The 72,089-nt window shown below is 45.2% G+C and overlaps 1 protein-coding gene across 1 annotated transcript; it reads right to left on the bottom strand.

The window, feature by feature from the left end:
- Window positions 1-4,416: 4,416 nt before the first annotated feature.
- On the bottom strand, window positions 4,417-56,943 carry LOC121549763 (semaphorin-3ab). The gene is made up of 16 exons (XM_041861633.2): window positions 56,305-56,943; window positions 35,118-35,278; window positions 32,587-32,649; window positions 25,500-25,619; window positions 24,713-24,806; window positions 24,481-24,600; window positions 20,317-20,459; window positions 19,733-19,847; window positions 19,507-19,576; window positions 16,031-16,175; window positions 15,413-15,632; window positions 14,896-14,987; window positions 14,460-14,659; window positions 8,442-8,509; window positions 8,068-8,213; window positions 4,417-7,789 (listed from the first exon to the last, which is right to left on the bottom strand). The coding sequence occupies exons 1-16, from the start codon at window positions 56,411-56,413 to the stop codon at window positions 6,974-6,976; spliced, it is 2,682 nt and encodes an 893-aa protein (XP_041717567.2). The 5' UTR covers window positions 56,414-56,943; the 3' UTR covers window positions 4,417-6,973.
- Window positions 56,944-72,089: the final 15,146 nt, after the last annotated feature.

Below are 72,089 nucleotides of genomic sequence, written 5' to 3' on the forward strand. Positions count from 1 at the left end.
CAAGAAATCTGTAATTAATTTTGACAAGGATGTTTTCATTGCGCAATTTTACATCTGACTAAGGTGTTTGGTGCAGTATTGCTCAAGTAAAAAAAAGGACAACGTGTTGTCTTATGTAAACAAAGTCGGAGTTCTGGGGAGTGCTGGACAGTTTCACTGTCACCGCAGCTGTTCACCCTATGTTAGTGGGCAAATGGACATCGTCAAATCAAAACCCAACCTTCAAACTCCATTTTAGACGAGACTGACTACTTACAGTTTGTAGTCAATTTTGACAAGAAAATAACTGTTTCTGACTCATATCGATGATGCATAGGCCGTTTTCAAAGGGATTAGTTGTTTTTTAAAGGCAGTCACTCTTTAACACTGGACACTATAAATCTGTATTCCATCCACTAAGGAGAGTGGCCAGAGAGGAGCTATTGATCACCTCATCAATCCTAACCTATAGCAATCAACAGCCTCACAATCAAACCCCCAGTGGGGAAGATGTGTGATGGTGTGGGGGGTGGAGGAAGGTTGTGTGTGTCTGTGGGTGTGTATGTGTTTTACGAGGATGAATTGTGTGTGAATTTTGTTGCGATTAACGAGTGTGTGTGTTTATGAGGTGGAAGGGTGTGTGTGGTTGAACCTTGAGGGTTTGTGTGTACAATTGGATCCAACAGACATGAATACAGGATTCCCAGGGCTCACTGCATCCTCTCACACTTCTCCTGGGAATAACTATGGAAACTGGGAAGAGAGAGAGAGAAGATGGGAGGTCAGGATTATATAGCTGACCACTGTTAGAAATGTAAAACCATGTCTGCTTTTAGACCTGTACATGAGACCAAGTGGTGTTCTTGAAGTCGTCACTGTGCTGGGGCTGCTCACTACCTGTTAATGAGGTCTTCATAGGGCTCGGCCTAGACTCAAAATGAATGCCAGTGACTTCTCTGTAACTGGGGTTTTCTGCAAAGCAACCCCTTCAAGAGTCAAGTGTTGCCATGGCATCTGTGGACCCCTGCTGCTTGAGGGGTCGTAACTCTGGGGTGAGTGAGGGTTGGAAATCCCACATCTGTGTGTGTGTGTGGCTGTATTTCCTGTGGGTACTCAAGAACAGACTCTAGGTATCATTGTTTTACACTGTGCTTAACATTAGCCTTATGCTAAGTTGTGGGTCAACTGGGGTATAAAGAGAGAATAGGGTTCAGCTTGGTACAGATGTTGAGGGATGGAGAGGAGAAGAGATGATGAAGAGGTGATTAGAGAAAGCATGGGATGGAGAGGGAATTGAATAAATAGAAAATATAAATAAATCAGAGTGAAGAGAGAGAGGAGAGAAATAAATACATAGAGAGAAAGAGAACGAGGCAGAGAGAAGAAGAAGACAGATAGAAGGCAGCGAGAGAGAGAGAGAGAGAGAGAGAGCTAGAGAGGGAGGGGGAGAGAGCTAGAGGGAGTGAGAGAGAGAGCTAGAGGCAACAAGAGAGAGAGAGAGAGAGATAGAAGGCAGCAAGAGAGTGAGAGAGAGAGAGAGAGAGAGAGAGAGAGACAGCGAGAGAGAGAGAGAGAGAGAGAGAGAGAGAGAGAGAGAGAGAGAGAGAGAGAGAGAGAGAGAGAGAGAGAGATAGAAGGCAGCAAGAGAGCGAGGGAGAGAGAGCTAGAGAGGGAGAGAGAGAGATAGAAGGCAGTGTAGAGAGAGAGAGAGAGATTTAAGTAGGTCTGTGTGAGCGCTGTCTGGTCACAGACCTGAATCTCCTCTCCCTGCTGACAGAGTTGATTTTCCCAGAATCCCTGGGGCCCACTCCTAGGCTGGGGAACGAGTGTGAGTCAGAGCTTCTGAAGAGTCCAATCTGGGAGTCGTGAGGAGACTGGGAGACACACACACAAATAGAAGACAAACACACACACACACATCAGAGACAATCACAGATGTCACATACACACATATATACACTTTAATTTTTTGGGGGGGTGACTCAGACGGGGTCTCAACTTACTATTGAGAGTTAGAATAGTAGAATACACCAGATGCAATTTCTAAATTTGGTCGTGCATCAGCAGTGTTTCTCTTGTTATGTCACTCAATTAGCCATGTCAGGTAACAATTTATAGATTGGTAGTTAGTCCAGCCAGCTATCTAAACTTGTAGTAATCATGGCCGAATACCTGACCTCCAGGGGGCCCCATTGATTTTGTTAGTCATTCTCACTCAGTTATCATATTATCATATTATATCATGGTCGCGTTCCAGGTTGATGTTTTTGAAGTCGTGCTGCACATTTCCGAGAATTTCTGTGTCACTAATGGGATTCCTGAGACGTCCTGAGATCTGAGGTTGTATGTATCAAGCGTCTCAGAGTAGCTGATATAGGATCAGTTTTGCTTTTTAGATTATAATGAGTACGATTATATGGACAGGGGGGACCTGATCCTAGATCAGCACTCCTACTCTGAGATTCTTGATACATACAGCCCCTGATGATTAGCGCAATACAACTGCAAAAAAGACAACCTGGAACACCACCGATGTTTCAAGCAGTGAGGAAGTGGGTGCCTCTGCTTTGAGGAATCTAGGAGTTCATCTCAGTAGTAAAAAATGGGTTCCTCTCCTTGTCCCCTTTCCTCCATTGGCATCCACCATATTGCTTTCAATCTGTTTTCAGATGAAGAAGAGACGAGAGGAGGAAGCTACTTTAGACTATTGTGATGCACCCGAAGAGAGCAGTCACTGCAATGTCAATGACATAATAAACCCTGTGTTTAAACTGTCTTTATACAAAGGGATACAAATAATGTATACTGTAGTGTGTTGTCTATCATTGGTAGTCACATATCACACCATTCCAAAGGTGTGTGCATGCACGTGCACGCACGCACACGCACGCACACACACATACAGCCCTTGTGCTCTCGGGGCAGTACCCATGGTAACAAACCCTGTGAATTCACTACACGTTTGTGACACTTGGGAACATAGATTGTACTGCTCTCATCAGTTAAACTGAGGTTTCCACACACACACTCTCTGTGTGACTGGATGGCTGCAGCGTCTGAGTGTGTCTATGTGTGTGTTTGTGTGTGTGTGTCAGAGGGTTCAGGGAGTTTGTGCCCACGCAGAGAGTGGTAGAGAACCTTTTAAGGTACCTGCAGGGATTCAGTGGTAGAGCACTATTTTAGGTAACACACAGTGCCACTGTAGGCCCAATTATAGTGTAGATGACAACCTCACTAAGGCCTTTAGTGGCAGTGTGATAACTGGCAACTGCCTGTGGCTGCACACCAGTGTAAACGTACACACTATAGACATAGGTTACAACACAGTGCAAGACATTGTAGCTGATGAACATAAACAGCTGATGGTCATTGCATTCCAGTCACATAATTGATATACAGGGAACTTAGACTACTACCTAAAGTGTTAGAACAGGGGTGTTAAATTCATTCCATGGAGGGCATAGTGTCTGTTGGTGTTTGGTTTTTCCTTTCAATTAAGACCTAGACAACCAGGTGAGGGGAGTTCCTTGCTAATTAGTGACCTTAATTAATCAATCAAGTACAAGGGAGGAGTGAAAACACGCAGACACTCGGCCCTCCGTGGAACGGGTTTGAGACATGTGAACTAGAATGACAACAGCTAAAATGTAACCCCTGAAAAGCTAGGTAGACATGGAAATCTATTGGGCCAGAGAATAGCGAACTCTTGTGGCTAAACCGAAACATTAACCTCCAGTTTAATTATTCATGTGTTTTTATCGACAAGGAATGCCTGACATACAGTATAACATATCAATTACCGTTTTTTAACACATCATTCCTGCCTTTAGTCAATGAAATCTCTCTATGGGAGCAGTGGTCAACCCACTGAAGGATGTGGACAGAGAGCTTGTGATTCTACTTCACTATTTACTATACTCACCACTGAGAGCCTACTAAGGATGTTTACACAGGCAGCCCAATTCTGATCTATTGCCACTAATTGGTCTTTTAATCAATCAGATCTTTAGCCAATAATATCAGAATTGGGCTGCCTCTGCAGCCATTGTGATTCAGCACATACTGTACCTTAGAACTGAGTCACACCTTCAATTGGGCTGGTCTGAGTTCAGATGGTCTCCCCTGGTGAAGGAGTAGGCTTCACTGTCTATTGGAATGTATTTTTACAAACTTTTTTTCAAGAAGATATAATATAATTCACCATAATATAATTCCAGTAAAAAATCTGTTTTTCATCAGCTCAACCTTTTATCTGTGTGTTTGAGCATGCAAACTGACTGATTCCTCCCAGGCCCACCTGTGACTAAATATGATAAAATGGTACAATTTGAAATGACTGTACAACACAAACAAAATACATTTTGTCAACTCAGATTAACATGCATCATACAGTACCATATATAACTGGACAGAGGTTACAAAAAACAACAACAAGGCTAGGTTTTACAGGAAATGTTTAATTAGACAACTGAACGCATGCCAGGAAGAACCATATTACAGCAGTGGTATCGCTTCTCTCCTCGTCCACCCTACACACCGTGAGAGACTGGAAACATACCGCAAACCCCTGGGAAACCTTGCTATCTGCTGTCCATTATTGCATTGACACATCACTCTTGTTGTATACTGAGGGGGAAACACATTGTTGTATGAAAAGTTTAAGGTCTTAATACAAGTTTTGGGGTTGGAGTAACATTACTGGGGTGTATTCATTAGCAGACACCATAGCAAAACGTTTTGCTACAGAAAACAATTTGCAACAAAATTGTGCGTTTCTTATTGGACAAGTTCAGGCTAGTCCCTCCCCGTTTTGGCCTGTTTGCTTCTGTTTGGTTCCTAGTGAATACACCCCTGGTACATGTTGGCATCTTTGTTTTGGCAAAAAGGAAGAATATTCACATCTCTCTTACGCATCTTGCCTATAGGACTTTTACCTCTCACAGGAAACATCTAGAGACAATAGAAAAGATGCACTTAGGTAGTGTTCACATGCAGCTTTAACTCAGCGTCTTCTCCTCAGATTATGTTTAGATTTTAACGTTTTCCTTACTAGTTCTTACATAGAAATTCACAGCTAATGTTTGTCAGGTTTTGGGTAGTATTATCTTACATACAATGAGTATTTGGGATGAGCGAATGAAAGTGTATGGGGTTCCAAACTCCAACAGAAAAACCTCCTGGGTAGAAAAATCACCCATTTCCGAAAAGAGCAGAAGGGACAGACACGTAGAAGAAGAGGGCAGGAGAAACTTGTGCTTATCATTCTGAAGGCTCTCAGTCTGGATACTATAAAACACACAACAACCCCCTGCTCCCACTCTTGACAGAGGAAGTCCATCCTCATTGGTCCATCTGTGTTTCCTTGACAGAGTCCTTGACAGAGGAAGTCCATCCTCATTGGTCCATCTGTGTTTCTCAACGTGTCGCAGTTTTTAATCTTGATTATTGATGAGCCAAAATACCAGAATATCAAAAATAAATGCAACCCTTTCACAAAACAATGAGAAATAAATAATCAAGTGGTGTTCTGGTTGTATATATTTACATACATAAAGAGTAGTTTTGTTGTTGTGTGTATATGTACAGGATCAATAGGCAGTCTGCTTTCCAGACTGAGCACGAACATATGACTGGAATTATAAGTTCACATGCAGCAAACTCCAGAAAAAAAATAACTTAAAGGGGTAGGTCAAAAATTCTACTACATAATTGTTTACCCTGACAGGGATGCAGTGGTTTGTAGGCAGAGTGAGAAAAGTAAATAGCAAATAAAAACAATAAATGTATTTTTCTTTTTATAGGACTCCTTTAACGTAAAAAAAAACTTTGTTCAAATTACATAACTGGCGAGAAATAGCTTATTCAAATCATGAACATCGATTGACTACGACATGCATGATGCTTTTCAAGCCTTGGGAGGAAGAGAAGCTTGACTTTGTTGCACAGACCACAGGCTATTGTGGATTTTGTCGTTTTATATTGAATAATTCTGTTATTGAACTACAAACAATATGGGGGGCATCGTTGTGGATTGTCAACCAGCTAACTGTGCCCCATCTGTTTGACCTATAAGACAGTCAAGCTCTATGTACAAGCCCAAAGTGCTCATTCATGAGAGTCATTGTGAATCGAATCAATTGAACAAAGTTGAGCCGACGAACTGTATTGTGGGAATTGCAGTTCACTCTCCGAAAATGACTGTTCTTCTTTTGATTTATTTCTGTTGTAGTTTGCAATCGACTGGACAAATGATTCCTTATCCTTATAGTTCTTCCAGTCTCTATATAGTGGGCATCCTCTTCCTTCTCTCATGTGCATGTCAACAAGGCCAGTAGCTGCACTAACGGACGTCCCTACTGAACTTTAAAGTCTCAATCCCTTCTGAAATGTCCTGTGTCCATGCATTAGGCCATTGTCCAAACTTGTCCAGAGGTGTGTACATGTAACATGTATCATCCTCACTGAAAATAAATGTTTTTGAACCCCATCCCAGTCCTATAAGGAAGTAGCATATGTACAGGAGGGCTATGAGTCCGCCAGGCAACTCGGTCCCCCTTGCAACACGGACCTGGAATATACAGTTCCTCACATTGTACACCCTGGGCCAGTATATCCACATGGTTAGCAGGTACAGTACGTATACGATTCCAGTTTAGTCTCAGTCAATAACATCCTTTTAGTCGCCAGTCTTCTCCAAGTCTTCACAGGGTATTTGCAGTGTGTGTGTGTGTGTGTGTGTGTGTGTGTGTGTGTGTGTGTGCGCGTGTGCGTGTGTGTGTGTGTGTGCGTGCGCTTTATGTGTATGTATAAGAGCATTCCATTGGGACGGTCTTTCTCTGTCTACATATTATGTGTGTATGAGCATATGTCCATGACTGTACTGCATTATGTGTGTTCCTACAGTATATCTTTATGGAATAGCAAGTCTATATTTTAACAGTATGTGCGTAAGTGTGTGTATGTCCGCGCATGTGTGTGTGTTGCTGTGGTCGTCTCAGACACTCCGCGGGGGTCTCTGTTGCTCGTGGGTCCTCCTGTTTCGCCCCTTCTTGTTCTCCTGCATCCGCCTCCACTTGGCCGTGTGCTGGGGTCCACCTCTGGCCCCCCCACCAGGCACCTGGGTCCCCCCCAGGTTTCCCCCCAGGGCGCCTTGGCCCTTCTGGGGGCTCTGGACGTTGGGTGTAGCCTGAGAGTTCTGGCCATTCTGGTTGTTGTTTTTAGGGGGCTGGGCCTGGGTCAGCGTACCCGCATGGAGTTGCACCTTCTGGGTGTTCGTGCTCCGGGGGCTCCCCTCTTTGCTCTGCTGCTGCACCGTAGGAGACCCACTCTTCTGCTTCTGGGCATTGGGTGCACCTGCGCCAAGAGGTCTACTTTTAGGCTTTAGGCCTGAGCTTGGAGCTCCGCCGTCAAGCCTATCCAGACTTTGGCCATTGGTGGTGATAGTGGGGATTTTCAGGCGCCGCTGTTTGCGCTCCTTCCGCCACACGCGCTCGCAGAACTCCTCCACGCTGTTCAGGTCAGGGTGGTCCAGGAGGGAGAGGAAATCCCTATACCACAGCTTGTGTTTTGTCGAGTGACCTGCACCAGCAGGCCCACCTGCACCACCAGACCCTCCAGCTCCACTAAGAGGCCCACCGGGCAGCAGCTCACCCAGCCTCTGTGTGGGGATGACCTGGAGGGAGAGGCGGAGGAGGGGCTGGATGAAGCCGTGCTCCACAGAGTGGCAGGTGTAGACGCCCGAGTCGGCCTGGGTGAGAGTGCGGATGAGCAGGCCCTGCTCCGTGCGGATCACCCTGTCCTCCGACTTGATCTGGAGAGAGAGATGGAGAACGAAACGAGGGGGAGGGGAGGAAAGGGAGGGGGATGAGGGAGATAGAGATATTCAATATCCATTCTATATGATTGCATTTGAGTGCATGGCAAACTGAAGCAATTTCACACGACTTCATTTTCATGTAAACACTGAGAATGGGTAATCGTTTATGAATGTTTAGTGTGATTGCAAAGTTATTGAAAATGATTGGAAAGTTGTTGAGAATGATCGTGAACAGGACACATCTTACATGCGGTGTGTGTGTGTGTACCCACCTCCTGTTTGCGGTCCTCGTTGGGTCTCTGGAGCTGCCAGTAGATGAGGGCTCTCTGGGACTTGGGACTACACTCCAGGAACATGCTGCTGTTCTCCACTCCGTACACACTCCTGTCCTCCACATGACCCAGCCCGTCTACGTCATCTACACAGACGCAGGGATAGGGTTACAAGAGAGACACTACAGTGTGCGTGCGTGTGTGTTAATGTGTGTGTGTGTGTGTGGTGTGTGGTGGGTGTGTAGGGGGAAGTGGTGCATGTATGGGTTTTATGTGGGCACACGTGTGTATGGGGGTGAAGGTTGCATGTCTGCACGCACATGTGTGTGTATGAAATAGAAAGCGTAAAATAAAAATATAAAAAGCGTTTGTACCATGATGCTGCAGGTCAGAGCACTGGGAGAGTGGATCTCCATTCCTGATGTCCTGGCGTCTTGTTCTCCTATGAAACAACAAAAGAATACATTTACATTTGAGTCATTTAGCAGACGCTCTTCTCCAGAGCAACTTACAGTAGTGCGTGCATACATCTTTGTACTGGTCCCCTTTGGGTATCAAACCCACAACCCAAGTGTTGCAAGCACCACACTCTACCAACTGAGCCACACAGGGCCATAGAAACAATCAAATGTTATATTGTGTTGCCAATGAGTTAATAAACTTCCCTCACACACAACATATATAACATAACACCTATTTGTGTTGGTCAGGCCACTCACTGCTCTATATTTCCTCAGACTTATTTCACTCCCCAGTTCCATCGAGGCGGGGCTCTTTGTACTGTGACGTTTATACCACTAGAGGGCAATCTTGACCAGTGGCACAGCTAACACATTTCTGCAGTACAACTGAAGAACAGAGCAGAACTGTTAATTTCACCATCAGTCCTCTGTTATGTCTAATGCTATTGAGTGGGTGGAAGAAATAAAAAAGGAGAAAATCACATTTTAAAACTAGTCAACCTTTTGCTCCAATTAAAGGAATGATTCATTGTGATTCATCGTTCAGGGACGTCATTACTAAACATTATGAAACACATTTAGCCTGGGCCTTGAAATCCCCCTATAAAGATCCTGACTAGGTCCTCCACGACTTGAAATGCTTGTTAGTCCGTACAGTGTGCGTGTGTGTGTGTGTGTGTGTGTGTGTGTGTGTGTGTGTGTGTGTGTGTGTATGCGTATGCATGTGTGTGCATGTGTGAGCTCCATGTACATGTTCGTGCCGATTGCGTGTCCGAGTCATGTTATAAGCCCGGTTTTTACAGCTGTGTTGTGGACGTTTTCACAACCTGGCTTTGTACTGGCTGACAGATAACCTGCCTCCCTGTGCTCCCTATGTGTTCCCTGGTTCTATGGTTCTCTGGTTCACCACCACTAAGATCATATGCTCTGACGTGTCGTAAAAATCAAAGGGGAGAGAGGGGAGCACAGCCAAAGGTGGAGGTCTCTAGGTCTCGTGTCAGGGGTTCCTTAACCATACAGGACATTTATAAGAGTGAGAGTGAGAGTGAGAGTGAGAGTGAGAGAGAGAGAGAGAGAGAGAGAGAGAGAGAGAGAGAGAGAGAGAGAGAGAGAGAGAGAGAGAGAGAGAGAGAGAGAGAGAGAGAGAGAGAGAGAGAGAGAGAGAGAGAGAGAGAGAGATAGATAGAGAGAGAGAGTGTGAGGCAGGGGAGAGGGAAATAGAGAGTGGGTTTGGAGTTTTAAAGGTGAAACAGTTGGAGCGATAGAGGAATGAGCGAGGGGTGGAGTTAGAGGGAGGGAGGTTTGGTTTAGGCTGATTATTCCTGTATTGGATGGTCTCTTCTCTCTCTCTCTTTCTTTCTCGCTTTCACAAACACACACACTCATGCAAAAACTCACACACCCCATCCACCCACACATACAAATATAAACAACATGCGCACACACCCATTTACCCACCCCAACACACATAAATACACTCACACATGCATACATCCCCCAAATACACACACCCTGCTCCTACCCAAGACACACACACACACACACTCTACAATTCTTCCTACATTTCCTCCCAAGCATTCCTGTCTTTGGCTGTCTGAACACGTGCAAGGCAGTCCGAGTGCCTGCTGAGCCAAGCCCAGACGTCTGGTTCTCATTTAGCTTGGGCTGGAGAAGAAAATATTTGGAGAGTTCTGGATCGCCCCAGCAGCCCTGACCAAGGGTGAGCCACCACCCCTCGGCCTCCCTGTGATGCTGCTAGTCTGGAGCGCCCCCAGCAGCCCTGACCAAGGGTGAGCCACCACCCCTCGGCCTCCCTGTGATGCTGCTAGTCTGGAGCGCCCCAGCAGCCCTGACCAAGGGTGAGCCACCACCCCTCGGCCTCCCTGTGATGCTGCTAGTCTGGAGCGCCCCAGCAGCCCTGACCAAGGGTGAGCCGCCACCCCTCGGCCTCCCTGTGATGCTGCTAGTCTGGAGCGCCCCAGCAGCCCTGACCAAGGGTGAGCCACCACCCCTCGGCCTCCCTGTGATGCTGCTAGTCTGGAGCGCCCCAGCAGCCCTGACCAAGGGTGAGCCACCACCCCTCGGCCTCCCTGTGATGCTGCTAGTCTGGAGCGCCCCCAGCAGCCCTGACCAAGGGTGAGCCACCACCCCTCGGCCTCCCTGTGATGCTGCTAGTCTGGAGCGCCCCAGCAGCCCTGACCAAGGGTGAGCCGCCACCCCTCGGCCTCCCTGTGATGCTGCTAGTCTGGAGCGCCCCAGCAGCCCTGACCAAGGGTGAGCCGCCACCCCTCGGCCTCCTGTGATGCTGCTAGTCTGGAGCGACCCAGCAGCCCTGACCAAGGGTGAGCCGCCACCCTCGGCCTCCCTGTGATGCTGCTAGTCTGGAGCGCCCCAGCAGCCCTGACCAAGGGTGAGCCACCACCCCTCGGCCTCCCTGTGATGCTGCTAGTCTGGAGCGCCCCAGCAGCCCTGACCAAGGGTGAGCCACCACCCCTCGGCCTCCCTGTGATGCTGCTAGTCTGGAGCGCCCCAGCAGCCCTGACCAAGGGTGAGCCGCCACCCCTCGGCCTCCCTGCCTGTCTACAGCCTTACTTCTGATGCTGATAGTCTGAGGACCTATAGTAAAGTTGGACAACATTTCAATTCTCTCATGCTTCCCTAGTGTAGATGCTGATCTTAGGTCAGTTTTATGTTTTTAATGGAGAGTTGTGCTGGAAGGAGGTGGAGGGCTGGTAGTGGTCAGGCTAATCCTGCTGGATGGAGGAGAAGGTCATTTGAGGTTGTGTTTGTTCATACCGCTCGGCTGGCGGGGTGAAGAAGTCAGACAGCTCCTGTTGGCCTATCATTTGGTGTGTGTGTGTTTGTTTGTGTGTGTGTGTGTGTGTGTGTGTGTGTGTGTGTGTGTGTGTGTGGCTTTTTTATAACTCTTGGCTGTAGAGTGAAGTGGTTCTAACACTGCTACTGGCTAGGACTGTGTGTGTGGGGAAGCATGTTTTTACCCCTGAGCTGTGGAATGCACAACAATCACTCAAATGGAATGTGTGTACCAGTGAATGTGTGTACCAGTGTATGTGTGTACCAGTGTATGTGTGTACCAGTGTATATGTGTACCAGTGAATGTGTGTACCAGTGTATGTGTGTACCAGTGTATGTGTGTACCAGTGAATGAGTGTACCAGTGTATGTACTGTATGTGATATACAGTGAGGGAAAAAAGTATTTGATCCCTTGCTGATTTTGTACGTTTGCCCACTGACAAAGAAATGATCAGTCTATAATTTTAATGGTAGGTTTATTTGAACAGTGAGAGACAGAATAACAACAAAAAAATCCAGAAAAACGCATGTCAAAAATGTTATAAATTGATTTGCATTTTAATGAGGGAAATAAGTATTTGACCCCCTCAGCAAAACATGACTTAGTAATTGGTGGCAAAACCCTTGTTGGCAATCACAGAGGTCAGACGTTTCTTGTAGTTGGCCACCAGGTTTGCACACATCTCAGGAGGGATTTTGTCCCACTCCTCTTTTGCAGATCTTCTCTAAGTCATTAAGGTTTCGAGGCTGACGTTTGGTAACTCGAACCTGGGATTAAGGTCTGGAGACTGGCTAGGCCACTCCAGGACCTTAATGTGCTTCTTATTGAGCCACTCCTTTGCCGAGTGTTTTGGGTCATTGTCATGCTGGAATACCCATCCACGACCCATTTTCAATGCCCTGGCTGAGGGAAGGAGGTTCTCACCCAAGATTTGACGGTGCATGGCCCCGTCCATCGTCCCTTTGATGCGGTGAAGTTGTCCTGTCCCCTTAGCAGAAAAACACCCCCAAAGCATAATGTTTCCACCTCCATGTTTGACGGTGGAGATGGTGTTCTTGGGGTCATAGGCAGCATTCCTCCTCCTCCAAACACGGCGAGTTGAGTTGATGGCAAAGAGCTCGATTTTGGTCTCATCTGACCACAACACTTTCACCCAGTTCTCCTCTGAATCATTCAGATGTTCATTGGTAAACTTCAGACGGCCCTGTATATGTGCTTTCTTGAGCAGGGGGACCTTGCGGGCGCTGCAGGATTTCAGTCCTTCACGGCGTAGTGTGTTACCAATTGTTTTCTTGGTGACTATGGTCCCAGCTGCCTTGAGATAATTGACAAGATCCTCCCATGTAGTTCTGGGCTGATTCCTCACCGTTCTCATGATCATTGCAACTCCAAATCAAATCAAATCAAATCAAATTTTATTGGTCACATGCGCCGAATACAACAGGTGCAGACATTACAGTGAAATGCTTACTTACAGCCCTTAACCAACAGTGCATTTATTTTAAACAAAAAAAGTAAAAATAAAACAACAACAACAAAAAAAGTGTTGAGAAAAAAAAGAGCAGAAGTAAAATAAAGTGACAGTAGGGAGGCTATATATACAGGGGGGTACCGTTGCAGAGTCAATGTGCGGGGGCACCGGCTAGTTGAGGTAGTTGAGGTAATATGTACATGTGGGTAGAGTTAAAGTGACTATGCATAAATACTTAACAGAGTAGCAGCAGCGTAAAAAGGATGGGGGGGGGGGGCAGTGCAAATAGTCCGGGTAGCCATGATTAGCTGTTCAGGAGTCTTATGGCTTGGGGGTAGAAGCTGTTGAGAAGTCTTTTGGACCTAGACTTGGCACTCCGGTACCGCTTGCCGTGCGGTAGCAGAGGGAACAGTCTATGACTAGGGTGGCTGGAGTCTTTGACAATTTTGAGGGCCTTCCTCTGACACCGCCTGGTATAGAGGTCCTGGATGGCAGGAAGCTTTGCCCCAGTGATGTACTGGGCCGTACGCACTACCCTCTGTAGTGCCTTGCGGTCGGAGGCCAAGCAGTTGCCATACCAGGCGGTGATGCAACCAGTCAGGATGCTCTCGATGGTGCAGCTGTAGAATTTTTTTGAGGATCTGAGGACCCATGCCAAATCTTTTAGTCTCCTGAGGGGGAATAGGCTTTGTCGTGCCCTCTTCACGACTGTCTTGGTGTGTTTGGACCATGATAGTTCGTTGGTGATGTGGACACCAAGGAACTTGAAGCTCTCAACCTGTTCCACTACAGCCCCGTCGATGAGAATGGGGGCGTGCTCAGTCCTCTTTTTTTTCCTGTAGTCCACAATCCATGAGGTGAGATCTTGCATGGAGCCCCAGGCCGAGGGAGATTGATAGTTATTTTGGTTTCTTCCATTTGCGAATAATCGCACCAACTGTTGTCACCTTCTCACCAAGCTGCTTGGCGATGGTCTTGTAGCCCATTCCAGCCTTGTGTAGGTCTACAATCTTGTCCCTGACATCCTTGGAGAGCTCTTTGGTCTTGGACATGGTGGAGAGTTTGGAATCTGATTGATTGATTGCTTGTGTGGACAGGCGTCTTTTATACAGGTGACAAGCTGAGATTAGGAGCACTCCCTTTAAGAGTGTGCTCCTCATCTCAGCTCATTACCTGTATAAAAGACACCTGGGAGACAGAAATCTTTCTGATTGAGAGGGGGTCAAATACTTATTTCCCTCATTAAAATGCAAATCAATTTATAACATTTTTGACATGCGTTCTTCTGGATTTTTTTGTTCTTATTCTGTCTCTCACTGTTCAAATAAACCTACCATTAAAATTATAGACTGATCATTTCTTTGTCAGTGGGCAAACGTACAAAATCAGCAGGGGATCAAATACTTTTTTCCCTCACTGTATGGGCGTAAATGCTTGCATGTGGATTCTGTGCGTATATGTGTATGCATACGTACTTTTCTGTCTGTCTTTCTGTGTGTGTGTGTGTGTGTTCATACTTCGGTACTTTACGTTTACGAACCAGCCTCCTACTACTTCAAGCCTAGGCAGACCCTCATTCTGCTTTTCTGCATTCATATTTGTGTGTGTGCACGCGTACGCAAATGTCTGTGTGTGTGTTCCTACCTCTTGGCGGTAGGGAAGTAACGGGAGCACTCTGTTCCGTCCCAGGCGCAGTAGGGGTCGCGGGCCAGACAGCACTCAGCGCAAGCCTTCCCGTACACCTCACAGCGGTGCAAAGGCATCTGGGAAACGCCCAGCGCCGAGCCCAGGTACAGCTGTTGCTGTTTGGTGGAAAGCTCCATTGCCGTGATGGGGGTGGACTCCTGCAGAAAGACACAGTTAGAGCAGATATAACACTCTGATTCATTTAGACACCCCCCTCATAACTCCCAATGGGATTTCCCCACTCCTCCTTTTTATTTCAGAGCTAGATATTGACCATGTACCCTAGCTTCCCTTCCCAACAAAATTACAGGTGTTCTATCAGACTTCCTTGAATATTTGCCATATAAATGCAATCAATTATAACCTTAACCAGTTTCCCAGTGTGTGACCGTACCCTGAACACGGTCATCTCCTCCAGGACCACCTCTTCCAGGTCATGCCAGCTCTCTCTTGGGATGGTAACCACCTTCAGGACTGTGCCCAGGTCTAGACAAGGAAACATACATCAGTATCTAGTTATCTATCTGACCCAAACCACCTTCAGGACTGTGCCCAGGTCTAGAACAGGAAACATATGTCAACATCTAGCTTTTATTATGTATGAATTAGCATATTCTAGACATCCTTGTACTGTAAAATTACACTTTTCATTTCAGTTGTCCCTTACATACTTCATATAATATTCCAATGGAGAGAACACATAATTAATCTTAGTTCTACTTCAATGCATGTCAAGGTGACATTTGCTTGGTTTTTGCGCTCATGCAGCATAACAACCTTGAGCACAAATCATCAATTCCCTTAGGCGTATCAACACTTTAAAAAAAAACATGTACCTTTTTTCATGTAGCATTCAACCAGTTTTAATAAAAAAGTATTATCTAAAAATAAATAAATCGTATCTCATTGACCTGTTCCGATGAACATGACGTCGTACTGTCCGTCCTCTGCCTCCACCTTATCCACCACTAGCTGGGAGAACTGGTAGTCCACGTCGGTCCGCACCACGATTGGACGACCCCCGATGGGGTGCACAGGGTTAAACATGGCCGGGTGGCCCCGCGCGAAGGTGATCACATCATCAGGGAGGTCCTTGGTGGAGTCAAAGCCCCCAAACGTTTTGCTGGGGCACTATGAAGAATAAGAGGTTATAGAGTTAACAAGTCAGTTTTAATACATCTATGGGTCTGGAACTGAAGTCATATCTATGGGTCTGGAACTGAAGTCATATGTATTTCATGTTGTGCCATGTTATAATAAGTAGGAAATATGGTTATTGAGGTTATTGTGATGAATACTAATGTTACGTTTCCCTTTCATAAGTCACATGTTACCTTGCTATAACTATTGATATTCATTACTTCTATAAAACTTGCTATGTGTGGCATCAATCACTTGCTACTTCCATACGTAAATATAGGTTCTAAGTATCAGTTGTGAATTACTTGTATTTGCCTATTAGCTTCTAAGTAGCAGCTATGAGGTGCTATAACTTGTCATAACCCCCATATGACCCCCCTATGACTTACCGTGCCAGGGCGGGGGTAGGGCACCCTCCCCTGGAAGGGTACCCACTGGTAGGTGGGCCCATCTCTGTGGGCATAGGGACCCAGGAAGACCCTCCGGATGTCTGCCATGTTGTACATACACACTGCTGAGCCTTTGAATATGTTACTGTAGAGGGTGTAGGGAGGTAGAGAGAGAGAGAGGGAGAGAGACAGAGAGACAGAGACAGAGACAGAGACAGAGAGACAGAGAGAGAGAGAGAGAGAGAGAGAGAGAGAGACAGAGACAGAGACAGAGACAGAGACAGAGAGGAAAAGACATAGAGAGTGGGAGAAAAAGACAGTCAGACCCATCACCATCACAAGACAATAACAAATGCAGGCCTGATATTAAAGCTGTACTAGAAGACAGAATCAAAGCTCACCTTGACATACAACAGACAGACCAGGAAGAATGTTGTCATAATTTAATGGAGAGGATGATGGTTAGAAACATGGCTGTGATAGAATCCAGCTTCCAGAGAATGGACAGGAATTTAGGCCGGTTACCAACGAGCGAGACTATAATTCACTGCTAATGGAATACAGTTGGAGGGAATGATCGGAATTCTGTGTTGCAGTATTCCACCACTGTAGGTATTCCAATGGACAATTCCATCATGTATTCCAAGTGGTAAAGTGTATCCGTGTGAATTGTAGGGCTAGACAGAATAATTTCCAAGAAATTATTCAAGACTATAAAAATTCCTCTAGAATGAATTCAAACAAATCCATATACTACCATAAAATATAAAATAATTCCTTTTACTTGACTAAATGCACATAATACTGATTATTTATGGACATACAGTAGTTTAGGGTACATACCATATTCCCCTGTCCCTTGGGTAAAGTAGTGTACTGCACTATATAGAGAATAGTATCAGATTATCCTGATAAATTGTCTGAACTGATGCGATAACGATAAATATAATGTTACATTTATAACAGGGGTGTTCAACCTCACAAATATTACAAAAATAAAAAAGTGGAACAAGGCCTATTCAACAAGGCCTATTGAGCAAATGACACTCATTGGAGCCAATTACACTCACTGGAGTATCTGACATAGGTGTCGAAAAAGCAGCCGCGAATAGGCGACCAGTGTGACAAGTGCCGCTGGCTGCTGAGAAGCTTTCTGGACTTGGACATAATGTTTGCCAACACATGGCTAACCTTTGTTTTACCAGCTAAATGGCTGCTCTTAGCGAAAATGTGTTTGGAGTTACCTTTCTAGCTAATAGGCTATGTTAGAGTTTAAACACAATTATACTGTGGGAAGGTCAAAATAATGAAAAACTATCTACCAAATCTATTCATTTTATAATGTTGATTACTTCTCCTTGCCATTATCATTCACCTGATGATTAGACAAGACAGGTGTTAAAGGTTGAAGACCCCTGGTCTATAACATTAATGTGCACCACAGTTTTTTTAAAATGATCCTTTAAACTACTGCTACTAGTTTGATGGTTGTAGCTATTAATTATCCTATTAACAATCACCCATATTAGCAAACAAATGTAATTTCCAACTTCACCTTTCTCTAGTATAGGCTACTTATCTTAACAAAGGATATCAGCAAAATGGCTGTGATAAGTGATCAGTATGGTCGGTGTCAATAATCTTCAGTGTTTCGTCCAAGCTCTACTTGAGATGCAGCAATATGTACTTTGGAGAGTGTGGAGAATGGTTTAGCCTGGTTTCCTGCAGGGTAAATCTAGATATAGACTCAGCAGTGATATAGCCTGGTGCCAGAAGATTGGTACTTAAAGAGATAGTTCTCTCAAAATTATATTTTGACAATGACCATTGGAGTTGGCTATACAGCACAAACTGATCTGGGACCTTGGCTATAAAGCACAAACTGATCTGGGACCTTGGCTATAAAGCACAAACTGATCTGGGACCTTGGCTATAAAGCACAAACTGATCTGGGACCTTGGCTATAAAGCACAAACTGATCTGAGACCATAGCTATACACCACAAACTGGTCTGGGACCTTGCCTACACAGCACAAACTGATCAGGGACCAGGCTAGCATACCGTGACAATGACCATAGGAGTTGGCTATACAGCACAAACTGATGTGGGATCAGGCTAGCAGTGATGTGGGTGGCATAGGAACATCTGCCCACCCTGAACCCCAGAGATTAGTAAAGCATTAAAGATTAATGGAGGAGCTTTTGTAAAATGTTAATTAGGGAGAAATGTAATTAACCGCCGGGCATACACATACACTCTAATCTCCAATCCCTGACACGCCTGAATGGTGGACAGACACTAGTGCATATTGAATGCACACGCACACCCCACTGGTATCAGTACCATCGATCTATCAGCGGCAGCCTATGGGCCTCATTAAGTGGAATATTAAAAGCCTGTCCCCTGAATCCCCAGCTCTATTCATCTCTGAAACAGGCCACTTACAAAAACAATTAAACCAGTCTAATTCCTCAAAGCCTGTAATTGAATTTTCAAGTGCTGTATTCCACTGCATGCATTAGAGATGGTGGAGAGGAAAAGACCCACACAGTGAATGGTTAAACGAAATGATGGGCCTGTTTTGTTTGGCAACGGGGTCTCTCTCTCTCTCTCTCTCTCTCTCTCTCTCTCTCTCTCTCTCTCTCTCTCTCTCTCTCTCTCTCTCTCTCTCTCCATTATTATTATTAGGTCTGTGATTAATGATGAAGTGTTTGTCCTAATCGTGCAGCGGCAGCTCCAGACAATGCCGCCCCAACGCCGCCAGCCGCCTAATCCATCATCTGAAGAAGCCCCCCTCGCCACCACTGTTTTTCGCCTCCCGACGCTATTAACTCGCTTACTTCATCTCGTACCGCCCAACAGTGTGTACAGTACAATAGAACCACAGCTCTGGAGGTTACCCCTGTCGAGGCTTGAGCGTCGGCCAGGGAGAGGGAGACGTTCCTGGGGGAGCGAGGATTGTGTGTGTCCCCCTCCCTCCCCTCCCCCCCCCCCCACCCCACTACCTCTCCACCACCTAATCAGATTTAGCTCCAAGGTTCCACAGAGTTTTACAATGAAAGGGGACAGATAGCAGAGAACGGGGAATTGGCTATAAGGGATCTCCAATTTGAGGGGGAGGTAAGACGAGGTGATTTCTGGCCACCTGTAAGTGGATTAAAGGGGAGAAACTGATTTTATAAAGGATTGTTTAGCCTTACAGAAAGAGAGAGAGGACAGTAGAGATATGAGCTTTGTGTGTTTTAGTCGTTTGTCTAGAATGGTCAGTGCTTTCACTGTTATACAGTACAGATCCCCTAGCAACAAAGACATGACAAACCACAAAAAAACAGTCACACACAAATGGTATTACCATTGTGGTCTGTTGGAACACATAGCGCCTAGCAGTGCATGTGTACTATGATCAATAGTAGTTGTATTGAACACACATAAAGGCACAGTAGGTTTTATGAATCATAAATATCTAGATCATTACCTAGAAGTGGTGAATACAGCATAGATCACTGGGTTCTTAGGATCTTTGGAGCTCATTAGAAAGACATCCTCTGAAACACATGGAAACAACATTAGCACATTAGCACATTAGCACAACCATCCAAACATCATACAGTGTTTCAATGAAACAATGCTACGATACGTACCCCTCTTGGGTAGAAAGTAACCACAGAGAGGCTCACACACACACACACACAGTTCCTTACGCAGCTCGTCGAAGTGTGTGTCGATGCCGTTGAGGCCTGGCACTGAGCAGGTCAGTCTGGCCTTGAGGAAGGTGGTCCACTTGTTGACCAGACTCCTGTGACCTCCCAGGTCATTCTGCAGGGACAGGCACACACAAACACACACACACGTTACACACAGATAGCCTATACGCAAGCATGCAAATCCACAATATATAAGACTTGTGTGAATTCAGCTTTGGTATTGGGGAACCAAATGAGAATATTACATCTACGTACTGTATGTGACATATATTTGTGTCCCTGTGAATGTAACTGTGTGTGTCAGTTTAATATATCCATGATGTTTGTGTGCGTGCATGCTAGTTTGTTCCTGTGTGTTTTGTGTGCGTGCATGCTAGTTTGTTCCTGTGTGTTTTGTGTGCGTGCATGCTAGTTTGTTCCTGTGTGTTTTGTGTGCGTGCATGCTAGTTTGTTCCTGTGTGTTTTGTGTGCGTGCATGCTAGTTTGTTCCTGTGTGTTTTGTGTGCGTGTCCATGAGTCCATGTGTGTTAGCGTGTCTGTCCGTGCATACCATGGGTGCTTGTGTGTGTGTGTGTTGTTACCTTACACAGTTGTCCTATGCGGGCGATGGTGGCCTTGCCAGTGTGTTCTCCGTCCATGGCGTTCTCTTTGAAGAACAGGAAGATCTTGTCATCCTCAGGGTTGTCACTCTCTGGGATCATGTTTACACCTACAAACCTTGGGTCTGAAACACACATGTTAACAATTAAACGGGTACAAACACACACACACACACACTGCTAACACACATGATCACACATTCAAATACATATGTGCAAACACAGATACATGAGTACCCAAACAAACACCAGCTTGATAAACAAACAATGACTCATTTTCGCCAGGGCTTAACCATGAAACCCTCATATCCACATTAAACCAACCACTATCTAATTCCACCATGTCCTCCATCCTCCAGTCCTCCATAACCTCTATTATAAGACACCTTCATCCTCCAGAACTCCTATTAGAAGACACCTCCACCCTCCAGTCCTCCATAACCCCTATATGAAGACACCTCCATCCTCCAGTCCTCCATAACCCCTATATGAAGACACCTCCATCCTCCAGTCCTCCATAACCCCTATATGAAGACACCTCCATCCTCCATAACCCCTATATGAAGACACCTCCATCCTCCAGTCCTCCATAACCCCTATATGAAGACACCTCCATCCTCCAGTCCTCCATAACCCCTATATGAAGACACCTCCATCCTCCAGTCCTCCATAACCCCTATTAGAAGACACCTCCATCCTCCAGTCCTCCATAACCCCTATTAGAAGACACCTCCATCCTCCAGTCCTCCACAACCGCTATATGAAGACACCTCCATCCTCCATAACCCCTATATGAAGACACCTGCATCCTCCAGTCCTCCATAACTCTGATATGAAGACACCTCTTCCCTACAAACACATATGACTCTGATTCTATGCAATATACACTTCAGTATGCGTCCTGAATTAAATTTTTACATTTTACATTTTAGTCATTTAGCAGACGCTCTTATCCAGAGCGACTTACAGTTAGTGAGTGCATACATTTTCATACTGGCCCCCCGTGGGAAACGAACCCACAACCCTGGCGTTGCAAGCGCCATGCTCTACCAACTGAGCTACACGGGGCAATGGCACCCTATTCCTTATATAGGACCAGCTGACATCATGTCAGTGATTGTCTCGTTAACACAGGTGAGAGTGTTGACAAGGACAAGGCTGGAGATCACTCTGTCATGCTGATTGAGTTAGAATAACAGACTGGAAGCTTTAAAAAGGAGGGTGGTGCTTGAAATCATTGTTCTTCCTCTGTTAACCATGGTTACTTGCAAGGAAACACGTGCCGTCATCATTGCCTTGCACAAAAAGGGCTTCACAGGCAAGGATATTGCTGCTAGTAAGATTGCACCTAAATCAACCATTTATCGGATCATCAAGAACTTCAAGGAGAGAGGTTCAATTGTTGTGAAGAAGGCTTCAGGGCGCCCAAGAAAGTCCAGCAAGCGCCAGGACCGTCTCCTAAAGTTGATTCAGCTGCGGGATCGGGGCACCACCAGTGCAGAGCTTGCTCAGGAATGGCAGCAGGCAGGTGTGAGTGCATCTGCACGCACAGTGAGGCGAAGACTTTTGGAGGATGGCCTGGTGTCAAGAAGGGCAGCGAGGAAGCCACTTCTCACCAGGAAAACATCAGGGACAGACTGATATTCTGCAAAAGGTACAGGTATTGGACTGCTGAGGACTGGGGTAAAGTCATTTTCTCTGATGAATCCCCTTTCCGATTGTTTGGGGCATCCGGAAAAACACCTTGTCCGAAGAAGACAAGGTGAGCGCTCCCACCAGTCCTGTGTCATGCCAACAGTAAAGCATCCTGAGACCATTCATGTGTGGGTTTGCTTCTCAGCCAAGGGAGTGGGCTCACTCACAATTTTGCCTAAGAACACAGCCATGAATAAAGAATGGTACCAACACATCCTCCGAGAGCAACTACTCCCAACCATCCAAGAACAGTTTGGTGACGGACAATGCCTTTTCCAGCAAGATGGAGCACCTTGCCATAAGGCAAAAGTGATAACTAAGTGGATCGGGGAACAAAACATCTAAGTTTTGGGCCCATGGCCAGGAAACTCCCCAGACCTTAATCCCATTGAGAACTTGTGGTCAATCCTCAAGAGGCGGGTGGACAAACAAAAACCAACAAATTCTGACAAACTTGATTATGCAAGAATGGGCTGCCATCAGTCAGGATGTGGCCCAGAAGTTAATTGAGAGGGCGGATTGCAGAGGTGTTGAAAAAGAAGGGTCAACACTGCAAATATTGACTCTTTGCATAAACTTAATGTAATTGTCAATAAAATCATTTTGACACTTATGGAATGCTTGTAATTATACTTCAGTATACCATAGTAACATATATCTAGTAACAAACTTTTGACCACGACTGTACATAGGGAATAGAGTACCATTTGGGACACAGTCCTAATAAATCCATTGCAGCTTTCGGAGTGCGAGGAAATCAAACTCTTAAATGACTTGAGCCCAGAGCCTAGGGCTTGGATATCCCTGGCTAGAGGGATAGAGCTCTTTACGGAAAACTGATCTGGGAGCAGTCAGTCACGGAGGCGTTGGCACGGGAAAGGCAAGATGGCGTTTCGCCAACACGACCGAGTTAGAGAGAGCAACATGCGGGGCCGTGTTACGGTGGCGGTAATCTCCACACACATACACACACACAGACACACACACTAGGGTGCCAATATATTAGGCCGCAACTGTACAGTATATCCAAACACACACACACAGACACACACACACACACGCACAAGGGTGGCAATATATTAGGCTGCAACTGTACAGTACATCCACACACACACACACCATACAGGATGTGGCCGTGAAAAGGGAGACCCCTGGCCAAAGCAGGACCTTTACACCTCCAGATTTATACGGTCTCCATGTGGGTGCGAGTCCCACACACAGATATGCAAGTACACCCACACACACACAAACACCCCTCCCCCCACCACCCCCACACACACACCACGACGGCTGCACTCATGCCATTCAATACAGTTAATGTTGGACAAAGGCCACTTCATTGGTCGTGGGCTTAACTATAACTCCAAGTTAGGAGTGTTAACAGATCGGGAGGATGTGTAAATAAATGGCTTGGCCACAGTCTGCCTGGCCAACCTAGGGTCTAAAGCCTTTTGAAGTGCATACCTATTCACATAGCCATTAAGGATTCTCTCTGAAGTATGAATACCATGCTTACCATTCATAAGAGTCTAGAGTCTATAATAGAATAGAACCCATTTTGGTAATCCCCAAATTACCATAACCAGAGAGGATTTATCCGGAGCGAATGGATGGAGAGGCAAACAGATAATAGGAGGATTAAGGTGAGAAGATGACCTTTTTGGTAAATCGCTTTTTATGAATATGTCACGGCATTCATCACCATGGAGTGGGTTTGGGGGGTTCATTGTTCTGTGAATGGGAGGTGGGGCTGTAAGGGGGTAGTGGGGGGTTGAAACTTGACGTCGCTGCCGGAAAACAGCTGAGGGGATTAACTCCATGGGAAAGAAAATGGACGGCGGGGGAAAAAAACATAAATTGACCTTTTGTGCGGCAGCCATTAAGTCCTTGGCTATGCAGACAGACTGACAGAGTGAGGGCTCCTCTCCTTCCTACCCCTGGGTAATCTCGCCAGCACCAGCAGCCACACACATTCATACACACACTGACTTTATGAATGGGATCTGATATCTATGTTGGTCTTTGAATGGGAATCATCAGAGATACTCAGGGCTTATAGATAGGACTAAGCTCTGTCTGACAGCTATTTAAACCAATGAATGGTGTCCTCTCGCCAATTGACCAATGAGAAGGTTCCTTTGATGCGCATTAACGGATAATGTGTATCATATCTGTATTATACTATCAAGAGCCCCCTCTCCTATTGACCAATAAAAAGGACTGATTCATCTCATTTCAGCCTGTAACGGTTGTCTGACCTACTGTGTCATATCATCAACGGTTCCCTCTTGTTCATTCCAATCAGTTATACTTCTGCAAACACTATTTAATCAATCAGAAGTGTCTAATATGATTTTACAGGTCTCCCTTGGAAAATAGGTATTTGCTTTAATGTGATCTAGCTGTATAATTAAGGATACATAAAGAAGATATTAAATCACTGTGTTGTACCATTGAGCCATCTAGAATCATGCTGCTCAGTCCTGATAGGATGATGCTCCCCCAGGGTACGGAAGATGGCAAAGTCCCTTCCCATGAAGTCTGCCGACGTGCCAGAGTACAGCTCCCCATCTGCCAATCAGAAACCAGGGTCATCAACAATCAGCCAATGAGATTAGAGATGTGTCAGGAAGTCCCCCCACGAACTCCAACCAATCACAAGTGTGATTAGAGTCGGACTCACCTAACATGATGGACGCAGAGAGCATCTTGGGGTCGTAGGGGCTTTTCCCCCGGCCGTTCTCGAAGTGGGTCAACTCCAGTCGAAAGATGTTGTCCTGAAGGGAAAGATCAATGTTCAAGAATAGCCTGTAGGAAGCCCATTTAGAACATTCCAAAACAACTATATAGGGTGTAGTGTCATATTAGTGCACTACATAAGGAATATGGTTTGCAAGAAGTTCACAAAATGGGGAATAGTGTGTCAAATTAGTGCACTATATGGGACACAGTGTGTCATTGGAGACCTGAAACCACGTACTGTGGAGTAGAGCTGTACCTTATTGACCCTTGTAGATGTATATTAATGACTGACAGACCCCGTCATGCAAGTCAATCTATGTCAAATAGCACCACGGTGCACACACACACACACACACACACACACACACACACACACACAGAACCCATTATATTAAGGCAGGACAAGATAGTGGTTTCCCCCCCTTTCCACAGTTGAACAGTTACACCGTGTGGGAACATTGATTAAGCTGCATCTGCTTATCAAGATGATTGAATAAACTGTTGTGTGGGAGAATGATTTCCGCTTGTTAATGTGGGCCTGTTTAATGAGCTTTTTTCCCACTTTGCACAAATGAAATAATTGATTAGAAACACTGAATGAGTGGGAAATAGTCACACCAGAAAATAATTATCTAGTCCCTTGTCTCGCATTGAGACAATGGTGCAATTTGAGATTCTAATGGAGGTTAGAGGGGGTGGGTGTGTGTGTGTGTGTTGGTGCCCCTTACCTCTGCCCGTTTGCCCATCTCCAGGTAGGCACAGATGGGGTGGAAGGCCCCTGTACCACAGATATACAGGTGGGTGGCGTTGTAGGGCTGGAGCACTCGGATGAAGTTGGAACACTCTTTCTGAAAGGAGATGAGAGACAAACACCTCATCAACTTCTCATCAGTCTCAAACTCTCAAACAAACAACACTCACACGTTAAAGCTGGGATCCTTAAATGTGAAACAGCCATGTCTGTTTGGGATATTACAACAAAGAAGTTACTAGAAACAACAGGCACTGTTTTTCCCCTCAGACGTCATTGCATGTGTGATAGAAGAGCACAATATGCAGTGCTATTTGTTTTACCATGCTGCGTGACGCTACTCAGCTCAGCAACAAAAACAATAACGACGGTGGTGATGCCAGTGGTGCTGTTTCTCCATGATGGTGCCAGTGGTGCTGTTTCCCCATGGTGGTGCCAGTGGTGCTGTTTCCCCATGTTGAGGATTCCATAATTAAGTGTCCACATAGCATCTAGCAATTATTGTATCGGTGTAATTATATACAGCTACAACTAAGCAAAATAAGCAACTATTCAGTTAATATGCTAATAACTACTTTGAACCACTGTTTTTTCCAGTTTTGCTGATTGCAGTTCAATCATTATTTGAAGTGCCTTATCTGCAGTTATCTTGATCAGCTGAGCTACCACATTCTGCCTACCAAAGTAGTTCTATAATACAGAGTAAACTACAGGACATAGTGAGGAAAATGTGTGTTCATGCTTCAGCTGTCTTAAAGTGCTGTAGGTGCAACCCAAAACAGATTTGATTTGATCACTCCAGGCATAAATAAGACTTGGTAGTTGGCACTACCGGAAAGCTCCTGCAATCTGAAGTAGGCGTTTCCAGTTCCAGTTGCTGTGGTAAATTGGTTGTGAAATTTAGTGGCGTTCAGTATTGCTGAAGAAATCCCACCTGTGAGCCAAATCAGGCCCTGGCTGTGTCCTAAATGCACCCTATTCCCTTTATAGTACACTATTTTTGACCAGGGCCCATAGGTAGACCCAAAGGTAATTTGGTGCCATTTGGGATGCATCCCATGTTCACATCAGATCTCTAATGATCCGTCCGTCTGTGTGTGTGTCCGTCCGTCCGTCCGTGTGTGTCCCCGTCCGTGTGTGTGTGTGTCCCGGCTGTCCGTCCGAGTGCGTTTGTGCGTGTGTGTTTGTGTGTGAGTCCGTCCGTGTGTGTGTGTATTCACGTCAGATCTGTAGTGATCCATCTGGTTGGATTTACTGAAGGTATTTGGAGTCCCAGCCCCAGCACATGTTAATAGTCCCAGTGATGGGAGACTGTTTATGCTAACCCTAATGAATGGGATTAGTTCATGTTCTAGGCCTCTGGTGAGTATTCTACGGGGTTCAGTAGGGTACACACATGCTAAAAAGATGAAGGCACGATTCATTGATGAGGAATACACACCTTGAGTTGACTGACACACACACACACACACACACAAAGCCCATTCCAGGTTAATACATACACACACACACATATCTCTTTCCCGGGTCATTAAGAAAATAAATACGGACCTTCTGTGTCAATAAAAATTCTAAACCAAAGGTTTATGTTCCGTCTGCACTGAGCTACCCCTAGTCTCAGGGATGCTAACTCCTCAGGCTTCCCTGTCCCTCACTGCAATGAGACATTACATTTATTTCCTTGCTTCGCTAATAAGTAAAAGCAGGACAGTGGAAGGGCAAAAAAGTTGTTTAAAAAGGCTGATAGTTCAACAAATAGAGAAAATAGAAAACAAACCATTCCTGGAGTATATCACTCACATAATAAATAGTATGTATACCTTGGCCTATCATCAATCATATACAACATATTATCCAACAATAAGATGGCCAGAAGTTATACTACACTGCTCAAAAAAATAAAGGGAACACTTAAATAACACATCCTAGATCTGAATGAATGAAATAATCTTATTAAATATTTTTTCTTTACATAGTTGAATGTGCTGACAACAAAATCACACAAAAATTATCAATGGAAATCAAATGTATCAACCCATGGAAGTCTGGATTTGGAGTCACCCTCAAAATTAAAGTGGAAAACCACACTACAGGCTGATCCAACTTTGATGTAATGTCCTTAAAACAAGTCAAAATGAGGCTCAGTAGTGTGTGTAACCTCCACGTGCCTGTATGACCTCCCTACAATGCCTGGGCATGCTCCTGATGAGGTGGCGGATGGTCTCCTGAGGGATCTCCTCCCAGACCTGGACTAAAGCATCCGCCAACTCCTGGACAGTCTGTGGTGCAACGTGGCGTTGGTGGATGGAGCGAGACATGATGTCCCAGATGTGCTCAATTGGATTCAGGTCTGGGGAACGGGCGGGCCAGTCCATAGCATCAATGCCTTCCTCTTGCAGGAACTGCTGACACACTCCAGTCACATGAGGTCTAGCATTGTCTTGCATTAGGAGGAACCCAGGGCCAACCGCACCAGCATATGGTCTCACAAGGGGTCTGAGGATCTCATCTCGGTACCTAATGGCAGTCAGGCTACCTCTGGCGAGCACATGGAGGCCCCCCAAAGTAATGCCACCCCACACCATGACTGACCCACCGCCAAACTGGTCATGCTGGAGGATGTTGCAGGCAGCAGAACATTCTCCACGGCGTCTCCAGACTCTGTCACGTCTGTCACATGTGCTCAGTGTGAACCTGCTTTCATCTGTGAAGAGCACAGGGCACCAGTGGCGAATTTGCCAATCTTGGTTTCTCTGGCAAATGCCAAACGTCCTGCACGGTGTTGGGCTGTAAGCACAACCCCCACCTGTGGACGTCGGGCCCTCATACCACCCTCATGGAGTCTGTTTCTGACCATTTGAGCAGACACATGCACATTTGTGGCCTGTGGTCACCACCTGCAGAACCACTTCTTTATTGGGGGTATGTTGCTAATTGCCTATAATTTCCACCTGTTGTCTATTCCATTTGCACAACAGCATGTGAAATTTATTGTCAATCAGTGTTGCTTCCTAAGTGGACAGTTTGATTTCACAGAAGTGTGATTGACTTGGAGTTACATTGTGTTGTTTAAGTGTTCCCTTTATTTTTTTGAGCAGTGTACATTAATGTGTAACCTGTTTCCACTATAAGGTCAACTTAAAATACCAGATTTTTGTGTGATGGCTGCTAAAAGTCATTGAAATGTAACTGGACAGGATTGAAGGATATCAACATTGAGTTAAACTTTGGCAGTCAACCCATAGTCACAACAACAGTTCCAGTGTCCCTGTCTGTGTTCAATCAGCGTTCACCGCCCACATTACAAGTCTTTCTGTGGAGCAAACCAACAACCTCTAAACCCGGATATGCTCCACGACCGTACATGGTTCACAACCATGACCGTTACAAGGGTTGCTTGTGTGAACGTCTTCTTAATGACTTTACCTTATGGGCTTCCTAACATTCCGGCAACGTTTTGACAATGACAGGGCAATGTAAGAAACAATGTTTTCCTCCATCATTCTCACGTTGCTATTATATACATTGTAAACTGTCTCATTAATTATCTTACTGACAGACAGAGATGTTTAGGTTTTCTCATGGTCGTTAGACTCATTTCCAGCCAGGCAGTTTGTGTCTGTGTGTGTGCGAGTGTTTGTGTTTGTGTGTGTGTGTGTGTGTGTGTGTGTAATATTGAGTGCATGTTGTGTGTGTGCCAAGGCACTGACAGACATTTACTCAGCCTAGTCAGACATGCTACTCAGCAATTTTCTAGGTGAAAAATGACTTCTCTACACACAAACTGTGTCGTTACCTGAATACCACTGCATCCTCTGTGGAGAGAAGGGTCATTATTGCGAATAACAGATTACTTTCCCTGGAAACGACGGTAAATTAGTAGGCACCTTTGTTTAAGGTAGATGGTTGAACTTGTTTTGAGAGCACACAGTGAACCTAACATGCAACATTCTGTAGATAAAACGAACTTCTGGACTAAATGAGAATCATTACTCACTCTGCAGTGTGTTGAACCATTCTACATATTCTGAATCACTTGTCTGTTAGGGCTGGGAATTGCCAAGGACCTCACGATACGATATTATCACGATACTTAGGTGCTGATACGATAAGTATTGCAATTATCACGATTCTATATGTATTGCGATTCGATACTGTGATTTTATTGCGATTTTATGTTCCAAACATATTGCCTTCAGAAAGTATTTATACCCCGTGACTTATTCCACATGTTGTTGTGTTACAGCCTGAATTCAATATATTATTTTTTTCTCCAATCTACACACAATACCCCAGAATGAACCCCAAGTGAAAACATGCAGTATTACTTTAGTCCCTTGTTGCAAACAGGATGCATGTTTTGGAATATTAGGTTAGTATTGTGGAGTAACTACAATGTTACTCCACAACTACAATGTTACTCCATGTTACTCCACAGCCATTAAACTCTGTAACTGTTTTAAAGTCACCATTGGCCTCATGGTGAAAATCCTGAGTGATTTCCTTCCTCTCCGGAAACTGAGTTAGGGAGGACGCCTGTATCTTTGTAGTGACTGGGTGTATTGATACACCATCCAAAGTGTAATTAATAACTTCACCATGCTCAAAGGGATATTCAATGTCCGCTTTTTTATTTTTACCCGTCTACCAATAGGTGCCCTTCTTTGAGAGGCATTGGAAGACCTCCCTGGTCTTTGTGGTTGGATCGTCGTTGTTTGAAATTCACTGCTCGACTGAGGGACCTTACAGATAATTGTATTTGTGGAGTACAGAGATGAGGCAGTTATTAAAAAATCACGTTAAACACTATTACTGCACACAGAGTGAGTCCATGCAACGTATTATGTGACTTGTTAAGCACATTGGTACACTTGAATGTATTTAGGATTGACACAACAAAGGGGTTGATTACTTATTGACTCAAGACATTTCAGCTTTCACATTTTTTATTCATTTATAAAAATGTCGAAAAACATAATTCCACTTTGACATTATGGGGTATTGTGTGTAGGTCAGTGACCAAAAATCTCAATTCAATCCATTTTAAATTCAGGCTGTAACACAACAAAATGTGGAAAAAGTCAAAGGGTGTGAATACTTCCTGAAGGCACTGTATATCTACTGCAGAGAGACAAGAGAGACCATGAGAATGAGTTCTGATCAGTCAGGGAAATAAGGATGCTGAAAACATGTTGGCTCAATATTTAAAAAGAAGATGGAGAACAAGCTATAGGATGAAAAATACCGGAGTTTTGGCAAAGGTACAGCCGACAGTAGAAAACTTTATTTTTCTGTAGGTCAAATATCTATATAATATCGTCCAAAAATAATATCACAATATGTAGCTGTATCGATTTTTTCCCCCATCGCTATAATCAACCCTCTCAGATGCACATGGACTATGGAATTGGGCAATAATCCATAACTGAATCAAATGAGTCACGTTCCTGACTGAATCCTACCCAACCTACTGAGTCATCTTGTACGAAGCCCAGTGAATCACCAGTAAGACATTTGGACAGAGAGTGCTGTATTGTAGCATTCGTTCCAGGGCTCCAAATTGCGAGTAGAGAAATTCACCACTTAGGAGCTCTGAATGCCTTTATAATGTCCTAATCAAGCATTCGTGCCCACAAAAACGTAGCTTTCATCGCCTCATTTTCTAGAGTAAACATTTTTGCAGCAAGCAAATGCCTCATCAATGTGTGTGTGTGAATGCGTGCATGCATCCGTGCATGCGTGTGTGTGTTATACAGTATGTGTGTGTATCTGGTCATGTGTACTGTAAGAATGTCTGTGTGTATCTGTGTTAGGGCAGGGCTGTGTTTATAACCCAAAAACTTGCCACAGACTATGACCCAAGTGGAACCTCTGTCATTTAGGGACTGAACTACGTAATCCCACATAATCCTAGAGCCCCCTCCTCTCCACTGCATGTGCACCCAGCCATGAAATTAGAAGCAGATACAACACATTTCGAGGGGTGTGTGTAAACCCCACATGAGATAACACACACAATCTGATACATAACACACACACACACACACTCTTTCTGAGATAACGCACACAATCAGATGGCACACCCACACACACTCACTTATCTCTCTCACAAACACACACACACAAACAGACACACACACACACTGAGTTCAGCTGTGCATGCAGAACATTGGTAGATAAATAAACAGAGTGATGTGAGGTACTGCGTTCTTGCCACCGTGCCAGCAGGCCAACAGTGAGAGTAGCGTTGTGTGCTCTCTGAGCTGCTCTCTGTACAAACAAACACACACAGCGGGGAAGGAACGCTTCCAGGGGATCACAAGGTCATGGAAACTAACTAGCAACGACAGCTGTGCTAGTTTGGATCAACGTTGCTTCTATGTTGCTTCCACGTCATTTCTACATTCAACAAACATTTTCTAAATGTTGAATCAACGTGGAAGATGTTTGGTTGGTTTCACGTTGAATTCACGTTAGTTGACAACTCAATTGAATGTAAGTCAAAACAAGACGTTGAACTGACGTCTGTGCCATGTGGGTCCCTACCTTCCGCTAAGCTAGTCTGCATGTTACTGTACATTATAGCATATGCTAATGCTACATGTACTGTATAAACTCAATGAATCAGGAAAGTCACACATCCTTGATTTTTGTATAGAGTCACTTATTGCATACATCCACATATTGAACGCATTCACGGCAATACAATTATTGTATACAGTCACTAACTGTATAAAGCCACTGAAATCTGGGAGAAATGGTATGTTTGATTTTCTTGATTATTTTTTAAGTCTGTTGTTCATCACTCAGTCTACACCTCTTTAACTTGAACGAGTCTTCAGCTCCTTTTCATATAGATCACGCATGCAATTCACATAGGTTACTAATGTTGCAGGTAACACACTAACAGCATGTCAGACATGCAAGTTACATTCCCCTGCATAAGCTGTGTGCTAACAAGTTAAAGTATAGCCTGCAGGTAACATACACCACATGCATCCATCTATTATGTCAGGCTACATAGGAGTGACATAAGTGGTCATAAGGTGACTTGAAGAACTTACCCCAAGGTCTTTCCCCGCCCACTTGCACTCGTCCCGCTTTGAGGGCGTGGCTGGCCATGCGATCTGTGGAAAGGAGGAGAGAGGGAGTGTTATAATACGGAACAGAGGAGGGAATGTGTCATAAGAGAGATTATAAACAACAATAGCATATAGAAGTGAGGGAGTGGTATACTAAGGAAGAGTGGAGAGAATGTGTCATATGAACAGAGAGAGTGAAACATCATACAAAACCAGAGAGAGGGAGTGCACAATAATATTATGTAGTGAATTCAGGGGATAGCCTAACCAGGAATTGAACCCAGGTTCCTGCTAATGTTAGTCCAACGCCTTCGGCATTGCATCAAAGGGTCAGAACCTCTGAATGAGTATGCTAAGTGTTGCACGTGGCTTGCTACCTTGTTATGCTGAAGGGAAGTGAGTGTTGAACCATGAAGTTAGAGAGACAGATAGCTTTAAAGGGTGGATAGTGTAAGTCAGCATGTTCCATACAGCAAGTCACTACCAGTTTAGACTGGCTCCTAGCTAGCAACATTAGGTCTAGTCTTATTCACTTGCTGGGTCAAAATGAATTCCCCCCCAAAACGTTTGGGAACCCCCTGTATAAGCTTTACACTCCTGAAAGTTAAGTAACCAGAGCACTCATGAGGCCCTTTGGAGGGTTGTCCTTATGGTCTTACCATCTGCCACATTCGTGTGTGTGCGTCCCATCGGTGTCACCTGAATTATAAAAACAGAGCGTGTGTTGGGGCCGGACTCGTAATAAGAACTGGAAAAATCATCCACACGCATGAAGGTTGAGGAGTTGAACAAGTCGTAGAAGTGCAGGTACCAGAACGCAGGTAGGTTCTAGAACATGTTTACACACTCACACATGGTATGCACATGGCACTAGGAAAAACACCACACACCGCAGGTTAGCAAACACACACATCACGCACGCAGGCACGCACACACACATCACACCCTTCTATTCATAGCGTATCTCACTTCAAGATCAGCTGAGCTTTTCTCTCAGAGCAAGGGGACCCGCAATGCACATCTGGGTAATTGCATTATATTTGCTAAATCACTGCTTTCCCACTTATCTTTCTCTGCATTATCAAAGATCTGAATAGGGAAAAAAACATCCGCGCCAAGGGCCCAAAATAATTATGTAATTCCCTCATATTTAAATACCCTCTGAAATGCATGCAGTGTGTGTGTGTGTGTGTGTGTGTGTGTATTTCTGCACTTAAGCTCCTTTTGGAGTTTCTCCACTGCCTCAGTGCTTCTTGTTCACATCAATCTCCACGTCTGTGATAGCTGTCAGAATCAGATAAAAAGACTCCTAACTCTCCTATAACCTGCTCCAGGTGGACTGATGGAATTATAAAACAGGCCTGTCTGGAAAAAGAGAAAAGGAGGGAGGGAGGAAATCACAGTAATGGACTCCAGAGAGATGAAGAGAGGAGCGAGAGAGCGAGAGAGACCTGAGGGTGAGGTGCAGATTTAGAAAAGGATGGATGGAGAGAGGGGGAAAAAGAAAGATAGAGGAGAGGGGGTCTCAAATAACAAAGAGCTGCTACTCAATCAAAGATGGTCTTTCATTTTAACCCTATCCTGACCGTGAATTAATAGTTGCTATTCTCATATAGCATGCATCCTAACTAAGGTCTAGAGTATTTCATGGTCAGGTCAAGTGAAAGGAAAACCTCCTGGTCCTACATGGTAACAGTAGCTGACAGTAGGAGGTTTGCCATAGCTGCTGATTGGGCAGAAGGGGTACAGGTATTTGATCACACTATGTTCACTAGCCAATCAGCATCATACTCTGTGCTCACTAGCTAATGAGCATGACCTCTGCACTCAGGGATCCAAACTTCCAATTAGGATGGGTTTGGATATAATGTGAACCTAAATCCTGATCATGCCATATAGCAGATCTAGTCAATAGGAATCCGGCCCGCCAACTGGTTTAGTTACATTTATTAAATTATATTTGTGTCCCCCAACCATCTCCACAGAGGAAAATTGTCCCAATGAAAAAACTGTAATGAAATAGCTCTGCAATATACAGCTGTGAAGTTCATTCTAATTACTCAACCATCCTCACTTCCTTTTGTTAATTATTCATACAGGTCATCATACGAAAGCTCAGACAGCTTTCAGCTTTTCAGTATTTATGGGAAATGCAGTCCAAGCCTTCTTCTCTCAGAGTTTGATTTGGCAGTGAGGTCCCTTCCATAGCTCCATAGATTTGCTATTATGTGTTTTCATTGGCAGTTCGTAAATAGATGGCTTGCCTATACACTGAACGTCCTGTCTAAATCATACAATATTCACTCTTTAAAACTGGGTTTATTTTATTTCATGTATATGGCTATGTGCCTTTTACTGGAAGGATTGAGAATGAGTGGTCCATTGTATGCCTGTATTGACGCAAGACCCATAGAGCAAATGTTGGTTTTGTGTGGTCATTGGCTCGTCCGTGTGGTCATTGTGTTGTCTTCATAATGTTGACCATGTGTGCGGTCAAAGAGTATGACTCTTACCTGTTTGTGCTCTCTGTTGAGATTGACCAGGTCAAAGGAGAAGACATGGTCCTCGGCGCCCACCAACAGTCTTCCTCTCTCCTCGTCCAATAGGAAGGTGTCGTAGCCGGAGCTGTTGGTGAGGCCGTTGAAGGTGATGAGATTACTGGACTCTACCATCTCTGAAACACACACAGAGGACAGAGCATGGTAAGTCTAAAGCAGATAGACAGACAAACAGATAGATGGAAGAGGAAGAAAGGTGGACAGATGGATGAATGGACGGGTGGGTAGACAGACAGACAGACAGAGACAGGAAAAGACTAGGGTGGCAAAATGTTCCAGAAATCCTGGTTGGAGGATTCCTGGATTTCCTTCTTATTCCCTTGTAATTCCAGGAACCTCCCAACTAGGATTTCTGGAAAACTGGGGAATTTTGGGAAAGTTACAGGAATTCTGCAACCCTAGAACAGACAGACAAAAATGACTCGATCTAAAGAGCTGAAATTTAGATACGCTGCATGTCGACAGTCAATGTTACGGTTATAATCAACAGCAAATGAATTGAGGCACAACAGAGTACTGTATGACTCTGTTCCTGGTAAAGTGACATAGACAGATGAAGAATTTCAGTTCTGGGAGTTCAGATATTTGTAGCTAGACATTTTGATATCGTTATCACTTCTAATAAGGGTCACCAAAAACTGCTCTTTGGGATGTCACACAGATCTGGTCAGGCATGGCGTGAGGCCTCTGAGGTGGACACTGCGTGACCCAATCACAACATGGCGCAAAAGCTGCCCAAGCGTGTGATTGGCTGAATCATTTCTAGCCTATCGGGGCAGGGCTGTGTGGTCAGTTAAGATGTGCAGTACAGTACGTGCAGAGGCATAGTGATAAACAGCAGGTGGAGGCAGGACAGTAAGTTCCTATAAACCTGTCAGGTCAACTAAACATCCCGCAACCTGAGACAAAACCTCTGAAACGTTTATCACCAAAGGCAACTTTTGATGACACATACAGTAGTAACAGCATGTTGAGACTGCTGAGATAAAGCCAAGGCAGCCTTCAATACACAAACAAAAATAACCAACTCCGAAGACAACAGTGTTGCTGTGTTTTTGCCCCTGGGCCCTCAATGCAAATCAGAATTGATACTCAACTGACCAACCTGGTCGAAAAAAGTTTCTAGAAAATCAAAAATAATGATTAAGATAAGTGAGTATGATAATAAAATAATCAATGCATCTCTAACAGTTTTTAGGGGGTCGAATTCTGCCCTTCTACGTATCTGCTTCCATTCAGACTACACTCCTTATATCAGACACCCCTCGACATACTGTAGACATACAGTGAGGGAAAAAAGTATTTGATCCCCTGCTGATTTTGTACGTTTGCCCACTGACAAAGAAATGATCAGTCTATAATTTTAATGGTAGGTTTATTTGAACAGTGAGAGACAGAATAAAAACAAAGAAATCCAGAAAAACGCATGTCAAAAATGTTATAAATTGATTTGCATTTTAATGAGGGAAATGAGTATTTGACCCCCTCTCAATCAGAAAGATTTCTGGCTCCCAGGTTCTGTTATACAGGTAACGAGCTGAGAGCTGACTCTTAAAGGGAGTTCTCCTAATCTCTGTTTGTTACCTGTATAAAAGACACCTGTCCACAGAAGCAATCAATCAATCAGATTCCAAACTCTCCACCATGGCCAAGACCAGAGAGCTCTCCAAGGATGTCAGGGACAAGATTGTAGACCTACACAAGGCTGGAATGGGCTACAAGACCATCGCCAAGCAGCTTGGTGAGAAGGTGACAACAGTTGGTGCGATTATTCGCAAATGGAAGAAACACAAAAGAACTGTCAATCTCACTCGGCCTGGGGCTCCATGCAAGATCTCACCTTGTGGAGTTGCAATGATCAGCCCAGAACTACACGAGAGGATCTTGTCAATGATCTCAAGGCAGCTGGGATCATAGTCACCAAGAAAACAATTGGTAACACACTACGCCGTGAAGGACTGAAATCCTGCAGCGCACGCAAGGTCCCCCTGCTCAAGAAAGCACATATACAGGCCCGTCTGAAGTTTGCCAATGAACATCTGAATGATTCAGAGGAGAACTCGGTGAAAGTGTTGTGGTCAGATGAGACCAAAATCGAGCTCTTTGGCATCAACTCAACTCACCGTGTTTGAGGAGGAGGAATGCTGCCTATGACCCCAAGAACACCATCCCCACCGTCAAACATGGAGGTGGAAACATTATGCTTTGGGGGTGTTTTTCTGCTAAGGGGACAGGACAACTTCACCGCATCAAAGGGACGATGGACGGGGTCATGTACCGTCAAATCTTGGGAGAGAACCTTCTTCCCTCAGCCAGGGCAATGAAAATGGGTCGTGGATGGGTATTCCAGCATGACCCAAAACACATGGCCAAGGCAACAAAGGAGTGGCTCAAGAAGAAGCACATTAAGGTATTGGAGTGGCCTAGCCAGTCTCCAGACCTTAATCCCATAGAAAATCTGTGGAGGGAGCTGAAGGTTCGAGTTGCCAAACGTCAGGCTCGAAACCTTAATTTCTTGGAGAAGATCTGCAAAGAGGAGTGGGACAAAATCCCTTCTGAGATGTGTGCAAACCTGGTGGCCAACTACAAGAAACGTCTGACCTCTGTGATTGCCAACAAGGGTTTTGCCACCAAGTACTAAGTCATGTTTTGCAGAGGGGTCAAATACTTATTTCCCTCATTAAAATGCAAATCAATTTATAACATTTTTGACATGCATTTTTCTGGGTATTTTTGTTGTTATTCTGTCTCTCACTGTTCAAATAAACCTACCATTAAAATTATAGACTGATCATGTCTTTGTCAGTGGGCAAACGTACAAAATCAGCAGGGCATCAAATACTTTTTTCCCCTCACTGTATGGGCTGTACAGAAACTACAGGTACAGTAAAAACCCATGTCTCAACACCACTCAACACACTAGCTCTTCCATCACCATCCCCACTGACAGTCTGGACTGTGATCTCCTCTGAGCCCACCCTGATTGATGCACGGCTAGAAAATCACCCCAAATTGCACCCTATTAACCCTACATAGTGGACTACTTTTGACCAAAGCTCTATGGGTCCTAGTCATAAGTAGTGTACTATGTAGGGAATAGGATCCATTTGGAACCTTAACACTAGAGAAGCCATCTGTGCCCACTCTCCCCGTGTATTGTGGGTAAGATCGTGGACATCTGTGTGTATAGAGAGAAGAGGGAGAAGGGGTGGGGGGGTCAGTGATCCTCTCGTCTGTGTCAACATCACTCCGTATCAAGTGTTCCATGGTATTCCCAATGGGATGAGAGGGGGATGAGGAGGAGAAGAGTGATGGAGGAGGAGGGACTGTGGATCACCCAATAAAGCAGCTCACAGCTCATCTAGGTCGACTAGGGCTGCTTCAAGGCTGAATGTGAGGCTTTTCAAGGTGTGTGTGTAGTGGTTGGTGGTACTGTACTAGTATTGTGCTGTCTGTGTCGCCTATATGACTGACTGACTGACTGTGTGTGTGTGTGTGTGTGTGTGGGTGTGGACGTGTTTAACTATACTTGTGGTGACCAGAAGTCCCCACAAGAATAGTAAACCAAGACATATTTGACCAACTGGGAACATTTTGTTGGTCCCCACAAGGTCAAATGCTATTTCTAGGGGGTTTAGGGTTAAGGTTAGAATTAGTGTTAGGGTTAGAATTAGGTTTAGGGTTAGGAGCTAGGGTTAGTTTTAGGGTTAGGAGCTAGGGTTAGGTTTAGGGTTAGGGTTAGGGTAAGAGTACGGGTTAGGGTTAGGGGTTAGGAAAAATAGGACTGAATTGTATGTCCCCACAAGCTGTGCAAGATTGTGTGTGTGTGTGTGTGTGTTGTTCATAGGTACGGCATTATACAGTACGTGTGTGCAGTTCTGTGTGCACGCTCCTGCCTATGTATGCACGTTCATCAGTCATCTAACAGCTTCTCCAGCAGGCAGAGCAGATGTAACCAGAGAAGCAATGTCAAGTAGACAAACAGAGACTGGCTGACTGATCCAGAGAGTCTGGAGGCATCGTCAGCGGCTGGCCCATTTCATCACCGGGCCAACAGCCTATCAGATAACCCCTTACTCCTAATCAACCAATCAGCTATGACAGCCCCGGGACAGGAAACAAGTTATAGTGAGCACTAGGAAAAGTGCTTTACAGTGAAGTTAATGCTTGAAGAGGTGGACTTATATTACATACAGTAAGTAAAGGGGAAAATGGAGAGAGTTGGTCAGAGAAAAGAAGGGAACATATTGAACTGTGAAGGTTTTTAAATGGAGATGGTTTGTCACTGATAACCTGAATACAACTTCTGCTTGATACAAAAACCAAACAGTGAGGAAGAGATGGAGAATAACAGAGAATGGAAGAGGGAGACTTGTGAGAGACAGAGACCAGATAAAGAGAGCGAGACGGATATACCAAGACATTGGACAGAGACAAAAATAGGAAGACAGACGAGATCTGCTCATCTCAAAACAGAATAGAAAGGTATGCAGCTATGCACTATCCTCTCTTCCTTTCTGTTACTAGTTAGGTAGAGATTCTGCCTCTCTGCCATTTTGGCTCTAGATCTGACAGTTCCCACCCCCTTTAAAAGCCCTCTAAAAGTGAGCGACTGTTGAACCCTGGAGCCAGGAATGCTCGCTCTCTCCATAATGGCAGCCGTGGAGATCCATCGCGAGAGGTTTCCCCCAGACGGGCCGGAGATTAAACACATGCCACATATTTCAACACGTGGTGATCTCAGAGTAAGACAAGGTGGGATGGTAGGCTCAGCGAGGCTTTATCGTAGCTGAGGATCACCAAGGCTGCGAGGCCGATGGAACTGGGGCGAGCCACCTAAGAACCTGGGAGGACACGCTCGTTTGGAGACGTGTACACACAGCACACACACATCACAATGGTTTTTCTCTCAAACAAATGCACACACACACACACACACACACACACACACACACACACACACACACACACACACACACACACACACACACACACACACACACACTAGCATGTACTACATACTCTCTGTCTTTCTACACACACACACACACACACACACACTCCTCTTCCCAGACTAAGTTGTAATCCAATCAGTGTTTCTGCTATGGCAGCATTAACCAGTGGAACACAGAGCCCACTCAGCAGTTTCTACCTCACACACATACTCTCTGCCCCACACCACCACACTCCCACCTCTCTCTCAAACACACACGCACATACACTCTGCCCCCGCACTACCACACTCCCACCTTGCACTCGAACAAACACACACACACTCCTTATAACCTCTTTCACTCACACACACACTCTGCCCCTGCACTCCCACCTCTCTCAAACACACACACTTCTCCTAACCTCTTTCACTCAGACACGTCCGTACACATATCCTGTCTCTGCTGCCCGTCTCACACACTCACTTATACAAACCTCCTTCTCTTCATAACCTTCCTCTTGTCCCCTGCTCTCCCCCACACACAGAAGACAGCTCTTTGTCTTGGCTTGGCTACAGGTGAGGTGTTTAGGTGTGGCTGAATCTGGACCACAGACCTGTCTGTCTGTCTGTCTGTCCGTCCGTCCGTCCGTCTGTCCATCTGTCCGTCCGTCTGTCTGTCTGTCCGTGTGTATAAGTGTGTGTCTGTGCCTGTTCAGGCACACATCTTTCTATGTGTGCAAGCACTTTTTTTACACGTGAACATGTGTTCGCATTAAGTACGTCCTCGAAACCGACAAATACTCCTGATTCATTCAAACAAATTGTTCGCTCCCTATTGTACGCCATTATGGAAAATAACCAGGCCCTTGTTTTATTTTAAAACCCTCTGGGGTAAAAAAAAAAAACTTTCCAAATTGAATTCACAAACTGGAGGAGTGCACATCATCTTTCCATTCTCTAAACAGAGGGTCATTTCAGCAGCCTACACCCTCTACACTCAGCACAATGGCAGAAAAACCAAACAACATGACAAGCGGCGAGACATACACACTATTACATGATAGGAATTTTTACATTTTATTGAGGAACATTACATTGTTAGTTAGTACTTCAAAATTATAAAAACCTAAATTAATGTTGTAAAAGTGTATAGTATCAATTGCAGTGATCCGTCTTTGGACTTCTTGTTAATTTCAGCAGCATATTTCTCTTTGGCTTTTGTTTGCCTGTCTGTCCCCTGGTGGCATTCATATGTGTTTGTGCCCACAACTTGAAACGGAACACCATTGAATGGGAGACTTTTACACTCCCAAATGAGTTGTTTTCTTCCTGCCAAAGGCTGTGCATCTGTTGAAGGTCAATAATATGATATACTACTATTAGAATGAAAGGCAGCTCTATCAAATAGAACACTGTGCTTGGAATGGAATCTCTTATTTACATTTACGTCATTTAGCAGACGCTCTTATCCAGAGCGACTTACAGTTAGTGAGTGCATACATTTTTTCATACTGGTCCCCCGTGGGAATCGAACCCACAACCCTGGCATTGCAAGCGCCATGCTCTACCAATTGAGCTACACGGACCTTATGTTAGCTAGCTAGCTCATTTTAGATGAGAGTAGCAACAGTTCGCTACTAGTTATCTCAGAAAGAAAAGACAACTTACCCTTTTGCCCAAAACTTTTGACCTTTCTCAATGTTATGAATTTTAGTGAGGTTGCCAATTCTTGTTCCCGAATGTATTTAGTTATTTGATCCTCAAACTTGAACTTGATACGCCATTTCGAAAATGAGGCATTTCCCGCGAACCTGAATGCACGTCATCACACTCCCTGATCTGACTAGTCGGGTAGACGGGCCTTCTGAGATGGCATACGTGTCATCACACTCACTCATCTGATTGGTTGAGTAAGCAGGCCTTCTGACTTTGTGGTTGTGGTAACTAGTGATGTCCCAGATCTGTTGGCATAACTTCCTGTTTCCTGGATGGGGTTGACAGGAGAGGTGTATGTCGATTGTGTGTGTAGTCTTGTTCTTCTATCTTTGTGGGGACCTGAAATCCCCAAAAGTCCCCACAAGGATAGTAAAACAAGGAAGATTCTCCCTTGTTGAGAGCCATTTTCCCCACGAGGAAAATGGCTATTTTAAACTTAGGGGTTAGATTTAGGGTATTAGGGTTAGGGTTACAATTAGAGTTAGTGGTTAGGTTTAGGCATTAGGGTTAGGTTTAGGGTTTAAGGTTAGGGTTAGGGTTAGGGGTTAGGGAAAATAGGATTTTTAACGTAATAGAAAAACAAGTGTGTGTGTGTCTGTGTGTGGGAGGTTGGGGTGTGTGTGGGTGTGTGTGTGTGTGTGTGTGTGTGTGTGCATGTGTGTGTGTGTTACGTGTGGAGAGTGTCTGGAGAGAGCAAAAGAGAGAGAGAGGAAGTGATTGAAGATACATCTAAACAGAACTTGCAGGTTTGGAAGCTACCTGTTTATCTTTCAAAGAACAATAGCAGACTTTGGAAAAGAAAAATGCCCTTCTCCCACCCAACACCAACAGTCTGGTTTGGCATCCATCTCTCTTTCTCTCTTTTTCTCTCACTCCGTTCTCAGTGTGTTGCGCGGTGTGTTTTTTTCGGTGCTCTCACGCCAACCTCCGCTGCAGAGCAAGCACAGGTGGTTGACGCATTTCGATGGAAAGTTGGGGGAGGCTTTGAGCAACAAATTGTTTGAATGTTATCTTAAGCCCTGGGATGTCCACAAGCCTTGACGCTTGGCCTCTCCTCTCCTCTCCTCTCCTCTCCTCTCCTCTCCTCTCCTCTCCTCTCCTCTCCTCTCCTCTCCTCCCTCTTTTTTCTTCCCTTCTTCTCCCTGTTTCACAACTGCAGGTGTGTGTGGCAGGTTGCCACGGTAACGGTTACTATAAAAGAAACGTCCGTAACCAATGGATTTTTCATCCGAACCGACGATTGACAGTGAAAAGGGCTGCGAGTGTAAACAGGAACTTGAAGTACAGGTGTCTCGCCCTTAGTGACACTGACGCACCGTTTAAACATAGGAACTATTTACGTTTAAACCCAAGGACTCTGTTGAAGGTTTAGATGAATATTTCATGCACATTCAGTTTGTTCTCCATTTCATGCACCTTGGTTGGACTCTGAGGTCACATTGCTGTACTTATGCCTGTTTTGACAGATTTTTTGTTGAAAAGTGAACCAATCATTATTGCCTTGATTTCTCCATAGTGGTAGCTATTCCTTAGAGAGTAACCATCCTTTATGATTTCTCCATAGTGGTAGCTATTCCTTAGAGGGTAACCATCCTTTATGATTTCTCCATAGTGGTAGCTATTCCTTAGAGAGTAATCATCCTTTATGATTTCTCCATAGTGGTAGCTATTCCTTAGAGAGTAACCATCCTTTATGATGCACAGAAAGTGAATATTCACTCCGTGTTTGTTGCTCCTCTCCTACAGTAGCTACAAACAGTAAGTTCATATAGTATGTATTCTACGTTACAACTCATGCTTTACTTTCTAACACGATGTGGGTAGGTCAACTCAACCCACCATAGGATATGAATCAGCCACCCTAACAAGACATCCCAAACCACAATCTCTTTATACGTATGGGTAAATATGGATAGAATTTCAGCTTACAGTGGTACTCATCTTTCTTGGGCGAAATACTATATTTCTGAGTCACCGCATGACATAGCTGTTTTTCCTTGAACCGCAGCAGGAGAGCAAGAGGGAGCGAGAGAGAGGGAGAAAAAGAGAGTGAGAGAAGAGAGAGAGAGAGAGAAAGATAAATATATATATATATATATATACAGAGAGAGAGAGAGAGAGAGAGAGAGAGAGAGAGAGAGAGAGAGAGAGAGAGAGAGAGAGAGAGAGAGAGAGAGAGAGAGAGAGAGAGAGAGAGAGAATTAGAGAGGGGGAGAGAGAGAATTAGAGAGGGGGAGAAGGACCGTATGTGGATCCATTTAATTAGTTGGATTCTCCGCCTGACACTGGGAGTAGACCACAGAGAGTGGTTTAACCAGCCCATGACCACAGAAACAGTTCAACCCCAAACAGAATGCTCATACAGGACTAAATGATCCTGTTACCCCAGGCGGGTCACTGTTGTCCCTGGTTTAAATTATAATTAAATCATGCACACACACACACACACATACACAGGCAGTCGCAAAACCATACACACACATATGTGCAATCACTGAGGCACACACACAGCCACTAAGCTTTGCTGAAAGGGAAAGATTGGTAGATCATTAGACCCATTGATGGATTGGGTTTTGAAAGACAGCGGTGGTTGGTGAGGTCGTGTCTGTTGCCCTCCACTGTTAGTATGGTATGTATGTAGTCAAGCTTTGCATAATGTTCAACATTACTAAGGCTTACCAAAGAGTTTGAGATTACACCTAGAGACTCACGCTCTCTCTCTCACACTGACAGAGAGACAGACTGACAGAGAGACAGAGAGACAGACTGACACAGACAGACTGACAGAGAGACAGACTGACAGAGAGACAGATTGACAGAGACAGACTGACAGAGACTGACAGACTGACAAACAGACTGACAGAGAGACTGACAGAGAGACAGACTGACAGACTGACAGAGCGGCAGACTGACAGAGAGAGAGACAGACTGACAGACTGACAGAGAGACAGAGAGACAGACTGACAGAGAGACAGACTGACAGAGACAGACTGACAGACTGACAGAGAGACAGTCAGATACACACACACCCATTCATGCAGGCACACACACAAACAGACAAACAGAGACTTTTACACATGCACGCACACATGCACACCATAGAGACGTTAGCCTAGGCGAAACATGACTCTGGAGTGGCGCTCCTTGTGGCTGACTGACAAGCCTTAGCAGGTGGGTCTGGTCCACACACACCGCTGCAATGTCCACTCAGTAACCAAACCCTCTATACATAAAACATAGAAGTCATCCCTGTCACACACTGGACCCAATGTCCTCACAGTAACCATTGGCTAAATGACAAGTATACATCCATTCCATAAGGATAAACTTCTGCCGTATCTTACTTCATTGTTAACTTATAGACGTATGAGATACCAGACCCGGTCTCAGGGATGGCTAACTCTGGAGATCTTTTCGATCTCCACTGAATTGGGTAAATCTGCCTTACGTGTGGAATGATCTCCAATGCACTTTAAAATTGGAGGAATTGGTGCCTCTGTCTAGGACATTTCAGACGGCTGTTAGGGGACCTTTTTACTGATGAATGTGTGTTTTTTATGACTGTGTTTTGCTTTTCATGTATTGTTGTGTATAATAATGTGTATTTTAATGTGTATATTGTATTTTGATGTGTAATGTTGTGCTAAACCGGTACATCTGGAAAAGAGACCTTGGTCTCAGCATTGACTCCCTGTCAAAATAAAGCTTAAATAAATACTCTCCAAACTCAGTCATCTTCTGTGTAGTTGACAATGAAAGTTCTACATGGAATTTGCTTTGGGGATTGAATGCTTTGCCTAGGCAAAATAAAGATATTGGGAGATACACTGAACTTGACCGAAACACATCAACACCAAACCACAGCTTGTGAATGTCAACAAAACTCTAAAGAGCATTTCTCAACACTAATATGAGAACGTCCCATTCCAAATATGTGACTCGTTTCAGGAAACTAGGCGTATGTCGCGCGTCACTACTTCACAGGAGAGACATTTCAACGTAATTTGGCAGATATGCCTTCTGGAACATGTGAACTTTCATGTGCATTAATAACCAACTTGTATGCCATCTGTAAATACGAATACAATTGTTAAATTACGAGCCTAGTTGGTTCAGCCACAGAAAAAGACACCAACCTTCCTGCTAGCCATGATTGGCTGAGATAATGAGTGGGCTGGACATGCCGAGAGATGAGTTTGGATTGGTCTGCCACGTAGCCCGCTTCTGTCTATACCATGAGCTGGTCAGTATGTGTAGGTAATCCTTTCTAACGCTGCTTTTTTGAAAGATATCATGTAGTAGAACTGCGTAAGTGTTGCTCTCCAATTTCTGGAGGACTGAGTTTTGAAATCAGTGGAATTAGAGTATGATAGCTAAGGAGATGGAGAAAATTCTGCCGTTTGATTGCAAATATGCAGACGGAGTCGAAAAGAGAACACACAGAAGGCTTTTGTATAAAAACCTGTCTCCGGATTACATCTTCAAACTAAGGGCAACCATGGCATCCATGACAGAAAGGGAGAAGCGTCCATCCATGTATACAGGTAAGGTACAGGTAGCTACATTTTCAGATATTACACGTTTCATTTCAAGTTAAAGTGTACTGTTAGCTAGCTAGCTAATGTTAGCTGGCTGGCTCGCTAGCTAACATTACGTGTATGATCTGTGTAGTAATATTATTCGTATCTCAAAGCCATTTTTATTGCTGGTTATAGCCTAATGTTAGCTAGCTAACATTGAACCTGGTTGGTTAGCTACCTGCAGATTCATGGAGGTTTGATTATGGTTAATTGTTTAGCTAGCTAGCTAGCTACATGTCTAAACAAAAGACTCCACTGTGCAAGTAACTATTTCAATAGAATGTTCATGATGTCACTGCAACAACTGTCTATAGACGTAGCTGGTAAATTCGCTCTGGCTATCTACTCCAATTTCAGAGCAATCTCGTCTGTGTGCCAGAGCGCAGAATAACTGACGAATTTACGAACGCTCAACACCTGTTGAATATGGCCAGTGTCAGTAAACATTGGCAAAAAAGCGTAATTAAATTGTTGCCAGCAGCACAGTTGCGGTCACGAAGGGCGAGTAAAATGGTCAGAGTGAGCTGTTCTCTCATTTGTGTCTGGAAGAAGCCAGCAAACTAGCCAACGTTAGCCAGTTAGCTTGGGTGCTTGACTGCTGTTGTTAGGTCAGAACGCTCGGATCAACCCTACTCCTTGGCCAGAGCGTCCAGTGTGCGCGCTGAACGCTCAGAGAGCGAAACGCTCTGAATTTACAAACGGACAATCTAACAACACTCTGAGTTTACGAACGCCCAGAGCACACTCTGGCACTCCAGATTAAATTTACAAACACACCCGTAGTATAAACCAGCCTTTAGTCTTGAAATCTTTGGTTATTTAGTACATGGCCTCATGTGAATCCTTAAAGAGATGGGTGGGGCTAAAGCGTAAGAGGGTGTGAACAATGCTGAATGGGTGTAGACAAAGAAGAGCTCTCCAGTAGGTGTACCAAAACATTCAAGGGCCACTTTCTCAAAAGTGTTACAAGTTCATCAACTTTCAAAGCAGAATTACTTTCCCATTGTTCCTCAACTGTAATGTATGATATACAATTTTCTAGCTCTGAGTCTTCTTTTATCCAATGTAAAAAACATAATTTCAAATTTTGCTACATAAGACCGAGTTGAGCCGGTCGGTCACATATGGAACAGAAATGAAGTAGAAAAGTGCCTAAAATACAAGCCACACATTGTGTCTGTGACATACAAACATGTTAACTATACGTAAAAATGTATGCACACATGACTGTAAGTCGCTTTGGATAAAAGCGTCTGCTAAATGGCATATTATTATTATTATTATTATTATTGTTAACCATCGCAAGGCTGCCGGCACAGACATGTGCAGACCAGCAGGCTGGAGTGTTTATGGACATATTCAATCTCCCAGTCAGCTTTCCCCACTTGCTTTAACCCTAAGGTTGATGTCCGTGCCCCCACTGAAACCTAATTAGCATAATAAACAAATCCTCGTTAAAAATCTGTCCGTTTAAGCTAGAGATTTTTCACCGCATCCGCCTATGTAACACTTCCGCATCTGCAGTGACAGGTGACAGAGCTAGAGCGGTGTTTGTCAGACCATGAGACATCCCGAAAATCGGTCTTCTCACAAAATCGTCTGTAGCGTCCGCACGGTTTGGTCTACAAACTAATATGGACAAATTAGACTCTCACGAACACGATGGTGTTCTCTATTTTGCTCTACGACCCCCACAAGCGGGACTCATCTGAAGTCGGTACAGCCGATCTGCCAACTTCTGTCTGTAGCGTCCGAACAGTTTGGGCTACACACTAATACCCCTCTGTGTAAACGTTAGAAGCTCACGAACACGTACGTCGGTTGTTTTGCTCTAGGACGCCCACAGGCCTCACAAGACTTGTCTGAAGGTCCCCCGGTACCATTCAAAAAAATTAATGGAAGTATATATGGAGACTGTTTATTGACAAAAAAAAGGGGTTAAATACATGGAAATAAAAAACAAATAAATGTTTCCTGATCTTTCTTATACATGTATCTCTCAGATTTGGATAGACACTTCAAAACAAACTTCCTTTAGATTCATTTTTTGGGGGCTATCTGTTGTTCCATGTAGTCAATCTGATATTCAATGCGTTATGTAGCTCAGTTGGTAGAGCATGGCGTTTGCAACGCTAGGGTTGTGGGTTCGATTCCCATGGGGGGCCAGTATGAAAAAAATACAATAAAAAAATGTATGCACTTACTAACTGTAAGTCGCTCTGGATAAGAGCGTCTGCTAAATGACTAAAATGTTATGACTGCATAAACTGTCATGCCATAAACTGTCATGCCATAAACTGCCATGCCATAAACTGCCAAACGTCATCTAGTTAGAGCTTTTGAACATATACAGGTGTAGGATCTTAATTTGATCACCCTGTTGTTGCAGGAAATGTAAACTTGTAGTGTATTCAAGGTTTCAAAAGGCTTCTAAAGTAGTTTTTTTTATCAACCCCTACAGAAATGTCCATTAATTATAATCTACATAATAATTCACATTTCCTGTTGCTGCAGGATTAAGATCCAACATCTGTAGCCTCATCACTCATTTTCAAGCAACACTATAACACATGCAAGGGTATTGCACAGATCATTAAATGCCTTGAGTAATGACGGCTTGTTCTCCAAAGCCATCATGTCATTGTGCAACCCTGTGTGTTATACACAAGCTGACTCATTCTGCAGTATACAAACTGTGGCCCACAGTAATGGGAGTTGCCCATTGTTGTGGTCTGCTCAGAGTACTGACATTATTCTGCCTGGGATGGAATGGGGGGGTATGCTGCTTTTTCCTGCTAACTAGGCTGACTGGGGCAAACAATAGATGTGGTAATATAGTAGAGAGAGAGAGAGAGAGAGAGAGAGAGAGAGAGAGAGAGAGAGAGAGAGAGAGAGAGAGAGAGAGAGAGAGAGAGAGAGAGAGAGAGAGAGAGAGAGAGAGAGAGAGAGAGAGAGAGAGAGAGAGAGAGAGAGAGAGAGAGAGAGAGAACACACACAAACACAGAGAGAGAGAGAGAGAGAGAGAGAGAGAGAGAGAGAGAGAGAGAGAGAGAGAGAGAGAGAGAAACACACACAAACACAGAGAGAGAGAGAGAGCAACACACACAAACACAGAGAGAGAAATAGAGAGAATCAACTGGAGGAGCCTGACTGAAAACTGTACTTAGGGGCTGCGGTACTGCGAGCTGCCTGAGAGCGACTGAACTGAGGGAGGAGAGGAAGGCAGACATCTCTGGGGTCGGTCGGCGTGTTGGGCGCACACCTTATAATTATCCACATCCGCTCTGTCAGAGGAGGCCCACAGAACGGACAGATCCACCAGAGAGAGAGAGAGAGAGAGAGAGAGAGAGAGAGAGAGAGAGAGAGAGAGAGAGAGAGAGAGAGAGAGAGAGAGAGAGAGAGAACAAGAAGGACAGAGGTCTCTGTAGATCTCGATGGGGGTTATTATGGGTTAGCTCCACTCCAGACTGCGTTGAGTTGGAGTGCGGTTCCGTGCCGAGAGAGAGTGTCTATTTTGAAAGGTTCCGAGTGAATTCCGATGGCGGGCTAGTCTCTTCCCTCTATTCCTCTTTTACAGTTCCACCCATCCGAAACGGGTCACTGCGGGACGACTGCGCTCTTCATTAAGGAGGTTAAAGGGCCCAGTAATTACCCCAGAGGAAAGTAATTATCAGGTTGTTTAACGAGCCTTTTACAGTTCCCCCATGCTCCACGAGAGATGAGTGTATTTTTCACAATCACAATAGTTTCTCATGCTGCCATGGTTCATCTCTCGTTCACTGTCTCGGTCTGTCTCTCGCATGCACACACTGTGCTCCCTGTTCACCCCCGACCATGTGGCATTGCACGACATCAATCAAGTTTGCTAATGACACCACGGTTGTAAGCCTGATAACCAACAATGACGAGTCAGCCTATAGGGAGGGGGTAAGTGAACTGGCATTGTAGTGCCAGGACAACAAACTCTCCCTCAACATCAGCAAAACAAAGGAGTTGATTGTTGACTTCAGGAAGCAAAGGAGGGAACACCCCCCTATCCACATCAACAGGACTTCAGTTGAGCGAGTCAGCAGTTTTAAGTTCCTCGGTGTCCACATCACCGAGGACTTGACATGGACCAACAACACCACCACTCCTGTCAAGAGGGTGCAACAGCACCTCTACTTCCTAAGATGGCTGACGAAATTTGACATACCATCCCAGAAACCTCTCCAAATACTACCACCGAGAGCATCCTGACCGCAAAGTCCTCCACTGGGGCCGTGTTCCCACTCATCCAGGACATCTACTTGAAACGGTGCCTGAGGAAGTCCCGCAGCATCATCAAGGACCCCACACACTCCAGCCACGAGCTGTTCACTCCCTTACCGTCGGGAAGACGGTACCAGAGCATGAGGTCTGATACCAACAGGCTCAGAGACAGTTTCCATCTACAAGCCATCAGACTGCTGAACGCTTGAACTGGACTCTCCACACCTTATCACACATACACTCACTCAAACTCATGCACACATCACAACTGCTGCTACCAGACTCTTATTTACTATTTCTAATACTACACAATTGAAACACTTGCCCCCCCAATCCCCCCTTTCTCTGATACACATGTCAATACTGGACTATAAATTGTGCCTTCCTGTATTATACTTGTGCTAAAACCTTTATTCCGTTCTACTGAGCCATTTACTTTATGTTCGTATTCTTATAATGTATTATTTCTTATTGTGTTGCATTGTGGAGAAGGAACCTGCAAGTAAGCATTTCGTTGGACAGTGTATACCATGTGTATCCTGTACATACACTATATGTAGACACCCCTCTTAATTAGTGGATTCGGGTATTTCAGCAACACCCGTTGCTGACAGGTGTATAAAATTCAGCACAAAGCCATGCAATCTCCATAGACAAACATTGGCAGTATAATGGCCTTACTCAAGAGCTCAGTGACTTTCAACGTGGCACCGTTATAGGATGCCACCTTTCCAATAAGTCAATTCTTCAAATGTATGCCCTGCTAGAGCTGCCCCGGTCAACTGTAAGGGCTGTTATTGTGAAGTGGAAATGTCTAGTAGCAACAACGGCTCACAGAACGGGACCGCCGAGTGCTGAAGCACATAGCGCGTAAAAATTGTCTGCAATACTCACTACCGAGGTCCAAACTGCCTCGGGAAGCAACGTCAGCACAAAAACTGTTCATTGGGAGCTTCATGAACATTTCCATGGCCGAGCAGCAGCACACAAGCCTAAAATCACCATGTGCAATGCCAGGCGGAATAATGGTCTGGGGCAATTTTTCCATGATTCTGGCTAGGCCTCTTAGTTCCAGTGAAGGGAAATATTAACGCTACAGTATACAATGACATTCTAGACAATTCTGTGCTTCCAACTTTGTGGCAACAGTTTAGGGAAGGCACTTTCCTGTTTCAGCATGACAATGCCCCCGTGCACTAAGCGAGGTCCATACAGAAATGGTTTGTCGAGATCGGTGTGGAAGAACTTGACTGGCTTGCACAGAGCCTTGACCTCAACCCCATCAAACAACTTTGGGATGAATTGGAACGCCAACTGCGAGCCAGGCCTAATCGCCCAACATCAGTGCCCGACCTCACTGATGCTCGTGGCTAAATGGAAGCAAGTCCCCGCAGCAATGTTCCAACATCTAGTGGAAAGCCTTCCTAGGAGAGTGGAGGCTGTTATAACAGCAAAGGGGGGGACCAACTCCATATTAATGCCCATGATTTTGGAATGAGATGTTCAAACAGCAGGTGTCCACATACTTTTGATCATGTAGTGTATGACTAATAAAACATGAAACTTGAATGTGTGTGCTTGTTTTAACCTGCAGGGGTCAGTGTTTCCCAGGTTTAATACTACTGGGATGACCATAATATAGTACAGTATGTCCAGGTACAGTATGTCCAGGTTGCACTGCTGTGTGAAAGACAATGCTGTAATAACCTATTCCTTGATCTACGTTAGAGCATAATCAATGCAATGACATTGAGCATTAGAATTCATATTTGGCTAACTGTGACTTTCTTTGTCTTATGATTCATTCAATGCTTGGGCCTAGTTGCGGCCTAGTGACAATCTAAGCAACGTTATCTAAGAAACTGTAAACGATCACCTTAACTTGGACTTAATCTCCAGTTACTTGAGGGTGAAAAAAATAATTAACTCTGATCATAACTCTGGCTCTCTGAGGACAGATCCTTCACTGGGAATGTCTCACTGACTGACCCCACAGGGAAATCATTCACTCTGGACTCGCTTCGCCAGCCTTCCCAGGAGAAAGGTCACTCAACGTGCTTTAGTTTCTCCATCCTTCTCTTCCCGCACAAACAGCTCACTCCACATTTGTTTGACTGTCCTTCCCGGGGACAAAAACTGCTCTCATGCACTTGTCTGAGGATCCCTCCTTAGGGAAAGAGCTCTCCGCTCGCTTGATGATCCTTCTCCTAGGAAAACGTTCACTCTGTGCTCGTTTGACTGTCCTTCACTGGAGAATTCCTCCTTGTCGTTTATTTGACTTAATTACTATGCCAGATTCACAGAGGGTGAAAGAATGAATGGCACTTCACTTAACAACCAGTCTCTCTCCCGCCTAGTCTACTGTATGTCTGCCAGCACCCTTCATTAAAGCAACGCTTCCCTGCCTCTCTCATCTCCTCCTTCCCCTGTTCTCTCTCTCCCTCTCTCCATCAGCCAATGTGTGGGTGTGAACAGAAAGGTTCCCGTCGACAGGCATCAAGAGAGCCATCCAACACCTGTGGACCCCTCTACCTCTGAGACACACACATGTACACACACACACACACACACACACACACACGTATGAGCATACACAAGTGCACACACACACACTGCGCACAAACACACTGCGCACAAACCTGCACACACACACACTCGTCACCACATTCAGCCAGGTGTCTAATTATCTGTGTCTGTGTCAGATCTGACACATCCCACCCCGGCAGAAAACACACACAGGCCACTTTCAGTCTGAAGAGGAAATCACCAGAGAGAGGGTGTCAAGTCGTCACACACACCAAGCTGCAGCAAGACCGTTAGAGACAGACAGAGAGAGGGTGTCAAGTCGTCACACACACCAAGCTGCAGCAAGACCGTTAGAGACAGACAGATAGAGGGTGTTGAGTCGTCACACACACCAAGCTGCAGCAAGACCGTTAGAGACAGACAGATAGAGGGTGTTGAGTCGTCACACACACCAAGCTGCAGCAAGACCGTTAGAGACAGACAGATAGAGGGTGTCAAGTCGTCACACACACCAAGCTGCAGCAAGACCGTTAGAGACAGACAGAGAGAGGGTGTTGAGTCATCACACACACCAAGCTGCAGCAAGACCGTTAGAGACAGACAGAGAGAGGGTGTTGAGTCATCACACACACCAAGCTGCAGCAAGACCGTTAGAGACAGACAGATAGAGGGTGTTGAGTCGTCACACACACCAAGCTGCAGCAAGACCGTTAGAGACAGACAGAGAGAGGGTGTCAAGTCGTCACACACACCAAGCTGCAGCAAGACCGTTAGAGACAGACAGCTATTGATGTGCTTTGGTTGGTCTGACTCCACATTTCAATCACCCACTGTATACAATGCAGTTCAGCTTTGTATCACCTAATGACACCTTTCATCAATGACACATCTTTCCTCCCTTGTCAGTCAGCAACATGGGACATGTCAGAAAAACGAGTGGGGGAAATCAGAGAAGAACAGTATTGTAGTTCTAGTCAACTGACAGATGGCTCAATCTTGGGAACCGTTTAATGAAGCAAAACACATTTTCCCATGATGCCTCTAGGCTATTCCTGGTGTACATTGTTACCTCAGGAGGATATGATGCGGTGGCGGTGCAGGTGGAGCTGAGTTTTACGGCGTTTTTTACAGCACGCTACTTGACTCTTGACCGCACAGAGAAACATCTTTAACATAGTGCCCCCTAGAGACAGAAAAGGGTCTTACAGTACATACCGGAAATAAGTGCATGGATCCTTATATATACACTGTATAGCCATATAATGGTAGCCTAGTGGTTAAGAGCATTGGGCCGGTAACCGAAAGATCGCTGGTTCGAATCCCTGAGCCGACTAAGTGAACAATCTATTGATGTGCCCTTGAGAAAGGCACTTAACCCTAAGTGCTCCTGTATGTCGCTTTGTATAAGAGCGCCTGCTAAATGACTAAAATATATACTTTGATTACAAAATTTTGAATTTATTCTGTGATAAAATGAATTTTATGTCATGTTCATTTTTACGATGTTACCAACAAGACATGCAGGCCGTGCTGTGGACAAGTTAAATCTAAACTCCATGAAAAGACCCAAAGACAAATTCACCACTTACAAAATCTAATTATTCTCTCATTGGATTAAAAATAACGTGACACTCATTTCAAAGCAGTAACACCCGTCTAAACCAGTTGAACCAGAAACCTTATTCCCAGCCTGAGAAAAGAGGACAAATTGCCCATGTCCGTAAATTTTAAGAATGCATATTTTTTTAAGGAGATGAAGATAGAGAGAGAGAGAGAGAGAGAGAGAGAGAGAGAGAGAGAGAGAGGGGAGAGAGAGAGAGAGAGAGAGAGAGAGAGAGAGAGAGAGAGAGAGAGAGAGAGAGAGAGAGAGAGAAAACGAGAGGGAGAGAAAACAGAGATACCACACAACTCCGAAGCCGTATACTTTTGGTCATGTTTTGGACAAAGAACCGCAACAGCTCGCCTCTCAGACGACCGACATTAAACGAAACGTCCCAAAATATGCCAAAAATGTCTGTGGTTTATTTTAGTCCTGAGATGAAAGGTCTGCCATTACAAAGAGCTTGATTTAGTCTAGGGTGTGAGAGAGAGAGGAGAGAGCAGGCGCTGAGGGCTCTCCACAGTCTTCTACCTCAAAATAACACAGAGGGAAGGCAGAATAACATGTTGACTCGCCCGACAAATGCTCACACGAGCACCGTATGAATGGTACCCAGCCAGATGTATGACTGATGAGTGATACACTCATCTGGGATCTAGTCCATAGGTGTCCTTATTGTACAGCATAGAGACATCATGTCTGTCATGAACATTCTGTAGCGGTGTGCCCTCCTGAGCAACCCCCTGATTCCATTGCATATCTGTTAAAACAGTAAGAAATGTGTGTGCATGCAGATTTTCTCCTAAGCAGAAGCAGAAGTACTTGTTGACTTTGGAGAAGAGCTGGTAAATCGATTCTGTGGTTAATGAGAATTAGGGAGACCTGATTACCCCCTTAAAATGTGTGTGTACATGAATTTGCATGTCTGTGTGTGTGCTTGTTCGTGTCTATGCGTACATGTGTGCCTCTGTATGTGTGTGTGCGTGTGTATTTATGTGTTTCACAGCAGAGCCCTTTTCAACTTGGACCAGGAGCCATTAAAGGGCTCCAAAGCCAGTGCAGCGGTAGTTCTGAAGGGGACAGTGGAAGGGGAAAAAAAAATGCGAGGGCCAATACATACATTTACCCAAGTCCCCTGTCAGCATATGGAAACAATCTGACCGTAAGGAGAATACAACCTAGGGCTAAGGAGAATGCATTATTCTAAGTGGGAGGGAGAGAGAGAAATAAAGAGAGAGAGGAAGCAGGAGAGTGAGAGAGAGGTAGAAGAGATTGAGAGAATTGAAGACTTAGAGAGAAATGATTGAGAAAATAGAAACGTAGACAGAGAGGAAGATACACCGAAGAATGAGAGGGAAAGAAAGAATGAAAGAAAGAAAGCAAGAATGAAAGAGAGAAAGAAAGAGAGAAAGAAAGAGAGAAAGAGAGAGAGAGAGAAAGAAAGAAAGACTGCACACAAAGAGGAAAAAGAGAGTAATATCTCCTGGAGCCATGTTGGAGAAAGAACCGGGGGGATGAGAGAACATACACACTTACCCCTGTAGGAAAGCTTTAGCCTGGGTACGCTGTGCTTGGGCTCCCCCTGCCCCGGCACCACCGCCCCGCAGAACAGCAGCAGCAGTACAATCCCAGGTAGGTAATCCATGGTGCTGGAGCTCTGGCCTCCAGCCCAAGGGGAGCAAACACCCCACACTTGCCCAGAGAAGAGTGTCTCCCAGCTGGGTATGCAGAGACCTGGCAGTGCCTCCCTTCCCTTCCTCCTCCCGCAGCTAGAGAAGATCCACAAACCCTGGAGGGGGTTTCAGGCAGGGGGGATACAATCCTTGGTTTCAATCCCGATTCAGAGCACCTATTTGGGGGGATTTCAGCAGCGCAAGGGGGTCTCACATGGCTCCCTGTGTGGAGGTCCGGGGTGGTAAACCCTCTCTGCTGTACATAAGTCCCCCTGGTAAGGGTTGGGTGATGGGGGGTCCGGTGGGAAGATAGATCTCTCTTCTCTTCTGCTCTGCTCTCCTCTCTTCTCTTCAGTCTCTCTCTCTCTCTCTCTCTCCGCAGTCACTCACTACTAGCCTCCAATCCTGTCCACGGCTCTGCCAGACAGAGAGGGAGAGAGAGAGTGCTACACCATCCACAGGAGGGGAGGGAGAGCAGCTGAGCGAGAGAGAGGGGGAGTGTGTATGAGAGAGGGGGGGAGGGAGTGAACTGAGAAACGTTGAAGTACTGTGAAATAGAAGAGAAAGTCCTGTGCACATGGTTGTCTTTCTCTATTCTCTCTCTCTTTCTTTCTTTCTTTCTTTCTTTCTTTCTTTCTTTCTTTCTTTCTTTCTTTCTTTCTTTCTTTCTTTCTTTCTTTCTTTCTTTCTTTCTTTCTTTCTTTCTCTTCTGCAGTCACTGGTCAGCCCCAGCACCCTTAGTCTAGAGGTGTAACACATTAATAGACTCACACATGCTCTCTTCTCTAACAGACCCTCTTCTCTAACAGACCCTCTTCTCTAACATACCCTCTTCTCTAACATACCCTCTTCTCTAACATACCCTCTTCTCTAACAGACCCTCTTCTCTAACAGACCCTCTTCTCTAACAGACCCTCTTCTCTAACATACCCTCTTCTCTAACAGACCCTCTTCTCTAACAGACCCTCTTCTCTAACAGACCCTCTTCTCTAACAGACCCTCTTTTCTAACAGACCCTCTTCTCTAACATACTCTCTTCTCTAACATACTCTCTTCTCTAACATGTTCTCTTCTCTAACATACCCTCTTCTCTAACAGACCCTCTTATCTAACAGACCCTCTTCTCTAACATACCCTCTTCTCTAACATACCCTCTTCTCTAACAGACCCTCTTCTCTAACTGACCCTCTTCTCTAACAGACCCTCTTCTAACAGACCCTCTTCTCCTAATATACCCTCTTTCCTAACATACTCTTCTCTAACATGTTCTCTTCTCTAACATACCCTCTTCTCTAACAGACCCTCTTATCTAACAGACCCTCTTCTCTAACATACCCTCTTCTCTAACAGACCCTCTTCTCTAACAGACCCTCTTCTCTAACAGACCCTCTTCTCTAATATACCCTCTTCTCTAACATACTCTCTTCTCTAACATACCCTCTTCTCTAACATGCCCTCTTCTCCAACATACCCTCTTCTCTAACAGACCCTCTTCTCTAACATACCCTCTTCTCTAACAGACCCTCTTATCTAACATACCCTCTTCTCTAACAGACCCTCTTCTCTAACATACCCTCTTCTCTAACAGACCCTCTTCTCTAACAGACCCTCTTCTCTAACAGACCCTCTTCTCTAACAGACCCTCTTCTCTAACATACCCTCTTCTCTAACAGACTCTCTTCTCTAACATACCCTCTTCTCTAACAGACCCTCTTCTCTAACAGACCCTCTTCTCTAACAGACCCTCTTCTCTAACATACCCTCTTCTCTAACAGACCCTCTTCTCTAACATACCCTCTTCTCTAACATGCCCTCTTCTCTAACATACCCTCTTCTCTAACAGACCCTCTTCTCTAACATACCCTCTTCTCTAACAGACTCTCTTCTCTAACATACCCTCTTCTCTAACATACCCTCTTCTCTAACATACCCTCTTCTCTAACATACTCTCTTCTCTAACAGACCCTCTTCTCTAACATACTCTCTTCTCTAACATACCCTCTTCTCTAACAGACCCTCTTCTCTAACATACTCTCTTCTCTAACATGCCCTCTTCTCTAACATACCCTCTTCTAACAGACCCTCTTCTCTAACATACCCTCTTCTCTAACAGACTCTCTTCTCTAACATACCCTCTTCTCTAACATACCCTCTTCTCTAACAGACCCTCTTCTCTAACATACCCTCTTCTCTAACAGACCCTCTTCTCTAACAGACCCTCTTCTCTAACATACCCTATTCTCTAACAGACCCTCTTCTCTAACATACCCTCTTCTCTAACATGCGTTCTTCTCTAACATGTTCTCTTGTCTAACAGACCCTCTTCTCTACTCCATGCAGTTACAGACAAACAGCATAGCATGCAACTCAGCAGGTATTCTCTGGTCAAACCTGGTTTCAAAACGAACACCATTAATGTGCATTTATCTAATGCCCTGTATATTGTTTCTGCAAAGGCATGTTTCGATGAATAACTGTTTGTTGTACTACACTTCTATGGAGTGCAGGAGTCCAAACATATCAACTTCACAGCAAATAAAGAATACCATTTGGTTTTTGACTTGTCCCACAAACCAGGAAAAGCGGGTTTGATTGAATGTCGCAGACTAGAAACCTGGTCCATTTGGAAATCTAAAAACATGTCTTTCTAGTAAAGCCGGTCTGTGAGGGATCCTGTCACTGTTAAAGTCATCCTATAGTAAACCTGGTCTGGCTCTGTGGCACTCCCCTTCCCCAACTCTCAACCCCTCTGCCCCTGCAGGTGTGACCCCTTCTGTTTCCTCTCTCGGTTTGTGACAGCAAACAGCACTGAGGTGGTAGTGATAAAAGCTTTGATAAACGGGAGCATTTATGTGTCAGCTCGCACACCTCAACACCACTGCAACAGTCACAGAACAAAAATACAACCCGACAGTAGATATTGCATGGCCATAGTGTGTGGGGGGAGGGTGTGTGTGTGTACTGGTGTCTGTCCGTGTCCGTGCACCATCGTATCTCAACAGCAATGCTTTGTCCCTCTTAACAATTCCACAGAATGTGTGTGTGTGCATGTATTTGTACCAAAGTGTGTGTGTGTGCCTCAACAGAAGAGCATGCACTCCCACTCCCTCATACATCACCACCCCTTTAGTCTAAACAGGCTTTTTAGATGTTTGCCCATAACAAAAGGATGTGCATTAAAGGACCTCTCTCTCTCTCTCTCTCTCTCTCTCTCTCTCTCTCTCTCTCTCTCTCTCTCTCTCTCTCTCTCTCTCTCTCTCCTTCTCTCTCTCTCTCTCCTTCTCTCTCTCTCTCTCCTTCTCTCCATCTCTCCCTCGTAACCCAGGTCCCATGTATCTGATCTACCAGAGCTAATGGCAGCTCTACCTGTATCAATCCCCACTGGGAGCAGGGAGGCGAGATATGCCGCAACACGCCCTTTAGGAGACGCGGCAGCAGCAACAGGACCCTTCGCCACCAATCTATTTGTGATGTCTTGGGCGGGACGGGAGCGCGGTGCTGCTGAGTAAGGACGTCTTAATAAATCGTGACATGTTGTTGGCCGCATAATGAGCAGTCATTGACAAGGAGCTCCCAGAAGCTTTCAGCGCCTGGCGGTAAAAATAGAAGTGAGACACGAGATACCTCGGGGGTCGGTGTGGTGATACAGTAATACAGGGATGGACCCTATACCCCAGTGTGGTGATACAGTAATACAGGGATGGACCCTATACCCCAGTGTGGTGATACAGTATTACAGGGATGGACCCTATACCCCGGTGTGGTGATACAGTAATACAGGGATGGACCCTATACCCCGGTGTAGTGAAACAGTAATACAGGGATGGACCCTAGGACTAATTAGAAATGTCTAAGAGACAGGGGTGACTGTGTTTGTGGGTGGGTGTAGTGTTGCTGCCCCTGTGGTATTACAATGTAAAATATCTTAATCTCACTGTCTGATGGATAGCACTGTTAAAGTTGAATTGTGTATTAGGGTTGAATGGCGGGAACCCGGTTACCGAGATTTATCGGGATTTACCGCCCAAAACCACTCCCTTTTCCTTGGGATAAATAACTGAGAGAAACCGGTAAATAATAATAAATTATTTATATGAACAGGATGGCATGAAATGGAACTGCTAAATTATATATATATAAATCTGGCTTTTCTATGGCCTCTGCATGATGAATCATCAATGCTCGGGGGGCTGTTCACAATGCATGTAGACCTAACATGGTAACTTTTTATCTTGTGACAGGTAGGCCTACATTTGCTGCAGCATAGTCTATGCTACATTAATATAAGGACAGAATACCAGCTCCATCTGGCTTTTGGGGGTCACCTTATTTTTTTACTGTAAAGATATATATTTTTTTATTGTAGCTGCAGAGTTTTAAAACAGCCTATCACTCGAATATCGTTGCTTTAAATCAGTGTACACGTGAGCACTCTCTCACAGTCTTTCTCTCTCTCCATCAACTCCATTCAAATTGCATTCAAAATAGATAATCCTGTTCTAGATTGATATATAGCCCTATACAGTATATAGAAGTCCTAGCCTTCAGGTAATACATTCAATGCAGTATTAGCCTTATATTTAGCTAATTAATAATGGGTTACGCATAATAAGCTTCTAACTTATAGCCTCTGTCTCTTGCGCACGCACCTGTGCTCGGCTGGCCTCTGTCCTTAAAAGACGCTCCTTGGCTCTTGGAGTCCCATTCAGGAAAAGCTAGACTAGAATAGCTTGCTGGACATTTTTTTTTTTAGCATTTGTTATACCAATAGACTATTCGAAGAGGGACGCAAGCTCTTGTTTGCTGAATGTTAAAATATAGCAGCCAATAGAACTCACAGGTAGTTTGAAAGAAGAGTGATGGTGGTAGGCTGTAGCAGTTATTTATTCAGACCCATAATCATTCAATCTTTGTGAAGAGAAGTGAAAGCCTTCTGCATCAAATTTTAGTCCTATATTATTCAAGGATGTCATTAGAATGATAAAGATAAGGACAAAACTTATTTAATTTAACTGTTGAAAGCGAGGAAGGAATGAAGCAACAATAGAGAGAGAAAGAGGAGGTAGGCTAATAACATTAGAGGAAATATTATTAAAGGTATATATGCGTCAGCCTACTAATTATACAAATAGGCCCTATTATATTTCCAAATTAAAATCAAATTTGCTAGCCTATACTTGTAACTTTGTAGGCCGCAAGTGCTGCACCAGAATCGCATGTTCTCGCCCTGCTTTAACATGGTTTGAACGATGTGCACAATTCCAGTCCATACAATACAGTATAATACAATACAGTACAGTAATACAGTTCACACTCAAAAGGATTAGCCTACTGGAGCTAGTTTCATTTATTTACCCAAGAGAGCATAATAGCTAGTGTCGTGACGTGACTTTCATTATTGTGATGACTATTATTTATCGAATAATGACCTACTATGTTTAATTGTTACTAGATTAAGTTAATCATGTAACAATTAACTCATTGGGAATTTGGGGCACCACGGGAAAAGTTGTTTAACGAGTTACCATTTCCCGAATTAACACTAAAGATATCTGGATATCTCTTATCCTTTAACAGTCATTTATTAATCATTTACCTCATATCAGTCTCATTCTGAAAGTCGTAGACTCTTTAAGTCTGCACGAACCCGGGTCTTACTGATCATTCCGTACCACACAAATGTATTTAATTATTTATTTACTAACTAATTTAAAATGATAACACAAGATACAAACACGTACGCGGTATAGGTTGGGATTAGAAACTTAATACAATGAAAACAGGTCCCTAGCGGACTAACATATTATGACACTTCTTACAAAAGATGGCGTGTTAAAGAGAGCGAGAGAGAGAAAACACTTGAATACACATGGACCTACACTCACATCAATCCTAATACTTTGCCCCGAACTGCCACCCGTTTGGGAAGAAAAGCAATGCATGTATTTACGTGTTGGAGGTTTTTGTTGTGTATCTCTGTTGGACCCAAGCCTTCATGGGAAGGGGTTGATTGGGCCTTCTCTTTTGGATGGCCTTGTAGGTGTAAGGCTCAGATTGTCCACAAGAGGTCACAATGTCCTTCTTCTTAGTTGTCTGTTTACTTTTACTAGTTTTGGAAGTGGTCTTCTGAGGACGGCTAATCAGCCGTGGGGTAATGAGAGCAGTGTAGTAGACGATGGCTTGCAGAGAGTAACAGGATGGTCCCACTTAAATTCACCTTCTTAGATACAGCTACTCAGCCGTAACATTGATTGTTAGTGGAGGAAACTGTGTCGCCTTCACCTCGTGTTGATTTTCAGGGTCGGGCCCAAAATGGACAAAAGCTGCAGCTTGAGGTCCGTCTAGTCTGATCTGATCATTCTTATCTCAATCTTTTATGCAATCTGGTAAAGAGGGGCATTTCCGTCATACTGACACGCTCTCTGAGCTCCCTCGGGCATGGCTAGTTACGAGGCAAAATATTATCATCACTATGATTTTGTTAGAAAGCTAAAATCACATTCCTATCTTCACGAAAACATTGTCTTCCTCCTTGATATTTTCTACCCAGGGTAAAGGATGTAACCCTGATATACACAGTGTAAAAGCTCTTCAAGTCACAATGTTTTCATTATAACACCGTTATACCATTTTTAATGACATCACAAAATATACATTAATTTTCCATATTCCATTTCTCATCATTCCCAACGTTTGGATGTTGAAATATATTGTCCCAATGTTCATTGTTGGATGTTGAAGATGTTGTGCAGCAAAAAGTATCTGATACAAAGGCATTCCTTTCACCATACTAGAATGCCAGAGATAGATTATCCTCCTCTTTAATTTATGGCAGTATTAAGGTGTCAAGACCAGCACAGCCCCCTGTGGGCAAGAGGGTCTGGTTGTTGTCGGCCATTTGCCAAGCTGATGTGAGGCCTTTGATCCTCACCCAGGGAGAGTCATGACACTAGCTACATCTATAGGCTTTTATATTTTTCTGTTGTGCGTAATGTGCGGTAGCCTATACTGTATGTTATAGGCTATGTATTGGATAACGGAACAATCATTTGGGATTTTTGTGGCTTGGGCTCATTAAATGTCTTTGATGTAGGGCTCATGAAATGTATTTGATGTATTGCTTATCAGGCTCAGGTAGCATCAGGCTTGAATTTTCAATCTAAGCTCTAATCAAATCCAGACAAAGGCCTATTTATATACAGTACTTTAGAATGCTTTTGAATGACACTTCTGGTTTTGGCGGGAAATACCAGGCTATCCGGGAGAAAAGTGATTTATTCTCGGGATGGAACATTTGTAAAATACCGGGAAAACCTTCAACCCTAGTGTGTGTGTGTGTGTGTATGTGGCTGTGGGTGTGTATGCACGTGGGCATGAGCCCATCGATGACCATGTGCTTGTGAGTGTGTATCACCCTCCACCACCCCTTCCACACAGCAGGACATAGGATATGACCCACCTGTCACACCCTACACCCTACCACCTACACCCTAGCAGAGCAGAAGTACTAAGTGTACCACTCACATCCTAACTGGGAGTCTGTGATCCCAACATCCTGATGACGCAATGTCTCTCCCATAGAGATAGATAGGTATCTGTGCCATTATAGCGTCTGTGACAGCATGGGCAGTGCCATTGAGGCAATCCCCAATTTGAAGTCGTCCATTTTCTTCTTCACAATTGTCTGATCCCTCCTGATGACCAAGTTGGAAATGACTCCAACAAGGTCACTTGGAGGGATCAGCCAATTAAGTTAGAAGTCCCACCAAGTTGATCACATTAAAATGTTGGAAGCCCTCTGTCACGATCGTCGAAGGAGGAGGACCAACGCGCAGCGTTATTTGCAAACATACTTTACTTTATTAACTGATACACGAACAAAACAACAAACGATAACGTGAAGTCCTTGGTTAACACACATAAACCAACACGGAACAAGATCCCACAAACACTGGCTGCTTAAGTATGGTTCTCAATCAGAGACAACAAGCAACAGCTGATACACGTTGCCTCTGATTGAGAACCACACTGGCCAACATAGAAATACAATACTAGAATGAACACAAACACATAGAAACTACACACCCTGGCTCAACATAGCAGAGTCCCAGAGCCAGGGCGTGACAGTACCCCCCCCCAAAGGCACGGACTGCGACCGCGCCTAAACATAAACCGAACAGGGGAGGGCTGGGTGGGCATTCCTCCTCGGAGGCGGGTCCGGCTCCGGGCATGACCACCACCCCTCAACTATCCCCCCGTAGCGCCCCTGGTCCGGTCTGGCCCCGCTGGCTGGAGCTGGACTGGACATCGGTGGAGTGGATTGCTTGGACTCCGATGTGGAGCACGGGTTGTGCCGGACTGACGATGCGCACCACAGGCTTGGTGCGGGGAGCAGGAACGGGCCGGACCGGGCTGACGACGCGCCCCACAGGCTTGGTGCGGGGAGCAGGACTGGGCCGGACCGGGCTGACGATGCGCACCCCTTGCTTTGTGCGTGGAGCAGGAACGGGCCGGACCGGGCTGACGACGAGCACCCCTGGCTTGGTGCGTGGAGCAGGAACGGGCCGGACCGGGCTGACGATGCGCACCCCTGGCTTGGTGCGGGTGCAGGAATGGGCCGACCCGGGCTGACGACGCGCACCATTGTCTTGGTGCGGGAGCAGGAACAGGCCGGACCGGGCTGACGACGCGCACCATTGGCTTGGTGCGGGGAGCAGGAACAGGCCGGACCGGGCTGATGACGTGCACCCCTGGCTTGGTGCGTGGAGCTGGAACAGGCCGGGCCGGGCTGGCGACGCGCACCGTAGGCTTGGTGCGAGGGGCAGGAACAGGCCGGGCCGGGCTGGCGACGCGCACCGTAGGCTTGGTGTGAGGGGCAGGAACAGGCCGGGCCGGGCTGGCGATGCGCACCGTAGGCTTGGTGCGAGGGGCAGGAACAGGCCGGGCCGGGCTGGCGACGCGCACCGTAGGCTTGGTGCGAGGGGCAGGAACAGGCCTGACCGGGCTGGCGACGCGCACCATTGGCTTGGTGCGGGGAGCAGGAACAGGTCGGACCGGGCTGGGAACACGCACTACTAACTTAGTGCGGGGAGCAGGAACAGGCCGGGCCGGGCTGGGAACACGCACTACTAACTTAGTGCGGGGAGCAGGAACGGGTCGGGCCGGACTGGGAACACGCACTACTAACTTAGTGCGGGAAGCAGGAACAGGTCGCGCCGGACTGGGAATACGCACTACTAACTTAGTGCGGGGAGCAGGAACGGGTCGGGCCGGACTGGGAACACGCACTACTAACTTAGTGCGGGGAGCAGGAACGGGTCGGACCGGACTGGGAACACGCACTACTAACTTAGTGCGGGGAGCAGGAACAGGTCGGGCCGGACTGGGAATACGCACTACTAACTTAGTGCGGGGAGCAGGAACGGGTCGGGCCGGACTGGGAACACGCACTACTAACTTAGTGCGGGGAGCAGGAACGGGCCGGACCGGACTGGTGACACACACCACTTGCTTGGTGTGAGGAGCGGGACTGGGTTTCTTCATAACCCTCCGCTCCCTCAGCTGCCTACTCAGTTCCTCTCGCCTTGCCTCTACTCTCTCCTTCTCCCTTCTAGCATCCAGTAGCTCCTCCCTCTGACCCACTAACTCCTGCTCTCTCCTTACCAATAGCCCCCTTAACCTGGTGGCCTCCTCTCCTAACCTCCCAATACGCCCTGTGGCTGCCTCCTGCTGCCCCGTCGCCCATGCCGTGTGCCCCCCCCTAAAAATTTTTTGGGGTTGCCTCTCGTCCATCCGACGACGACACTGTTGACGCCGTTGCTCCTTTCTCCGGCGCGCCTCCACCGTTTCCTCCCACGGACGGCGATCCATCCCGGCCTGGATTTCCTCCCATGTCCAGGACCATTTCCCGTCCAATATCTCCTCCCATGTCCAGGCTGCCTGCTCCTGGACACGCTGCTTGGTCCTGGTTTGGTGGGATCTTCTGTCACGATCGTCGAAGGAGGAGGACCAACGCGCAGCGTTATTTGCAAACATACTTTACTTTATTAACTGATACACGTACAAAACAACAAACGATAACGTGAAGTCCTTGGTTAACACACATAAACCAACACGGAACAAGATCCCACAAACACTGTGGGAAAACTGGCTGCTTAAGTATGGTTCTCAATCAGAGACACGTACAAAACAACAAACGATAACGTGAAGTCCTTGGTTAACACACATAAACCAACACGGAACAAGATCCCACAAACACTGTGGGAAAACTGGCTGCTTAAGTATGGTTCTCAATCAGAGACAACAAGCAACAGCTGATACACGTTGCCTCTGATTGAGAACCACACTGGCCAACATAGAAATACAATAATAGAATGAACACAAACACATAGAAACTACACACCCTGGCTCAACATAGCAGAGTCCCAGAGCCAGGGCGTGACACCCTCAATGGTGCTGCCCATGCTAATACGGCCTTTTGGCCACTATAGTCCTCTATCATTCTCTATGGTCTCTCCCTGTACAGTATTACCAATAACCATGCCGATAAGTGACGTCTGTGGTTCAAGGTTCCACATGATGTGCCCATCGCTCCTTTCCTGTTCCAGGGGTTGCACTTCCTGTCAGCGTCCTGTTTCTGTCCAATTCCCACTCAGGTCACTGGAGGTCTCACTACACCCCCCTCTCAAATGACCCGAGTCAGCTGATAACTGTCAGTATCACAGTGTGTGTGTGTGTGTGTGTGTGTGCGTCTGTGAACAGCTATACTTGTGCGTGGGTGTCAGTGTATGTACGCGCATAAGTGTGCGTAGGGGAAAGGGTGGTTGGTAACAGTAGCTGGGGCGGTTGGCTGGTGTCATGACAGATCAACCTTGCTCACTTCCCTCTGTGTGACGGTAGAGTGGAAACCAAGGCCAGTCATTTATTAATCATTAATCATTTAGCTCCCTTTTATTTGGCATGTTCAGGCAGACACGATGATACCCACGGGATTAGAGTTCCTGCCACAAAATATGACACCATGAAAGACATACAATATGAGAAAACTATTGGTGAGACAATGTTTGATCATTACTACATGTATGCTTAATAAAACAGTTGGTAAGTCATAACTATAGAGTTGGATGACTGACCATACGGTGGAGTACTTTAGCACTTAGGGCTTACCAAAGAACCATGATGCATTGCAAGGCAGATGTCCCAATAGGTCCCGGATGTCAAAACATAATTCACAATCAAACATTCGTCAATGTTTTAGTCTACAAGGACAATATCTGCTCAGCTCATTATAAACGTAAGCAATACAGTGTATAGTGAACTGGCGTCTTCTGCCGTCAGTCTAAACACAGGAATATATCACAGGAAATGGTGCCTGAAACAACGTCCCCCGCTACCGCGTGGAAGTGTCAACCGGGGGCTTATAACGTTATTAAACTCCAGACACGGAGCAGTGTTGCGATAACTTTAACAGAGTACTGACTAGAACATCTGTATGGAGGATGGACAGATGGAATGGAGTGACGGATAGATGGAAGGAGAGAAGGACATACAGAATACCGGGGGCCGGATAGCCAGGTCCACTCTGACATGAAGGAAACAGTAGATTCCAAACTAGAAAGGAAACCACATTTGTAGGACGGACGGAAGCACTGAAGGACATACCAACTGTTGGGTGGCCGGACAGACAGGTCCACTCAGACTCATACATGAAGGACACAGTAGATTCCAACCTTGAAAGAAAGCCATATCCGTCCACTTACCATCCGGGTCAAGTGCTGACACCTGTTTCAGAACCGCCATGCTCTTTTTCCTACCTCCCTTAGTCTTCCCCTTCAGACAGGGCGGTGGTTTCACTTCGTTTCATTAAAAAGCCACTCCAGAGCTCATTACTAATGCTCCTTCTGAACCGGAATGGCCGCCCAACTTCTGCGGAGGGAAATGGGAGTTTCCCTCCCATTTCATCAGAGCTCAAAAGGTTAAAGGTCGGCCTTCGTTTTACAATGGGGTCGCACCCCCCATCGCGTGAGTGACGGATGTTGGGTAATGTCTTTCAGCGGCTCTTCCACCTACACACACTTTGATGGATGGCCGCACGCACACATTTTCCACATCCACTCGGAGCAAGTATATGGGAATGAGTGTGAAAATAAACAATCAAAAAGTGTAACCACATTGCGCCATGGGAGAGGAACCACAGTGGGTTGTTGTGGGAAGTGGTGCCTCGTTGCGAGCGAGAGAGAGAGAGAGAGAGAGAGAGAGAGAGAGAGAGAGAGAGAGAGAGAGAGAGAGAGAGAGAGAGAGAGAGAGAGAGAGAGAGAGAGAGAGAGAGAGAGAGAGAGAGAGAGAGAGAGAGAGAGAGAGAGAAAGAGAGAGAGAGAGAGAGAGAGAGAGAAAACAAGTATTTATTTACCAGTGAGATGTTTCCATCCATCTACTTGACGGAAGACTCCCGCTGAGGCACTCCGACAGATGTATCTTCTGCTCCCCTCTTCCCGTTGATGGGATACGGGAGGTTCAGGAAAAAGATTTACAAGAAAGGAGGATGTTTGAGTGAAAAAAGAGACACTGATTCATAAAAGTGAACTGTATACTGAGCATTGTAATAGGTTGACGTATTCTGAGGAGGGGGAAGCTGTGGATTATGAGTACAAGTGTTAGATACAGACTATTTTTTACTCCCTTGTGTGAAGCATGAACATCTCCAGTTAAGAGGAGTCCGTTTAAACTTCGTTATCTTGGCTCCATTACTAGTTTGACATACAAGATAAGCGAGGCCATGGAGATTTTCCTGACCAAGTGACGCTAATTATAATCATATGGATTCCTAATCATAAACTACATCATACTAATACACTTTAATATGGCAAAATACAACAAACTAGCTTAAACTTCCAACAACACGTATAGTATATTGACTTCGTTTAGTGGGACGGGGACAGTTGAACGACTGAGCGAGCTAAACTCCAGAATGAAAGACCCCTGTTAGTTTTTTGCCCCGAAAAGCTTTATTGATGCGGAAAGGTCCAAGAGGGGGGTTCCGAAGGGGGGAACTAATCCATGACCCGGAGGTTCCCTTTAAATGTTATGTATATTTAAATTGTCAAAGCGGCATTGGTGAATACAGCGGCAGCCGGCTTAACTCGGGGAATAGCTGAGACAACAGAAGAGCGCTCATTATTCCCCTATGTAACCTAATCAGGCAGCTTAGTCTTGCAGAAATCCCCCCTCCCTCCCTGGCTGGTCAAGGTGAATAGGACCTCAGAGATTCTCCAAAGAGCATTAACTTCTCCGCTTGGCTGCTGAAATTAAAATGTAACCTAATCAAATCAAGTGGGAGTATTTGCATCCGGGTTAATGATGCCACTGAAACCATTACAGGGACCTTGTTTTGAGGTGAAACCGCCCGCTGGCACCAGCCATGTTAGAAGCTAACACAAGGAATGCCTAGTTTCTCAAAGTCTGTCACTATTTTTGGGGGCCAGAACATTCAATGGTAAGCAAGAAAATGGTAGGAATAGGACAATGTTTACCGCACCCACAAGTGATCTTTAGTTCAGATTTGGAGAAACAAACAATAAATAATGCTTCAGACAACATGGTCTGCATCAGGTTGTGAGCATTACCTTATTGCTACAGCTGTTTGAGCCTATTTCTCTGTCCAGCCCCTGTGCCCAAAACGGAATAAGTAATCTCCAATGAACCAGACAAGTCAACGAAACAGACAGATTATTGAAACACAAAGTTGTATGTTGGAAATACAGTGGGGCAAAAAAGTATTTAGTCAGCCACTATTTGGGCAAGTTCTCCCACTTAAAAAGATGAGAGAGGCCTGTAATTTTCATCATAGGTACACGTCAACTATGAAAGACAAATTGAGAAAAAAAAATCCAGAAAATCACATTGTAGGATTTTTTATGAATTTATTTGCAAATTATGGTGGAAAATAAGTATTTGGTCACCTACAAACAAGCAAGATTTCTGGCTCTCACAGACCTGTAACTTCTTCTTTAAGAGGCTCCTCTGTCCTCCACTCGTTACCTGTATTAATGGCATCTGTTTGAACTTGTTATCAGTATAAAAGACACCTGTCCACAACCTCAAACAGTCACACTCCAAACTCCACTATGGCCAAGACCAAAGAGCTGACAAAGGACACCAGAAACAAAATTGTAGACCTGCACCAGGCTGGGAAGACTGAATCTGCAATAGGTAAGCAGCTTGGTTTGAAGAAATCAACTGTGGGGAGCAATTATTAGGAAATGGAAGACATACAAGACCACTGATAATCTCCCTCGATCTGGGGCTCCACGCAAGATCTCACCCCGTAGGGTCAAAATGATCACAAGAACGGTGAGCAAAAATCCCAGAACCACACGGGGGGACCTAGTGAATGACCTGCAGAGAGCTGGGACCAAAGTAACAAAGCCTACCATCAGTAACACACTACGCCGCCAGGGACTCAAATCCTGCAGTGCAAGACGTGTCCGCCTGCTTAAGCCAGTAAATGTCCAGGCCTGTCTGAAGTTTGCTAGAGTGCATTTGGATGATCCAGAAGAGGATTGGGAGAATGTCATATGGTCAGATGAAACCAAAATAGAACTTTTTGGTAAAAACTCAACTCGTCGTGTTTGGAGGACAAAGAATACTGAGTTGCATCCAAAGAACACCATACCTACTGTGAAGTATGGGGGTGGAAACATCATGCTTTGGGGCTGTTTTTTCTGCAAAGGGACCAGGACGACTGATCCGTTAAAGGAACGAATGAATGGGGCCATGTATCGTGAGATTTTGAGTGAAAACCTCCTTCCATCAGCAAGGGCATTGAAGATGAAACGTGGCTGGGTCTTTCAGCATGACAATGATCCCAAACACACCGCCCGGGCAATGAAGGAGTGGCTTCGTAAGAAGCATTTCAAGGTCCTGGAGTGGCCTAGCCAGTCTCCTGATCTCAACCCCATAGAAAATCTTTGGAGGGAGTTGAAAGTCTGTGTTGCCCAGCGACAGCCCCAAAACATCACTGCTCTAGAGGAGATCTGCATGGAGGAATGGGCCAAAATACCAGCAACAGTGTGTGAAAACCTTGTGAAGACTTACAGAAAACGTTTGACCTGTGTCATTGCCAACAAAGGGTATATAACAAAGTATTGAGAAACTTTTGTTATTGACCAAATACTTATTTTCCACCATAATTTGCAAATAAATTCATTAAAAATCCTACAAAGTGATTTTCTGGATTTTTTTTCTCATTTTGTCTGTCATAGTTGACGTGTACCTATGATGAAAATTACAGGCCTCTCTCATCTTTTTAAGTGGGAGAACTTGCACAATTGGTGGATGACTAAATACTTTTTTTCCCCACTGTACGTTAACAGGGTGACAAGTAACACATCTAAATCTACACCAACATACATGAGGCGACGTGCATTTGAGGTTGTAAACAGGCCTTGTATCCTTCGTGGCCATACGATCCGAGCCACTTGACCGGGAGCACTCTGAGAAATACGGTTAAGAATAAGTGGAGTCTATCAATCATCGGTCTTGCGTGTCATAAATTCCACTTGTCATGGTGACAGTGTCTGTGTGTCTCTCTTGAGGCTTGTCTCTGGGTAGACGGGGGCAGACAGAATGACACAGCACTCCATCCTGCCA

The sequence above is a fragment of the Coregonus clupeaformis genome, chromosome 4, assembly GCF_020615455.1.
Source record: "Coregonus clupeaformis isolate EN_2021a chromosome 4, ASM2061545v1, whole genome shotgun sequence".
NCBI lineage: Eukaryota > Metazoa > Chordata > Actinopteri > Salmoniformes > Salmonidae > Coregonus > Coregonus clupeaformis.

Bases quoted from the DNA above. Each gene is read 5' to 3' on its own strand.
- LOC121549763 (XM_041861633.2), bottom strand. From the start codon at position 56,413: ATGGATTACCTACCTGGGATTGTACTGCTGCTGCTGTTCTGCGGGGCG. The intron at 32,650-35,117 runs GTAAGAGTCATA...TCCTTTCCACAG, and splicing joins TCAACAGAGAGCACAAACAG to ATCGCATGGCCAGCCACGCC. The intron at 19,577-19,732 runs GTAAGGAACTGT...CATGTGTTTCAG, and splicing joins CACACACTTCGACGAGCTGC to AGGATGTCTTTCTAATGAGC.